The sequence below is a fragment of the Haemorhous mexicanus genome, chromosome 6, assembly GCF_027477595.1.
Source record: "Haemorhous mexicanus isolate bHaeMex1 chromosome 6, bHaeMex1.pri, whole genome shotgun sequence".
In the NCBI taxonomy this organism is placed as follows: domain Eukaryota; kingdom Metazoa; phylum Chordata; class Aves; order Passeriformes; family Fringillidae; genus Haemorhous; species Haemorhous mexicanus.
In genome coordinates, this window is record NC_082346.1 from 40,439,168 (window position 1) to 40,500,115 (window position 60,948).

General features: G+C 39.8%; 3 protein-coding genes across 3 annotated transcripts; all 3 read right to left on the reverse strand.

Annotated features, from left to right (window-relative positions):
- Positions 1-12,764: 12,764 nt before the first annotated feature.
- Positions 12,765-18,258, reverse strand: SPTSSA (serine palmitoyltransferase small subunit A). Its single transcript, XM_059849897.1, has 2 exons — positions 18,093-18,258; positions 12,765-14,785 (listed from the first exon to the last, which is right to left on the reverse strand). The coding sequence occupies exons 1-2, from the start codon at positions 18,193-18,195 to the stop codon at positions 14,682-14,684; spliced, it is 207 nt and encodes a 68-aa protein (XP_059705880.1). The 5' UTR covers positions 18,196-18,258; the 3' UTR covers positions 12,765-14,681.
- A 4,668-nt stretch (positions 18,259-22,926) lies between these two features.
- Positions 22,927-27,994, reverse strand: EAPP (E2F associated phosphoprotein). The gene is made up of 6 exons (XM_059849896.1): positions 27,837-27,994; positions 27,183-27,364; positions 26,441-26,539; positions 25,995-26,118; positions 25,061-25,180; positions 22,927-23,544 (listed from the first exon to the last, which is right to left on the reverse strand). Exons 1-6 carry the CDS (start codon positions 27,908-27,910, stop codon positions 23,280-23,282), a joined length of 864 nt encoding a protein of 287 aa, XP_059705879.1. The 5' UTR covers positions 27,911-27,994; the 3' UTR covers positions 22,927-23,279.
- A 1,367-nt stretch (positions 27,995-29,361) lies between these two features.
- Positions 29,362-57,991, reverse strand: SNX6 (sorting nexin 6). The gene is made up of 14 exons (XM_059849895.1): positions 57,930-57,991; positions 57,722-57,769; positions 52,095-52,199; positions 50,239-50,349; positions 48,560-48,681; positions 46,467-46,590; positions 45,171-45,266; positions 43,788-43,893; positions 41,297-41,372; positions 39,980-40,019; positions 38,762-38,848; positions 37,703-37,862; positions 36,572-36,657; positions 29,362-30,048 (listed from the first exon to the last, which is right to left on the reverse strand). Exons 1-14 carry the CDS (start codon positions 57,933-57,935, stop codon positions 29,995-29,997), a joined length of 1,221 nt encoding a protein of 406 aa, XP_059705878.1. The 5' UTR covers positions 57,936-57,991; the 3' UTR covers positions 29,362-29,994.
- Positions 57,992-60,948: the final 2,957 nt, after the last annotated feature.

Consider the following 60,948-nt stretch of genomic DNA (forward strand, 5'->3'; position numbering starts at 1 on the left):
CAGAACAAAAGCAGGAGGACAACAGAAAGAGCAGTCTTGTCAACTTTCGTCTTTATAAAAATATCAATTCTGTCTCCAAAACATAATTAAACACAACAACAAAACTCCAACAAACAAACACTGCAGTATTTCAAGACTGAAAATATTTTCCCCCTCCTCCTTCTTTTTCTTTTCTTTTTTTTTTTTTTAATTAAGAATGGCTTAACCTCACTTTGTTTATTAAAGATTTTGACTGTGCAGAGCCTGCACTTGGGTGTGCCTTGTTTGGCACCGAACTGCAATACAAACAAACTCCAGCTGTGATGCATGAAAAGCTTAGGAGGAGCAGAGAGCCTAATATCTCTAATTAATGTCTGTTTGGACCTAAAATGAGGCATTGGAGACTCCAGATAAACTCTGGCATGTAACACATTTGAAAGGGGAATTAGGAACCAGATAAATAGGAGCTTGTCACTACTGTGCCCTGGATATATTTTGCAAAACAGAGATGGTGATGAGATGAGAGTATTTTCTTCTGTGCTGTGCCTAGGCATAGACATTCTTGTGTCTCCCTTTTACTGCGTGCCAGGTCAAGAAAAAGAGAAAGATGTGAAAGAATATCATGTTTAACTTAGCTTCAGACCTACCCTTTAAGCACCGCAGCTATGTCCAGATTTGACTTGAAACAAACCACCTAAAAGTACAGGTTTGTTCCCCTGGAATAGGTTTTCAATACCAATCTGCTTTTCAAACAAAAAATGACTGAAAGTCAGCTTTAAGTGAGGATAAAAAAGACCAGGTTTATCAAAGCTTTCATTAAACCCACAAGCCAGAAAATAATCATAACCTTTCTGGTCTCTGCGCATCACAAAGAAGAAAACACACACAGAGTGTGCTTCTGACACTGCTCAAAAGCTGAGTGCATTTGTGGGCACAGGCGATCCTCACTCAGGGGCACCATCCTCAGAGCACAGACCTTGGCTCCATATTCTCCTGTTGGGGTTTCACTGGCTGTGGTAAAAATGCAATTAAAGGCACTGTACAAATACTATCTGCCTGAACTTACAGTCCAGAAGCCAGAGTTTTTACTCCTCACATCAATACCCCTCCTTACCAAGCAATGCTACACACTTCCACGCTTTTGTTCCATCACCTAGGTTCTCATTACTGCCCACTTGCTCAGGCTTGACCACAAATACAGACCCATAACAAAAAGAACCTTAAGTCACTGTTCTGTCTTGTGCTTAAGAAGAGACCCCAGACAGCCAGCATGTGGCAGCAAATGTGTGTACAGTAGGATACAGCATAGAAATAGTATGCTCAGAGAATGCAAAAATTAATTTCCACAGTGAAAAACAAAATAGACACAGAGTCTGGGATAAGTCAATATAAAACAGAATGTCAGTCCTTTCTGTTCCCAAAGCAAATCAGACCACTGTGAACAACCCACAAATCCTTCAGCAGAAGCTGGCCAGCACAGGGCTGGCTCTAACTCAGCACACCCAGTTAACCAATTTCCTCAGCTGCCCATTGGTCGCAGCCTTCAGAAGGGGCTTCTAGGAAAAAGGAATCAGTAATGCCTTCTGGAGGGCTCCATCCTCCCTCTGAAGCAGTTTGTGAATGGGAACTGTTGACCTCAGACACAGATAATCATTGCAATTATCACTGGTCTACAAATACAGTGGCTCATAATGAAAACAGTATTTAATGACCACAATTTCAAAAAATTTCCAATGGTATTGTCATAATTATGAGCGTCCATTCAGGAAGACAGAAACAATCAATACCAGGTAATCCCATCTTTCAGATTATCACCAGTTTTTCAATACTGTATCAAATAAAATGGCCCATACTTCAAATCAGGATTGAATCATCCTATTACCCAACCAGAAGCAAGGAAAAAGATACGGACTTCATTTGGATTACCCAATTTTTGGCCCTTCATTATGTCAAAACAGATTGTGTTTAGCACCGCTACAGGTCTGCAGGAATTAAAAATCTGATATTTTTTCTTCTCAGTTATCCATGATTACCTTCCACTTCTGCAGCTGCTGCCAAGCTCTGTGTTAAAACTAGTGGAAACCAAGGTGCAGAAGATGAGCAGTAGGAATCTTTGTCCCCAGTTTTGGAGGGCACGCCCCAGTCCCACCCCTCACATTTGGGTTGTGCTGCAGGGTGTGCATGGGGTAGCACCATCACCTGTGGTGCAGCACGGAGGTGGCAGTGCAGTAAATGCCCAAGTAAGGGTGAGGCATTAAGTAAGGATAAGATGGAGTTTCATCTGACTTTGAGAGGTCTCAAACAGTATCATAACGTTTATGGGAGTAAGTCCTACTTGAACACCATCTCAGGGAAGGCAATAAGCCTTTTCCACACAACTCCCTAAGCACAGCCTGAAGTGCAATCTAAATTGAGAGCAGCTTTTTAGGCAGTTTCCCACAGATATACTCTTTATGAAGTACAGCAAATGGACTCTCACCAGAAAGCATATTTTAATTTTATTCTTCACTTCAGTTCAGTGTGCCTAACTATAGGAAATAAGGTAAAAAAATCTCACAGAACTGCTCTGTGCTGCCATAGACTGATTTGGTGTACTGTAGTCAGCTCAGTCTATCTGAAGTTCTCAGCCCTGTGCAGAACTGAACTGTTAAGCCAAGGACCTTGCATCAGAAGTTCCCAGTTGATTTGCCCTAAGGATAGAGATCTCCAGCTTTAAAGCCTTCAAATTGGCACCCTTCACCAGTGCTACCTTCATTTTACAGAAGCATCAGATGCAGTAACACTGAGTGCAAGGCAAATGTAAGTGTTCATGCTTTGAGAATAGACTTTCACTTATTTCTCACAAATAATCAGCTTCACTACAATGGATTTAGCTGGCTAAAGGTTTGAATATTCAAGTAACCACTTACAAAGGGAGAATAAGTAAGTGCTAAATATTCAGCATTCAATACAGCAAGGTAGCACCGTATCTCCAACCAGTATATCTGGTATCTCCAGACAGACCAAATCCTGGCCCTTGGCATGATACCAATCCCAGTGACTTGAACAGGCTGGGATAACTCCGCATTTCGGCCAGGCTACCCTAACAGCACAGTTCCCTAAGCCCTGCTCTATCTGAGCACACCTGGGCAGAAAAAGAGCAGTAAGAGCATTGACTCAGGCCAGCCAGGCCCCGTCTCCTGCTTGCAGTGGGGTGCTGTGCCATGCCCATGAGGCCCAGAGCAGAGCACAGCGCAGCCCGCGACCACGGCACCGCAAACACCACACGGGAGCTGAGGGCAGCCTCGGCTCCATCCTCTCTCACAAACACCCCAAGCGACAGCCTGTACCCCTACTGGCTTCAGCAGAGTTTCAAAACAAGCTACGACATATCTGCCCCAGATAGAATATCAATAAAACCTAAAGAAAAAGAGTCACTAAATTATTATCTGCTGCTATCATCTGTGTATCCTGCAGTAGCGTTTGCTCTGTCTCTACTAAGTTTCCTTTTAGGCACCAAAAGGGGGACTTTCAGCAGCGAACATCAGAAAACCACCCGGGGTTTCTGTGGAATTTGTAGGGTTTTCCAGTTTTGATGACAATTTGATGATTTTGCCAGTCTCAGTAGACAAAGCTCTGCTCTCCATTTCAGAGAATGGAGAACCAGCCATATCAGCATGGGAGGGGAGCACAGCAGGACATAGCCCTGTGGATGGTGGTAACAAAAATCCTTTCTGACATGGAAGGGACAGGAACATGAGGAAGCCTTGCTAGATTTGGTGCTAACATGTAAGGAGGGATCACCTGGGAAAGCAAAGGTGACAGCAACCAAGGAATGACAGACTGGCTGATCCTTTGGAAGGCTGAGTAAAAGGGATTAAGAAAATTACCTGCAGTACAAGGTAGATGTAAAGAAAGATGACAGTTACAAACTCATTCTGTACTTAGGAAATTAAAAAAAAAAAAAAGGAGGAATTAGGGTGCCAATTCCTCAAAGAAATTATAAAAAAACTCTTTATTCACCTCAGATAAAAACAGGGAAGTATACAGAAAACAATCTAGGTTTTACTATTAAAGATGAATGTAGAAGAATAGTAGGAAAGCCTAGAGACAAAATCAGGAATGGTAAGAAAAAGTGAGATGCAACTAAGAAGGAACATTAACATATACACTTTGGCAGCTAGAAGAATAGGAAATTGAGTTTAGGAATTCAAAAAAGAAAAATATTAAAAGAAGGCACAAGTCCACAACACTTAATATCATCACAGAAGAGTCCTCACTACAAACATCAGCAGTATGCAGATGGTTAATAGAATTCATATCAAAACCAAAAAAGGTAAAATATTACATATGGCACTGTTGACTAAGTATTTCCAAGAAAAACACTTTATTTTAAAGAAATAAAATCAAAGAAGATTCACAGATTGCTTGAAATTTTAAGCCAAAATCCCCAGTAAGAACAATAGGTTATGGTAACCTGGCCATCCTTTTTCATATTGGTAAAGCATGATGTTTTCTCTTCTAGGATAATAATAAAAAAATTAAAAATCACACACACAAACAAAACCACACACCAAAAAACAAACAGCAAATACAACCCAGAGGAAGCCAGTAGTCATCCTGAAGAACCCATAGGCAGTTTCTAGAAGGTAGAAGATCTACAGCACAAGGGGAGAAAAGAAGAGGAGGTGGAAATTAAAAACCTGTCATGTTCAATTATAAGAAAACCACTAGAATAAATCATACCACCTGTAAATCCACCAAAGGCACTAAAGCAGATGAATGGTAGGGAACAAATCATACCAAACCAATCTAATTTCCTTCCACAGCAGACCAAGAGGCCTTGTGGACAGGGAAGAAGAAATCAATGTCAAAGCTCACTTTCAGTAAAGGCCTTTGACATTACCCAGTATGACGAACTTGTAAGTAAGTAAGCTGCAGAAGCAGAGGTTAGATCAAACCACCATAGGATGCCTGCAAAAGTCATCAGACACTATTCCTAAGGACAAATCATCTGTGGGTCCCTTTCAAAAAAGGAAAGCACATTGAGGTGGATATTTCATGGATAACTGCACCCCTTCAACTCCATTCAGTGCTTTCACTAATCATTTGGACAATGGAATAAACAACCTTATTAAGTCTGCACATGAGAAAGTAGGAAGAACTGCAAGTATACTGGATAGCAAACAGAATTCAACATAAGCAAACTGGAAAGCAGTTGGAATGAGGCAAAAGGACACAAACCAAGCAGGAACTTATGTCAAGCACTGTATTTTCATAATTCCCCCCAATTTAATGACTTTGGGACAGGAAATGGCTGGCAAGGTAACAGCTCTTAAGGGAGAGGAAGGCAGCAGATACCAAGCAAAAGGCAAGTCAATGTAATGCCATCGTGAAAAGAGAAACATTGGTTGGGGATGTATGAATAGGATTATTTCATGTGGGTTTCAGGATACAATTTGTCTATTTCAGTTGGCACTGATAAGGCTTCAGATGAGGTAACACCCAGTTTCAGAAAATACTTGAGGCAATTTAGTTTATGGAAAATTATTAATTCCCTGCCTTGTCCCTCCTGTCCTGAAGTACATAAAAACTTGCTGCAAAAGAAAAATCACTCATCTTTGCACATGGTATACAGGACAGGCTTAAAGGAAAGCAGGATTATGATTAGAAATAAGGACAATTGTTATTACTGGAAGAGTAGTAGCCCCACCCCACTAGAGATTACCAGGTTTATTTCTTTATTTGTACAAGCACATGACACATAAAAAAGCATCCTGAAAAGACATGTAGGGACAAGAACAATCAGACCACTTTTAGCTTCCAAAACTACAGAAGATCCCGCTGATCATGAAAATAGTCTCCTTTCTCTTCAAAACCATGCACTGCATGTTGCTGTGCTGGCAGTCCCCAAAATGAATCTCTAATTGGAACAGAGCTTTGCAAAAGCACACAGCTGGGAGCAGCTGGGGAATCAGCCACTTGCAGACAGACAGGTGCCATTTCCTTTTCACTAGTGTAAACTCCACGGCTCACTTGACAGCATCTTTGTTAAAGAGTAATTCTTGCAGGGTTGTCAATTTCTGATGGCTTTGGGAGAAGGTTGTTTTGACTAGAAGCCTTAGACCTACAGCTCATTTAGAAGCATAGAAGTTGTTTGATGTTTTTAATCCACTTGACATCCTGGCTTGTTATACCAGTACATCAAGATGGTATGAGAAACAGGCTAATTAAATGGAGAGCAGGGACTATTTTCACGAGCTTCACCCCACACTGTAGAGGTGAGCTCTAATTCCTTGAGTGCCATCATTCAAAACAAGTCACTGAATTTAGAGTTGTTGCCAGGAGAATTGCAGGGCTCAGGTGAAGGTGCCCTGAGGTATATCAATTGAGTTGTCAATGGAAAATCTGTCTCATTTCCAGGGTAAAATTTTCAATCAAGGTGTAAAGAAAAACTGGAAGTTAATGTACTTGAAGCCAAACACACAGTGTGGTCAAGGGACACCTAGCCTGGACACATGCTAAGAAGGATGCTACAGTCTCCCTGATACTCTCCTAAATTTATTTGGATGTGAAAGCAATGACTGGAAGCTGAGCTTCCCCCAGGTGAGTGACCATAGTACTGCATTTTAGCTACCAAAGTTAAAGCTGACATAACTTCAGCTAGAAAGGGTAACCACATCCCATGCCCATTAGACTGGACATAAAGACAACAGGAACTCAGGTTACAGGGATCCCCACATTTGCCAAGATCTCAGACACCTTATAGTCCAAAGAAGATAAAAAAGCAGCTCTAGCAAGAAGAAAAGCTCTCTCCCTTTTCAGCTACTGCAAAAGGCCAAAAAATAAAAGGGTGCTCTCTGACAGAAGGCATCTAGGTGGCATTTTTAAAGTATTCTGACCCATACAATAAAATAATCATTTACAAGGTGCTTTTTTTCTTGCTAAGGAAGATCCAAGGCTGGGAGACAACAGAGCATTCTTTTTAAACAATTCTTAACCATATATCATTTGGAGATTCACAAAAGAACATTAACAGCAATTCTATAATAACCAAAAGGAAAGAAAAAAAAATAGTCCATAAATATTTACTGCAAAAACAAGCTTGTTTTCCCTGGTCTGCAGTTTTCGACCTTTCATGAGAAAAACAAACTCCCAAAAATAAGCTATTTTCAAGTTTCACATGAAACAGTCTCAAACTGAATGAGTGGGAATTAGATTCTTCATTTTGTTCTCTTCCAGAGACAATACTTTACAGAAAATGAGAGGAAATACTTTGATTTCTCAGCAGCAGAGCCATTCAAGACTATGATATGTTAAATCTCAAATATAAAAGTCCTCAAACATGAGCAAGAACAAATCAATGTTTAAGCCCAGAAGACAACTCAGGACACATATTCCAAGGCAAAAATAACAACAAAGTACAGGGCAAGTCCATGAGACACCTGTTCTAGAAACAGAGCTCATGAGAAGGTAAATAACTGCTCAGCTGACAAGCTGTTCAGTTTTACAGGAAACACACTTGTAAAATATTGCAGCAGATGACTGTCTGGATTTTTTCCCCCTCATTTCAAACTCAGAAAATAGTGGGGCTTGTTCTGTTGGTTTCAGTCTTAAAATGTTTTATTGACTAAAAATAGCATTGAGAGAAATGCAGCGTTGCTGTAAAGATCACGTTGGAATCATGTCACCACTGTCACCTCAGCATGTTCCCTATACTTTCACTCTGTCCTCCTATGAGTTTCTAACACTGGATTCTGCATCATTCTCCTAATGCCTATGTTGTCATCATATTGCAAAGCTCTCATACCTTCTCCGTGATTTCTCATGGGCAGCTCCTCACAGCACTGACTCCTTCTTCACAGCCTCCAACTCTCTACACAGCACAACCAACAAAACCCAACTCTCTTCTCAACTTACTAACCCACTCTTTTGTAGCACTCTTCTTTTTGGATAGAGCTGTGGCCTATTAAGGGAAGGCCTGTTCCTAATCTTTGATGATTAGTACAGCTGCAACTCCTCAGGTGTGAGCCTACCTTCTGCGCTATCTTTATTTTCTTACATTCTATCCCTCCACATGCCTACTCCTTCAGTTGCTGTTATGAGCCATGTAAATACTTTTCTCACACTCCTTCACCTAACTTCTTCACCGTCTTTAAAGAACAATAGAAAAGCTGTTTTAAAAGTGCTTCCTGAGATCACCTAGTCCAGCCTCCCACTGAAAGCAAGACTAATAGCAACACTAGTTCTAATCATGTTAGTCATGGCTTTGTCCAGAGGAAGTCTTGAATACTTTCAAGAAGAAAGGTTTCACAACTGCTCTAGGAAACACGTTCCTAACTCCTCATTTTCTTTATAGTCTCTTCTCTTACCATCCTTCTGAAAATCAGACACAGTATTGCAGCAGCTGCTTTAGCACATGATGAGGACAAAAAATTTTCCTCAATTTGGTGGCCATATTCTTCTACCATAGTCCAGCATGCAAGCTGCCATGATTGTATTGTGAATTCACTGCTGGCTCATGTTCACACACCACTGATTCCAAGGATCTCTCTCAGCAAAGCTGAGAATTTTGCATTTGTCCTTGTCAAAGAGCTTGAGGTTTCTGTCAGCCAAATTCTGAACCCAGGCTCTGTCTTACAGCATATTAATTCTTTTCCCCATAGAGGAATATTGACTAATAATTAGGGTCAGCTATGAAGATACTGAACGTCAGCCCCAGTATCACCTTACAGGGTACTCCACTTATAGCCACTTTACAAATAAACATTGAGTAACTGCTCTGAGTACAGCGATCCATGCAGTTCAAACCACCAAACAGTCCCTTCATGTTTCTCTGTGGTTCCTCTGGTCCACATGCAAACACTGTGGGACAGTGTGTCAGAAGCCATTCTAAAGGAAGTGTATGAGAATGAGAATATCCACCACTCCCCTTGCTGATGTAACAAGTCATTTAATCATATAAGCAATTTTTTTACAATTTTTTATAGCGTGTCCCTTCTTATTTCCACTTCTTTTTTGGTCTTCTAGTTCACTAACAAGCACTTTGCTTAAATCAGTAAGCCTTCCAAAAAAAAAAAAAAAATTCACCCTCACACACAGAGCAGACCCTCACAACAGTATCGCAACTGATACTTTCCAGGTCTTGTTTTCCTTTGTTAATGTAATTCAATGCTTTACCCTTCGTAACTCCAGTCCCTTTTGAATAAGCCTTAAGATTTTTCAAAAGGCACAAGACAGAACATTTGTGCTCACACGTGCACGTGACATTGTCAGAGGCAGTATGGAAACCCAAGATGTCATGCAGATACCTACAGGCTGTCTGCCTCACACCACGCAGCACAAAGCAGAGACCAGAGCTGCCATGCTTTACTTCAACTTCTTCATGATTCCTCACAAACACTTGAAATTTTTTCAATCTAGGCACAGCTTAGATTGAAAAAATTTCTCTTTTCTCTTTTCAAGGAAATGTAGAGAAGTGGCATAAGTCCTTCTACAGGGCACTTCTGATCTCAGCATTAGGCACCATCACATTGTGCAGGCAGACCCTGCAGCTGTGTCCTGACCCAGAAAGCCTCACATCCACAGTCCACAGAAGTTGTCACTTATTCTCTGGGTACAGATAGTCCCTTGATCCCCCTCCAGTGAACTCAACCTTTCCATTTGATTAGAAATTTAAGAGTTCAATGGTCCTTCTTTGTAGTCTAAGACAAACAGACTGCAGATTTTATCCTGTCACACTGAGCTGAGCACTACTTTTTTGCCCAACCTACTGAAATACTCTACAACACAGAAAGGCTTTTGAAGATTTGTTTTAAAACAAGTCTAACAAAAAAACATCCACTAATTCTATCCTGAGTTTGGGAACTATTTGCTAATTCTGATTAAAATTCAGGAAGTATTACCTAAGTATATAAACTTCTTGGATCCTGGGATGTGGCACAGGAGGCTCTCTCTCAAAAATGCTTACTTTGAACTGGTAACATAACATAAGCAAAATAATAAACTATGAGCAGTCTAGCACTAGTCAGTAGTCTTAACTAGGTATTCAACTTCAGAGTGCATGCATGCCTGTAGATCACTCCTCAGATGAGCTCACAGGATAATCCTATTATTCCAGCAAGAATATTATTCAAAGACATCTTCCAGAATTTCACAACCCTACCAGTGTGTATTAAATAGCAACACAGAGATATATGTTCTGAGGCATTTTCTTCCTTTTTGAAGTATGCAGCAAGAACATCTTGAAGATTTTCTTGGAAGAGAGGACAACAGCCCATCATTACAGAGGCAAGAAAGGAACATAAACCTTGGCCAGAAGACATTTGATTTAAATTCCAATGTGATCATAGCTACATGATTTTTCTGCCACAGTAGACAAAAACAAATTTCACAGAAAAGACAAATAATACCATTGCCATGGCTATTTTTTTCCAAAGAAGTTCTTTTGGGGGTTATATAGTGCATCTTCTTGTCACTGTAAAATCTGGGCCTGAGATATGCTATTCATCTCAAATTGCAGAGAACACAAAATGCAAGACATGCTGAGACAATTCCACTTGTAGATACGGGCATAAATAAAAACCAGATACATCATACAATAGGTGATCAAAGTGTTGGTCCCCTGTTAGTTCCAACGATGTGACAGATCCTTTACTTTAGAAATTGGATTACTGTTTGACTAAGGTTTACATCAAGGTCTGTTCAACTCTTATCCAGTTAAACTCTCAGAAAGGAGTCTTCATACCTTCATAACTTCTTTGCGTTCCATCATGCAGTGCTAGTTAAGATGGACTGATGTGGTGATGCACTGAAGGTTATGAAAAGCAGAGGGATTTCTGCCCAAATCCTATACTGGAATCTAGATCAGGCCTAGACATTCATCTCTCTCCATTACAAGGAGAGGGCAGATCCAGCTCTGGGCTATGATGACAGATTTTCTTCTTAAGTCATCACTACACAAACAAAAGGCAGAAAAGACAGCAGCCATTGTGTTTGGTGATGACTACCGTTTAAGGCTGACCTAGCAGATCAAACAGAGAAACAATGCATAAAGGTTTTGGCTTCCTTTTGTCTAAAAAAAAAAAAAAAAGACAAAAGCACCACTAGAAACAGGATAACAAGTCAGCAAGTGGGGAAAAACTGTCTTTCTACAACAGCAGTTGTAGAAGACATGAGCAAACAAGCAGGTGCAAGGAATTTCTGGCACAGAAAACCTTTATTGGGGTGTTAATTCCAGAGTCCACAGCTCTGGTATTTTACTGGAGCAGGATGGCTGCTCTTTGCACACCTTTGTGCACAGCCTAAGGTACCCAATTCTCTTCAAGTTGTGACTCTTCACCTCAATATAACCTTTATTTGTTGTTAGTCAACAGCAAGTACCCCTTCTTCAGCATTTACAATGCACACTTCATTTCTTCACCTGAATGGAACAAGGCAATGCTTCACATCACACCAGTCTGCAGTAACACAATGCCCATCCATCACCCAAGATTCCCTTTTGCAGTGCTATGCTCCTTTCACACCTACTTCTTTTTAATATTGATGGATATACAAAATATATTTCTTACAAAATTTTGTAAAGAAAGTCTCACTCTCTTGTAAAGAAAGTAAAGGATTTTCTGGTGTTTTCCTTCATAGGGCAGAAACCAGAAAAGAAACTCCACTGCCTCTGTCTCCAAACAAATTGCTACATAATAATTTTTGACAAGAAATAAACAGTATATACATTTATATATATACACACACACACGGAGAAAAAAACAGAGTTTGTGCATATATGTGTATATAAAAAGATATAACTGATTCAAGCCATACATACACTACACAGGTCCCAGATCTGTTTCTGGCTCCAGCCTGACATTCTGCAATACGATGCCTGTTTTGGTTAGAGCAGCTCCTTCTGCAAAGGTTTTTAATAAATAATTGTACGGTACCCAGCCCTGGAGGCAGTCAAGGAGCCTCTGCAGAGCTGGCTCTGGGAGCCCCAGGGCATCCAGCACAGCAAGTCACCCTGGCTCAGTCTGCTGCCTCACGAACTGGAATTATCAGTTCTGCTATATGACACACCTAATGCATTTTTAAATGCTTATTTCTAATGATGCAATCTAAACCCCAAGAGCTATTACTATTAAAAGATTAACATACAGCCACTTGCGTGTCTCTCAGGTAATTTTTTTTTCTCATTTCTCACAATTGTTTTGGTTTTTTTTCCAATTTTAACCAAAATTACTAATGCCTCAATTTTTATCAACATGTTTGAACAAAAGCATGATTCCAAATGATATTCAAACCTTGCACAAAAAAGAAAAAAAAGCTTATGGTACTATCATAGAGGATATGATAGTTGATACGACAATAAGGCAGACTGCAGTGGGAAAATAACTTGGTAAACTTCTGATTAATTTATTATTATTCAAATGTAATAATTAATTAAATCCCTACCAATACCCCTACTTTGAAAAAGAAATCTCTGCTTTGTAAATATCACCACTTGAATCGTTTCTTCACTAGCTCAACCTAAACAAAAGGACACACTGCAAAAACTTTCTTCTAGAAATTTAAACTTCAATAAACACATCATATTTTATTAATGAAATTACTCAATTTTTAACAAAGTATTCAGAATCTAAAAAGAACTGTCCAAGACGAATAGATTCTTGATTTATACTAAAAGAAATACTGAAAAAGACTGTACTCAAATTAGCAAATTGAATTCAAGTATGGTATCAATCAAGCCAACATAAGGCAAGTAACTGGAAATTAATGGTTACTCTTCTTTTTCTCAACAAAAAGCAGACAGCTAATAAAGTCAATATATCAAAGGCCTTTTATAAAACATTTCACAATTAAAAATCATGCTTAACATTCCTACTGCCACCACACAGAAGGGATTTTCTCACCCTTATACAAATAACATTATCTACTGCTGAAAAAGAGGTTATCAGTCATGGTAGTAGTTTGCAAAGAAACATCACAATCAAGTACTGATTTAATTCACAGAGAGATTGGATTTATGCTATGTTACTTCAAAAAGAGCACATTAACTTATATTTATCTCCATGTATACACTTGAAATGCTCACACATACAACTCTGGATACATTTAAATAAAACCACAATAAAACACCACAAAAAATAACAAAAAACATGATCCCAGAAAACTACCCATGTTTTGTTGGCCAGTTATTAAGAAGTGAAAGCACTGAATTAGAGGGAGACTCCTACCAACTTCAGGAAAGCTCAGATTCCTCTAAGAAGTTTAAGGCTCACTCTTTTTAGTTCCCAAAACAACAACAGGGTTTTTAATCAAATACATATGAAGTTTTTAAATACAGGGGCAAGCACTCTCTTCTCATGAGTACACATTTGAGAAAATGAAATAATCTGAAAGACAATATCTCTATAGATACTGTGAATCTACAATTTCTGATGTCAACAGATGTTGCATAAAAGACGTAACAGTACCGATTATTGGGCCATTAAAATCACAGTTCTTTGGTCAAGTATCACTTTTGGGAAATTCTGAGAAAAGCAAGCAGCACTCAGTAACACATTAATTTCTCCAAGAAAGTTTTGCATCAAAGCTCTGCTTTTTAACTTTTATTTTTTAAACAACAACAACAACAAAAAAATTGTCCACTTAGGAAAGTTGTTACCCTCTTACATTTCAGAATACAAAACTGAAAAAAATCCCTATTAAAAAAAAGACAGGACTTCAGCCAAGTATTCAGCTACTTATTGCTGTAGTTGTAACTCAAGTCCCTTGAAACCCCTATGTTTTGGTTGTTTGTAGCGAAAACATGTTTGGAACACTAGCAGCAATAGAAAACCCCTTGAAAACTTTGACGTAGTTACACTGTTGAGTGAAAATCATCAGAAACCATGGCCACTGGAACAAAATAAAGCATCCTGCAAAAGTGAATTGGTAGCTAGAAAAACGGCTGATTTAAAGTGCTATCCCAAAGCCGTATGTGGGCCAATGCCAGTAAAGTCCATTTTCCCCCCAACGAGATAAAGTCCAGAACCACAGCACTACCAAAAAACATAATGAATGCAGTCTTCACTCTGCTTCAATGCCTCATCTCCCCCTCCCTCCTCCCACAGGTAGAATACAGAAACTTGAAATAATTGCTAATTCCAAATTTAGGTGATATGCACAAATATACTGTTGAACAAAGTTTGGACAGCGAACAGTACACCTGAGTTCAGTCATACAAACTAACTTTTGTAAATAGCATTAGACTAATATATCCATGTCTCTAATATGAATCTAGATGTATTTTCTTACAAAATGCATTAATAGAAATATCCAGGCAAATACATACCATACAATAGCAAAAGCTTTAAGCCCCATTTAATAAGATGACTTTCTGATTAAAAATAGAAGGCAATTAAGATTTACTCAAAATTACAATTAAGAAAAGCTTTCACAGTGCAATATTGAAACTGTCACAAAGTTAAGAAAATACTGATATCAAAGTACAATCACAATGTTAAAGTAGACAAAACTACTATACAAGGGCATATCTTGTAAAATTAAAGGGAATGAACACAACATAGGGGACATCTCACGTCCCTGCTCTACATATCTCATTTCCTAGTCTTCAGAGTCATAATTGTGTCTTCCGGACATCAGTAGAAATCTTGGTAAAACTAAGAGGTTCATTCTTCTTTGTAGACCAGATTTCAAAGCCCGGTTACTTCTTGAAAACATGTTCTTCATCACTGCACAATTTCAAAGTAGTGCAATATTGCCATGATGTGCTGAGGCATGAACACATAGCCTGTGTACAGTGCCATTCCAACAATGGAAACTAGCATGGAATCTGAACTACAGTTGAGGAAAAAAGCATTTGAAATAGAAACAACAGAAGACATCACAAACTACAGCATTAAAACTTTAGTGTTACTATCTTAGAACATTATATTACTGAAACAGACACAATCAACTCTATTCAGCAATTAGAAGCCAGAGAAGAACGTACTGAACACTGAAAACCAGAATGCCAGTAGAAGCAATCAGCTGAACTGCAAAAGATGCCTTGCAAGTTATCCACTGCCTTGTCAGTGACACAGGAGGACAGGCGAGAGCATGGCAAGTGTGATGGAGAACAGAAACTGGGCACTGAGAAAACACACGTTTTCACATTCATCTTCTCAGATGTTGAGCAAGTCTTGCAGAAGCCAGCCCCACTCAGCCAAGCAGAAAAAAGTCAACCACCACAAAAATACAAAAGCAAACAAAACGACAATAATATGAGCAGCTTTACTGAATAAGAGCACAATAAATTTGTAAATATCACCACTTGTGATAGTTGTGGACAACTGCCTTTTCAAGCAGACAGCATTAAATGTTCTCTAACTACTTCACTCTCAATGCCTCAGAGCACAGTTTTAAGTCAAGGTGTGTACTTAAATAAACACACTCATTAGTACTTTACTATAGGAAATTGCCCTGCAAAATAAACTTCATGTGAAGCTATCTGCTAAAAAATCTGCAGATGACTACTACTTTATTAGCTGAACTCCTAACAGGGAGCTTTTGTAAAACTTATATAGAGAACTGAGACAATAGCTTATAAAGTACATGTACAGTTGGACTTCTGTCAACCCCTAGGGCTTTTGAAGCTTTACCTAAACAAATTCTAGCATCACAGGAGACAGGAAAGCCTCTCCCCCCCCTCCCCCCCCAAAAAAGAAGTAGGGAAATGATCCCTTAGGTTTTAGTTTTCATATTTTTTAGATTCTGCACTGCTTTAGTGTGTAGCTCTGAGATTCATATTAAGGGATAGAAAGGTCTCTTCACAGAATAGCTAGACAAAACAATTCCTTTTCTAGCTTGGGACAAGGACAACTGATCCAAATTTCAGGCCCAAGAGCATAAACATAAACAAGAAGGATGGGACTTCATAAACTAAAACTATAATAGGACAATTAACTCCAATATGCTAACGGAGCAGAACTTAAAAAAGTAAGAGACCTCGCTTTTGAACGGTTGTCCTTTTTGTGGCCATTTTGGGTTCATCTTGGGTGTACCCCTGGCTGGACTCTTGTACTGCCCAAGGTGTATCCATTGAGGCCTTTTAATAAATATCTACCTTATTCTTTAATTCTGTCTAGCCTCTGTCCTAGGTCAGCCTTGAAAAGGCATCAAGATTACTACAAGATGATGGTTTCAGAAAGCTTAAGCTTTCAGAAATTCAAAAGTACACAAAATGAGTAAGAAAAGCCGTTGATTTCATCCAACTACCTGCAGAGATTCAGTAAACTTAGCCCGAAACACTGTAAAACACACTGGAGATTAACAAGCCTGATAAGGCCAGACAGCAGCACTCAGTTTCCACAGGTGAAACCAGAGGAGCTGTGAGTGCTCTGCGCTCTCCTGAGATCAGGTCTGCACAGCACAGGCCTAACAAGCGCTCCACGCCCAACTCACCCACGGCACAGCAGAGCTATGAGGTGCACCTATTAGAGCTGCTTGGTGTATTTATAGTCCCAGAGGATTATGCAGTAAGAGATACTAAAATGAAGGTCAGCTCATAAAGCCACGTTTCCATATCAGTGCTCGCCTCTGATACTGGAGCACAGCCACGCACCATTAGTTTCCAAGGCCACTGTGCCCGCACTGCATCCATACAGCGCCGGGCACACATGAACCACCTACAGACAAAGCATCCAGTTTGCGGACAAAAAACATTTTTGCTGATCTGAGATCAGAAGTGATGCTTGTGCCACTCTTTACATTTGTACGTTATGTGGCAATTACAATATGAACACTTTATGAAAGTAAACATGCACACGCTTTCATTTACTTAAATACTTCGCACAAGGTAAAAAGGAAAAAAAAGTACTCATGACTAAATATAACTGCAGGGAAAACAAAAATTAGGCTTCCTCGGTGATACAGGCATGGCATAAAAGGAAGAAGGTATGTTAACACGGAATACAACAAAACAATCCCAACCTGAATTGTGAGCAATCAGTCTATAAAACTTACTACTTCTCTTTTCCAGTAATCTCCATTTATACTGACTTGACACAGGAAGAAAAAAAAAGACTGATCACACCGCTGTAACTTGGGCAACCACTTTTACACAACAAATGTGAATTTCTTTACAAAACTAAGCAGAATCTGAGTAAGAGCAGCTTCTTGCTACTGCTTATACCCTTCTCTATGTTAATGGTTTAGTTAATTTCTCTCTCTACCGCTCAGCATTAACTGGAGACAGCTCAGGGTCACTCATAATAAGACATCATTTTAAGTCAAGATCAAAAAATCAGAGAAAAATACTTGTGATGTCACAGCAATACTTTGTAAAATGCACTGCCTGTATGAAAGGGCCAGGTAAGGAAGCAAACCTATAAACAGTCTTTATAGAGACGCCTTTACACGAGCATCTGTCAAGCTCTTCCACCCTAAAACAGCCAAGCAAACTTACCAGCTCGAGGATTACATACCCATGTAATAAATGCCATGTGACAAAGCAGCATGAAAGCTTAGGTTTGCAAGGTTTTGCAGCATGTACATTTACTTTCCTCTAGGTAAAATACAAAAGAAATCATTAAAGACACTTATCCTAAACAGAAAGGTCAGGATTTCAGTGCAAAAGACACAACTACCATAACTCCAAAGATATAAACTTATGCCGGAGGAGAAACGGACTAGGCTGTCAGACGCCCGGATACAGCATGAGAAACAGCACAGCGAGGTTCATTCCCAGCCCGGGCAGGATGTTAGTTTGGAAGGGTGATGAGCTGAGTCCCCGCTAGCAAGGAGAGGTCAAGCCTCGGTCCCAGGCGGAGACTGCCGCTCCTCCGGCCGCCGCGGGCTCCGGCCGCGCTCGGCGCCTCAGGCCGGCTGCCCCCGGCCCGGCCCGGCCCGGCTCGGCCCCGCTCCCCTCCCGGCCCGATTCTCCCCCGCGCCCGGCACGACCACGGCCGGCGGCAGCGCTCTCAGCACGACACGGCCCGGGCGCCCCCCGAGCACCGAGTAGGGCCGGCGGAGCCGCCGCACCCGCCCGGCGGCCTCGGGGCAGCCCCGGAGCCGCGGCCGGACACAGCGCGACAGGGAGCGGGGCAGCCCCGGCCCCGCACTCCCACCCCCCCCGCCAGGCCCGGCCGGCAGAAGGATACTGAAGACGGTGCGCTCCCAGGGTTCCAGCATGTAGAGCGCGGTGACCAGCAGGTACTGGTAGTACAGCCACGACATCTGCTTCCACGCCGAGCCCAGCGCCATGGCGCTCCCCCGCCCGCCAGCGGCCCCGCGCCGGGCCCAGGCCGAGCGGAGACGGGGGTGGTGCAGCGGGGACCGCCCTCCCCTGGCCCCGCCCTGGGCCCGGCCGGCCGCGGCCACCGGCAAGGAGGCGCCGTGGCCTGTGGGGCTGGCACGGAGCGCTGCCGCCGCTCCCTGAGCGGGGGAGAACGGCGGGCGCGGTGGGGACGCACACCGCTTCCCCGGTTCTTCCCGCTGAACGCCGACATCGGGCCCGATCTGATTAAATTATACGGCTGAGCCTGAACCTGGTAACCCCCGGCACGAGTCACGCCGAGGAGATGGTGCTGCAACCTACTTTCTCTCATCCTGTTTAGTCTGAATTGGCGTTCTGGGAATCACCGAAGAGCCAAAGCCTGTGCTTGGCCGGGCCTAAGGGAGACATCTTAAAAATGATCTGCACGAGTCTTGAACTTCATTCACTTGTTGGAGGGTAAAGCCCGCCCAGAAATGTGGCTCAGATAAATGCGACCTTAAGAGAGGCCAGCTTTGTCGAGGTTAATCCATTTGAGTAGGAAAAACAAAGAGGTGATGGATCGGCTGTTTACTGGGACTGTTCCTAACGTTGCACTACCCTAAGGCACTCGGAGCCAGAAACCAGAGACTCCCAGAGACTGGTTTGGGACTGTGTGATTAGGAAAGCCCTTGGCAGTTTATGCTGGCACTGTAGAAGGCACGGGTTGAAAACCCACTGGAAGGGGATGGGCACAATCATCAGGCACTTTGAATGAGCAGAGCGTGTGTTGCAACTTCCAGGCCCTGGGTCCAGGCCAGTAGTCCAGACCACACATTCCAAGTGCGCACAGCATAGGTAAGAAACTGGAATTGACCCACTATACTTACTCTGCTTAGTAAATCAATTTGCAATTATGTCACTGAGCAATGTGATTCTGTCCTTGTAGCCGTCCCACCCCTACCTTCACCTGTGCTATTTATACAATGAAAAGTAAGGAAGTACAACCACAGGAGAACGCACATTTGAGTTACTGATACAGCTGCAAAATACAACTACAGGACCAGGAGGTAACAGCAAAAAAGAAAAGCAGCTGGCAAAGAAAACTTAAGAGTGTACTATTTTGTGTGGCAGGAATTTGAAATGGGATTTGATTCACCCTGAAGACATTTAGACACGCTTTATCTATGCAGATTTATTTGAACGCCAGGAGAATTAATACCCTGACATAACTGCCTGTGGGAACTGTTGCCACTATCCAAGTCTGCTGTTGCTTGTTGCAGTCTCTGCTGGAGGAGTCCTGTGTTGTTGTTGCTGCTTGAGTAAACAGTGGTAATCATGAAAGGTGCCTTTCTGTATAAACATGTCCAAAGTTCAAGGACAAGTGGGGTATTCAGCACAACTAAAGCATTATTCCCATTCAAAGCTGCAGGAAGGGTGTCAGCATGGAGCAAACAGGTCCAGTCCTCTCTGTTCCTGTGATTCCTACAAAACACTCTGGAATTCAAGTGGTAAGGCAAGCAAAATGCAGCATCAATTAAGGATCTGGGATGAGAGGAAAGGTAATGCCTAGAGGCATGCCAGCTTCACAATCTCGTACATCTGCCCTAACCCACCAGGTTGGCGGCCCCTTACACTTTTTTAGTATGGTGCATACTCATGAGAGTTTTTTTGCTAGTTAGCCCCTTATGGAAATGGACATTATTCCTCTTTACAGTTTTTCCTCCTTTGCCAGCTCCATTCTACCCCTGCTTAGGGACTGTCATCACATAATTGTTTATAATGATACCACCTGCATCGACACTTGAGCCCTTGAACTACATTCTCACATGCTCATGTTTCCAGCAGGTCAATGCAAACATCCTTAATCTGACACTACAGAGAGCCTTTCTGTTTCATCTGGAATGTAAAGAGAAATAAATCAAGGCCAGCATGCTCCAGAGCACAGACCATATTCCCTATTACACGTATTCCTCCACACTTCTACCAAGAAACAGTTCTTCATATATTCAAAATTTCCTGTGTACACTTCTTGGCTCATGGCACAAAGTAAGAATTTATCCCACTTCACATGATCCCACGGCTATCTGATACTGCAAGTTAGATACTTCACTCTTGAGTCTGAATGTAGGTAGTAGCAAAGATGAGATTGAAATCTTGTCTCACGCATACCCCAAGCCTCAGAACCAGCAGAGCTCCATTTTGTTCCTAGGTTGCTATGCAGGGGAAGGCGCAGCATACTGACCAATCACGTGTAAGATTTTATTATAATCTAAGGCAAAAAAGTTGTTATTCAGGTTTCTACCTCCTAAGTTCAAATATTTCTGACAATTCCTTAAAGCACATATAACTAGTTATTCCTAGTACTATTATGAGAAAAAACAAAAAGATGTGGTTTTGTTTTTCAGACAGACCCTTGTTCATGGTACAGTTTAAAAATATCAGGCTATAAGAGATGTTACAAATAAAAAGTAAGAGTGTGCCTCTAGGGCACACACCTGAATGAAGACAGAGAAGGATCCCGAATTAACAATTCAGTGGCTTCATAGACATAAATACCAAGTACAGAAGCTCTTTGTGCTTCCATAAAGAGGCTGTAAATGTACTAAAGAAACAGAAAAAGCAAACTAGTTCTATGGTAATAGATCTGACTATAAATTTCTTCTTAAAATGTGTCATCATAAGGATAAACAGCAATAAAGTCCAGTACTTTCTCCTACTATGTATATGTAAATATACATATTTACATGTACAACATTTAGCTGTATTACTAGGCATTCCTAGGCATGTTGATTTACATGATCAGTGGCAGAAGTCCATGCCAGCAAAATCAATATAAGCTATCTTCCACTCTGTATAAAGGTTCAATTTTTTGATATCATAATGAACCAAAAATCCAAATGTCATGACAATTCCTTCTTTATCAGAATGTCCTGGTTTTGGCTGGGATGGAGTTTATATTCTTGGATATACATTATTCTCAGACTAAATCCAAGTCAGTAACTTGGATTTAGTCTGAGAATAATGTTCTCATGAACACCATGATGTTTTGGTTGTTGCTATGTTAACTACTAAGGCCCAAACAACAGCCCCTGAGCCAAAGTAAAGCTCTAGATGAACATTCCAGCCAAAAGTTATGTATATATTCACTCATTAATTAAGTATTGTTATGTATTTATTCACTTATTTGCGAACCTTTCCATATCTAGAAACCTGGGAGTGCCTTACTAGGGGTTTACAGGATCAAAGACAACTCCCTTGGTTCCTCCTGAAGCCTTGATGAGGCTTTAGGGAAAAGCCAGTATAAGAATGAAATTTGAAATTATGTCAGCTTGTTTGTTTAACAGTATAAAATCTGGGCTACTTTCACAGCAAAGTCAGGGGAGCTTGAGGCCTGCAAGGTGGACACACCACTGGAGTTCTGTTACCGGACATGGTTCTCCAGGCCTTGGCTGTGACAGCTTCTCCCCACAGCTGATCTTTTGAGGACTTGGATGCTGGTCAAGTAATAGGGTAGCTAGTGATGTAGCTGTCTTAATCACTGTAGGCACTCTTCCATAGTAACAATTAGGTGCATTGCTTATCTTATCCTTTTGTAATTCTTTGCTAAGGATTATGTGCATTGCTTAGCCTATCCTTTTGTGATTCTTTGCAGTTTTGCATTATAGTAAATTACACTGTTCTTTAAATTGATGTCAGTTTGTGTCTGTGTCTCTGACCTTCCTCACTGGGAAAACACTAACTGGCACTCAGGATAAGTTCAGTGTCTCATGCTCTGCCAGTGAGGAGCGCCACAAAAAACTGGGAGGTAGCCTGGCCAGGACAAGCGACCAAATTGGCCTAAGGGATATTCCATACCCTACAATACCATGCCCAGTACATAAACTGTGGGAGTTACCTGGAAGGCAGATGATCACTGTTCAAGGACAAGCTGGCTCTGGGTCAGCCGGTGATGAGCAGCTGTGTTGTGGTGGATTGACCCTGGCTGTACACCAGGCACTCAGCAAAGCTGCTGTATCTCTCCCCTCTGCAAATGGACAGAGGAAACACACACAAAGGTCCATGACTTAAGTATTGGGAGAGATCACTCACCAAATACCATCATGGGCAAATCACACTGAACTTGGAGATATTAACTGAATTTATTACTAACGAAACCAGAGCAGGATAATGAGAAGTACAAAATCTTACTTTCCCCTAACTCGCCCTGCTTCTTGGGCTCTACTTCCTCCCCCACCAGAAGCGCAGGGAGACAGGGAATGGGGGTTATGGTCCGTTCATCACCCATTGTTCCTGCCACTGGTCCAGAAGTCCTTCCCCTGCTCCAATGTGGGGTACCTCCCACAGGAGACAGTACTCCACTAACTTCTCTAACGTGAGTCCATCCCACAGGCAACACTTCTTCCAAAACTGTTCCTTTGTGGGTCATTTTTCTGGAGTGCAGTCCTTCAGGCACAGCCTGCTCCAACATCGGCCTGCCACAGGGTCACAAGTTTTATCAGAACACCTGCTTTAGTGTGGGCTCCCCTTGCTGTGGGTTTGCAGGTCCAAATTTTCCTCCCCACTGGGGGAGGGGGCGGGGGCGAGTGAGCAAGCGGTTGTGTGGCCTAGTTGCCAGCAAGGGTGAAACCATAACACAGACCACGTGTGCAAATCTACCAAGAACAGCCTAATGACATCAAACATTCTGACTGAATGTTGTTTATCCCTTGCTAGAAAATAACCAATGCAGCTATGGAAAATCAGTTACTATAAAGTATTTATTCCAAGAAGCCATTCTAATACACACTGAGATGATGAATGGATAGTATATATACAGGGAATGATCATAATATACAGATCTTACATGGTATTTACAAAATATTTAATCCCAATGATACAACTGCCCGATGGTGGGAACGAATACTGCTCTCATATACACGCAGTTAACTGTACGCCTTTTATAAACTTTGCAAAAAGTCCAACCATTATAAAGTTCTCAGATGAAAATGCACATTTTTAAGACCACATTTTCAAAAAGGTGAGTGTGCCTGCATTTCAAACACTTCCCACGCTCTGAAAAACAGCACAGGATTTCCCCCCCTGCATTTCCGCATTAGGAGTGGCTGGCTAGAACATTGAAGAAGTGAAAAACTTCATCTTTATCCATTACTGCTACTTCAGTTGAGCATTCAGTACATAATACTGGATGATATATTTCCTCTTCTTCTTGATTTGATTGTATAGAGCCAATTTCTTTGCTGTGCTTCATTTTCTTACTTCTTCTCTTTACCTTCTTTCTGTATTTCAGTATTTCCTCTTTGTTAACAATGCAGTTCATCACAAACATTGCTCTGTACTGTGTTTTGTAAGATTCATGTCTATGGAGAAGGAAAGAAAATGCAAGTCATACCATTCATACAACTCTGCTTCCAAGAAATCTGTTACCATCACTGAGTATGGGATTAAAGATAGGAAGTAACATGCCAAAGGGCTGAAAGCCAAATAAGCAGGAATTCTATAAACAGAAGTCACATTACAAAATAATAAAAACATAGAATTGCAGCCATCTGTTGCTTTTTAAGGCATTTTTTAAAAAATACTGTCTGCTGCTGAAAGAAACACCCTGGAGTACAATGGTATTGGTACTGCAGAATTATGCACAGCTACATATACCTCATAATAGTAAAAGATCAGGAAGCTGTGAGTGTAAATGACTTATCTACTGGCACTGACATCCTACAATGTCATGCAAGTCTGAAATTCCTTATTTATAAATAATATCATTGACATACCATGCTAGAAGGAGCATGTCTATAATAAAACATAAAATTTCAGCTGTCATCAGTCTTAACAACTGTATATCTGGAATATGTAGCAAAATTCAGTACTGTAGTTCAATTTAACACAATGTCCCTCAGGCTGCAATTTTACAGGAGCCTGAATGAATACAACAGTGGCTGCAGAAGTCCAATCTCGAATTCTGCTGGCTTATTGCTTGTATGACACTATCCTGAGCTACTGCAATGGATTAAACCCAGGAAAGACCATAAAAATACAGTTTTCTGTTAGCTTAGCAAGCTGAAATACTTAACTACAGAAAAAGGCCAAGGAGTACCAGAGCCAGAAAAGTGAAAACAGAGAAAAACATCTCCTAGTACTTAGATGATTTCAGGCTGCTGTGGAATTTCATCCTCTATGACCAAAAATACTCAATAAATACATGTACAATACTCAATACTCAATACAGGTATTTTATTCCTTATTTCAGAAGATTTCTTTCTACTTTACTCCCAGTTCTAGAGTCCGTTCCTTAGCATAGGTTAGCAGCACTAACTAGGCCTGCAATGCAGTCAGATACTGAAGAGCAGCAAAACACACTGTGCATTCTCACCTAAATACCTTCCTGGCACTTTTAAATGTAACTGCACTCAAAACCCTAACCGCTGAGACTCAAACCAAGCAAGAATACGCCATCTTTATTTTGCTTAATTCTCCTTTAACAAGACATTTTTAGACAAAAATAACCTAGAATAGTTTTATGCCTCTAAACATCAAGCCAAAATATATGTATAGGTATCTCTAAAATCCCCAATTCTGCCTGAAATGCCTGTTGAGTCTCCACAATTACTATTTTTTTTAAAGATTTACCTACTCCACTATGCTAACATTCTACCCTATTCTTCCCCATCTCCACACTGCAGGTCAAACTGATCATCACTCTTACAAACCAGTATCTAACCCTAAATCTGACTCACATCTACCTGCCTTCTCATTATTAGGGCCACCTTGCGAGACAGCTGATAAAAATCCATAGATCAAACTGAATATACTAACAATACTACTGACCAAGAAAAAGAAATTACAAAGAGACTTCTTATTGTTCACTGTTGTTACCTCTGGCAGTCCAGGCACAATGTTGTCATGCAGGCAGGGCAGTTCAGAACAGCATCACTATTTGGAACAGCTGCAGGTTTTGCCTGCCGCTGCTGTGGTGCCCTTCTCTGGTTCCGGTACCTACCAATTCAAGAGAGGAGGAAGCAGAGACAAAAAGTGAAATTACATGCCCTTGCTGTTGGTCGTATCAGTTCAATGTCAAACCTCTCTTTGCATTAAAATACACCAATTAATACCTAACTCATTCTGGACACCTTTTGCATTAACTCAAAGAACATAAATGAGACGGTGAAGGGAAAACACATACCAGTATCTTTTGATTTACAGAGATGAGACAAATACATCTGGCATGAGAATTTGTGTCTAACAACCTCTAACAAAGCAGATATCTCAAGTACCATCTCTGCAGGCAAAATTCACTACCTTCTTCAATAAATTTAGGTGGAAAATTTTACTTCTGCTGCAACAACCATTTTCTACTTCAACTTTCAAAAAACCCTCATTAAAGCACCTTTGTATTGTTCCTGTTTTCTCTGCACATTTTGTGGGTTGCTAAGTTCAAAGTTTTCTAAAACCAGAAATTCACTATTTATCAGGAACAAATATTAATCAGCAATCAAATTATCTTGCAACATTTTAATTTATAGTGTGGTTGTTTAGATGAGATCTACAGACGAAACTGGCTTAGAGAATTTTGAAATCTTGATTTTAAAAATTTTAAAGTTCTGTGTCGTTTTGAAGACTCAAGTTCTATTACATACACCCAAAACATTTTACAGGCTTTTAAGTTTCTTATGCTTTAAGTTTATATATAAAAAATAATTTCATATCATGGATTTGACAGCATTGGCTTTTTCTCTACATTTACCATTTTCATTTAAAATTTTCAGTTGATGTTAAGCATCTTACAATTCAAATATTTACGGTTGCTTACCCTCTCCTCTGTGAGTCTACCCACTCTTGGTCTCTACTGTCTTCTTCTGGGTCATACAGCAGCTCATCATTGGAGAGAATCCGACGTTGCTGATGTTTTCTGTTTTTCCGGACATCCTGGGTATCTGTTTGTGCAAGAACATATTACATCCATCAGACACAAATTATCAAAATATACAATATACAATTTTTATTTTCCATCCTTGCAATAAATCTAAACTGAAACTTACATGCCTGGCTTATCTCTCCTCCAAGTGCATAACCCCAAAGCATTACACTGGGATACATCATAAAATTGCAGGAGCTATGCTGAGCTGATATAGGCTGATAATTCCTCTCAAAAATGCTGCCTTCAAACACAGCCTCTTGACCCCCCCCCAGAGGATTTTACAGGATCTGAAAGAGTGAGTGGTACTAAAGATGCCCTCCCCTTGCCTCTGCATTTACCTATTTTATCTTCATCCTCTGAATCAGAATCAAAGTAAATGTCATCATAGTATTTTGAAGTGCTGGCAGATCCAGTCAGCCCAGTACTCGAGGAAGTACCTACAGGTGAAATCAGAAGTGTTAAGAACACCCTGCTAAAAGGACAGCAGGTATATAGCGCACAACAAACCTTGAATACTTTCAAGTTACTCTGTTCAGAGTGCTCTGTTCTACCTGAGTGTGTTAAATAACAGCTCTCCCAGTTTATTCCCACACCCGTATCATTCACTTCACTTGTATTACTTCATTTAGAGGCATTCTTAGAGCAAAGCTGCTCCCTTCTCCCTCGAAGATGAACCTCAGGTACCATTTGAAAGGACAGTTTCTCCCCACACTCCCTTTAGACACAGAGGACACCACCATCATTCTGTAGGGCCTGTCTGTGCCCTACAAAATACACAAGACATCTTTAGTAATGTGAAAGAAATACATGTGTGGCACATTGTTTCACAAACTTTGATTACAATAAAATTCACTAAAAAAGTCCCCCAAAATTTCAGGGCCACAGAAGTTCAAAAATGCCAACATGAACTACCAAGCAGTCACAGCCACTCTGCATCATAATTCCTATTTGTGCTGTATGGATGTGGTGATGTAAATACTGCTACATATTCTTAACTATACAACCAAAACCTAAAGATTATTTGCCCAGTAACACATAATTCAATATTTCATATGCAAGCAGATGTTAAGCTTGATTTACCCATTTCGGTTGATTTCCATTTGCCTTCCATAGTCTTCATGGTGGTGTTTAGTTCTGCTTCCATCTCCTTTTGGAACTCATCGTCACTGGAAGACTCACTCTCGCCAGTCAGGCACTCCCGTATCAGCTTCCGCTTCTGGTCAGGAGTGCCATGTAGGAGCACGTCCACCTCATCCTCTGAGCTACAAACATTGAAGTGGTACACACCTAATTACAAACAGGCTAAAACGTGGACACAGTCACTTGGAGAATGAACATCTGAATTGTGTGGGTGCACGGGAGAGCCCTTACTCCTATGTTTATGGGCAATGTGCATATTAAAACACTTTATTAGCACAGGAGTAGTAAAACTCTGGTTGAAACGCAAAGGAGCTTCAGCCGACTGCGTGCGGCCTGCCACAACGCCCCCGGCAGCTCTCGCTCCGCGCAGGGCGCTCTGCGGAAACAGAAATACGCCGGTTTCAAGGAAATCGCCGCGGCTGATGAGAGCGAGGCCCAGGCCGATCCTCCTGCACTCCGCGGGCAGCCCGGGGTCGATGCCCACGGCTTGGCAGCGCCAGCGTCGCTGCGCGCCCGGGCCAGGACATGCCAGGGGGGGAGCGGGGCCCACCGCCGCCGGCCCGAGCCCACCCCCCGGCCGGCAGCTCCAGGCACCTGCTGAGCGCTCGCTCCTCGTCGCTGGGCTCCTCCACCACGTACGGATCATCCTCCTCCCGCAGGCAGCTCATGGCGGTACCGCTGTGCTCGGCCGCTGCCGCAGCCAGGCCCGGCCCTGCCCCTTCCGGGCGCCCGGCAGCTTCCGGCGGCCGAGCCCCGCCCGGCCCGGCCGCGCCCCGGTCCCGCCCCGCCCCGCCGGGGAAAGGCGCCCCCGCCGCCAAGGCCCGGGGCAGAGCGGGGCCCCGGCAGCGAGAAGCGGGCAGGCCGGTCTTTTCCCTTTTCTCCACGGAGTTGCAGGCCCTCGGGTCACGTTTTATGCACTTTTTTCCCCCAGAGTTGCCGAGCCAGAGTCAGAGCTTTAAGAGACACACCCAATACCAAGAGGCTTGGAAAAAATTTAATGAGCTAGTAACACTCAACAGCGAGGACTAATCTAAAAACTGTTCCCACATCCTACTTAAAATATTTACAATATTGTTAACTATATTTACATTGTCAGTGTTATCCCTTGTAGTCTATTTATAGATGAGTTCCTTAGGAATTATACCTGTTATATCTAGAAGATGAACACTATTAGTGTAGTAGGCATTGCTGGGAATACTCTCTGTACTAGGTAAGTTGCCAATACCCACTGGGCATTGGGCATCGAAGCCTGAGATGATGGGTACATGAATCAAAGCACAATGCAAACTTCTCTGCCTTTGCAATGTTTTGATGTGCAAGGCAGCAGGGTAAGTATACAACACTGTGCAATTTACCCTATCTGAGAAAAACAAAACAAACCACACACCTCTGCGTGGCGGTACAGGGCATCTGTAATCAGACATTGACTTACACTGATCTGCATTTCCAACCATACCATTCACCCAAGCTTCGCTGCTCCACTGAAGGCCTGCAAACAGCATATATTGCTTATAAATCAGCAATCCCACTGTGAAGAGCAGTTCATCAAGTAAAGCCTCATTTTATGACATCGTGAAATTACACAACATAGCAGCACCTCTGGGAAAAGAGTCACAGTTCAAGGAAGGGAGGCCAATCAATACAACTAACAATACTGGATTCATAGCTCTAAGTCTTAAGTCCAGTGAGCAGAATGAGATCCTCTTAACACACTCCTTTTTAGGGGATACCTTCACTTTTTTCCTGGAGCAAAACATTTTATCTATATGACAATGGGGCAGTATTACTTTTCACTGATATTTTATGCACTTTCTAAACTCTCTTCTGCTACTTTATTTCCCCTTTCTCAGAAGAAGCCCAGGAAGTTCTCTCAAATGTATTTCTGCCAAAGAAATTGCCGAGTCAGCCACCAAGCTCAAAACAATTTAAGTACACTGGATAGGAAAGTCACAGACAAACAGATAAAACCTGAGAATGCAAGTGAAAAGTACTGGGCGAGTAGTGTCAGACCAATCCAATACTTAATCAATGGTTTTTACACAATGAATAGAGAAAAAAAACAAATTAATCTAATTTACTAGAAAATACTAAGCTTATAGATGATACAGTGTCTGCATCATTTTAGAAAAATCACTGATTTCATGGTTTATTTTACAATAATTGGATTAGTCTACAAGTTAAGGCAAACATACTAATGCATCTGCTTTTCTTTTTAAATCATGATTATAAAGGTTACACAAAGTTCTCCAAAATTTCTAAGAAATGTTCACAATTGAAAAAAAGATAAGTTTTTTGATATAAGTACATGGAAAAAAAAACAAAGACAGTGTATACAATGCCATTATAGTAACAATATTCAAATATCTAATGGTAATATTTAGGCCATTTGAACAATGTGCTTCAAATGGTGATCTTCAGAAATTACTTACAAAGGTAAATAAGATTGCAGCTGTATCATAGTATTCATAACATGAACATTATTATATTGGCTATTTTCACAAAACCCGAGCATTTGGTTTCTGAACAATGAAAGCGTATCATGATTAAATAAACATGAATATGTATGTATAACAAGTATGCTGTTCATATAGTCTGGAGCTACCTTCACATGTTAAATTCTTTTGAAAGAAGAAGCTTGCTTATGTGCACTTTGTCAAATGTTTTCTCCAGGGAATTGTAAATGCCTATTTAAAGTCATGAAAACAAAATCCAGAGGAGGGCAGCCCTTGTTAGTGGGAGGACGGAACGTAGCTTATGTGTCACCATTTAACACTGCCAGGCAGCTCTGCAGAAGCTGTAAGTTACCCTGTAAAAATAAAGAAAAATATCACCACATTTGTCTTCTTTCTTTTACGCTTGTGACAGAACAACGTTTTTTAAATAGCAATGACACAACTAAAGAAGAATAGACAGGTTTAAAACTCATGGAAAAATATGTTTAACTTTTAATACAAGTTTTTTTGAATGTAAGAATAGTGTCATGGAAATAAAGAGAGCCAATCTGAGATTCAAAAATAAGCACTTAATACCCTTTAATGTTTCTTCCTAGAGGTCTAGTCTGGCCACAAAAACTATTCACTGCAGAGCACTCTCTCAGCAATGAAATTCATAGTTGAAAAGTTTAAAATATTTTATATAGCAGGGCCATTGCTCTGTCTCTAGAACGAGATCCTCAAAGTGTAAGTATTCATGTGTTACTGAATCCTGTGAATACTGTATTCATCAGCAAATATTAAACAATTCATAGCACTCAGGATCTCCTCACTTATAGCAGCCATTTCAGCTGACAGCTTGTTCAAGGAGGAGGCCATGTCAGAAAGACAGCAGACTGATTTACATGCTTAGCCAGGTGATTTAGCCATCAAATTGAGTTTAGCCATTACAGCTGGAGCTACAGAAGTGATTAGCAGAACATGAACCCAACTCTAAGCCAAGCTCTGGTCGCCTTTCCAAACACAGTTTTTAATCTTATTTAAGGCATTCTGGCTCTACCATAAAAATATACAGATTGGTTTTCAGGTATCTGAATGAATTTAGAGAAGTGATACTGTTGTGAATTAAGCAAATGTGATTGATAAGCCAGAATTTACTTTGCAGGAAAAAAAACACCACCAAAACAACTCAGTATTCATATGTTCATTCATGCATGCTTACATCACTTTAACTACTAGTTATTCACTATGAAATAGCTGTACTGCATTTGCTCCCAAATCTGAAATCTCTATGTAAGAAAAAAAATGTAGGGCTGTTGACAGTGTTAAGAGTAATTCCTATCGGGTTCAGATAAAATGCAGGAACAAAGCAGTCTGAATGCCCAGTTATTAACATGGAAGAAACTGCTGACTTCTAAAAAAATGTTTGGATCAAAAAAGAAATGTATAAAAAATTCAGACACACAAAAGCATGTATCTGTGATTTCCATGCCTTTCATAAACAGTGCACAGAAGTCCTTAAGAATTTGTAAACACTCCTTCAGTTAAAAGCGCTCCAATGACTTGTGATAGATAAGCAGGACATTCATCCCTCAGCCCCAAAAGCTAAAATCATAATTCTATGCCTCCTTCAGGTTCTTATAATCCAGATTAAGCAATTAACTGATTTAAAGGCTTGAAAGCAGATTCCCAGTTATGCCTACTAAATCCTTCTCAGTCTTGTCAAGAAGGCAGCAATATCAGTTACAGCTTCAACAGCTTTTTTGTCTCTTTATGTCTATAGTGGCAGAGGACAGTCACAAGCTATTTTTCAGAAGGCCTGTAATTTGGTGACATGAATAAATTCTATATAAGCAAGATACATGAAGACTTGGTGGCCCATCTTTGTGGTGTACAGGATTCATAAATTTAAGGTCTCTGCTACTGAAAAGCTGATTTGTGATTGTAATGATCTAATGAACAGAAAGGAATACTTCAGTCTGAAGTCTTCAGTCTTCAAATGGAATTCAATCTGAAGTACACTTATGGACTGCACACATTACCTGTAACTAAAGTGTGACAATAATCTTTGGCCATCTTATTACAGAAGCATGAAGTATATTTGTAATTTACAGACCATTATGTAGCACCCTAAAAAAAAAATAAAGTTACCAGAACATCTGTGCTGGTTTTGCCTGGGGTAGAATTCATTTTCTTCTCAGTGGCTAATATGGGGATATATTTTGGATTTGTGCTGAAAATTATGTTGATAACATAGAGATGACATAATCATTCCCAAGCAGCTCTGACTCTGCCTTTCCTGCTTCTTGTACTGGCATGCTGGAGAAGTGGCTGGGGGTGCACAGGAGATGGGAGGGGACACAGCTAGGACAGCTGACCCCAAGTGACCAAAGGGATATTCCAGACCATATGAAATCATGTTCAGTATATCAGGTGGGGGAAATTAGAAGGAAGAGGGGGTCATTCAGACTGTTGGCTCCTCAAGTCACTGTCACACATAATGGGGCCTGCGCTCCTGGAGATGGATGAACATCTGCCTGCCCATGGGAAGCAGTGAATGAAGTCCTTGCTTAGCTTTGCTTGTGTGCATGGCTTTTGCTTTCCCTGCTAAACTGTCTTAAACTCAACCCACTAGTTTTCTCACTTCTCTGAGTTTTAGTTGCCAGCTGAGGTTAAACCATCACAGCATCCTTTACACTTCAGTCATTTCCAGACTAAGCCAGCCAGTCTACTCAAATTTTCCAAATAGGCACATAATTCATTTTCATTAAATCAAATTTACAAAGTTCACAAGAACCACCTTATTTAAATTATAATAAATCAAGGACAATAGAAACTGTGAGCCATTACTCTTTGTGGCTGAAGTATCTTACATACTTGACTTACATCACCACAGCTTGAGAAAGTCCAGTATGTTCATATTCAGAAAAGTGTTTCTTGCCAGCTCACACTCCTAAGCTGTAGATATTAAAATTATTGGCAGAACCACAGTGAAGAAATATCCTTTTCAGGAAAGAAAAGGATGACAAAACATTTCAGCAAATCTCTTAGCACTGCATTTTGCTTACTTCCTTCTATCAGTTCCAAACAGACATCTGTTGCTAGTACACAAGAAATTCTTTTTCCAAAAAACCCAGAGAGGCAAGAGTGTGTATGCTAGTATTTGTGGAAAATATATGTTTCTGTTTATTTAGGTGAAGGAAGTGTCTGTCTCACTCAGTTACAATTCAATGTCAAAAGACTCCAAAAGCACAGCCAAGGCTATGAATGCTACATTATTACAACTGTAGCAGTTTCACCAGCTATCAAATCTCCCTTCCGGAACATGAAGTCCAACACAGGAATACCTCAAAATTCAACCATTTAAAATACTGAACAGTACACCAAATGCAGCTTTTGCACCAAAATGGCCAAACACACTCAGGTCTTACACTAGCTACAGCTGCATTAAGTCATGAAGAAACACAGAACTAGCAAAACAGAATCTAAGCGCTGCCTAGGGGGATAATCAGCCAGAATGGCCACAGAAAAAGAAGCATCAATGTTTAGAGTAGGTCACTGACCAATGATAATCTAAAGCTTCAGTCTGGCAGCTATTCTAAATAAATCTAGGGTACATGCTGCTGCTAAGAAGGCAGCTCTCTTTTATTACCAGACCCTCCCAGACAAAACTGTGTGTTTTGATACATGTTGCAAAAACAAGACAAAGTAAAGCTTAGGAAAACCCAGAGCAACTTTCAGCGCCTTCTTACTATGCAGCTGCACACATAATTGTACCAACATAAGGGAAAGGAAGAATCATGCATCATCATCCTTCCTGGCAGCAGTCTGCCCTTTCATCAACTTAAAGCAAACCCAACACACAGTCTGATTTTTAGCTTTTTCAAAAGTCTTGAGTTGTAATTCAAAAGGATAAGAGGATATTAACAATACTTCCAAGAAGTATGTTACAGGGAAGTAGTATGAACAAAACTGGACAGAGAGGGTTTACTTAGAATTTGTATGTACAGTGTCCCTGACTTACTGAGTTTATTTCCCTATGGCCCTTTAGTCTTCTAGAGCTACAGGCAGGTATAGCTCGCAAAATGCAAGCTGTGCCTCAGAACCTTCTCTCAATTCTTTGGTCACTCTGACTTCTGTGCAGCAACCTCTGTATTTTAGGATTTGTGTTTTTCTTCCCACACAAAGCAAGTAACTTTAAACTGCAAGTCAAGCAGCAGCCCTCATTGTGTCTGAATTCCTCCAAAAGAGCCTCTCAGGTGAGTTCAGCACCCACTGCTACATCATATTTCAGCTCTATGTTTTTTGTGTGAGGCAGCTCCAAGTCCAGAAGACACACGGCTAGACTGATTCAGAAACAGATGCACCTGCATGGCATATAGTCTAGAGGCACTCACTACTGTAAAACAAAACCCATAACAGAAGACTTCTAGCAAAAGGCTGCAGCAGTGGGTATCCACTGTCCCCAGACCTCTTCCCTACTTAGCATTTTTGCTGGAAGCCAACACGTACACTTGGGTAATAGGTCATGTTGCAGAGTTTGTCAGTGCTGTGCTCCACACTCGACTGACCATACAATTGCCATTTTGTTGCTACTAAAACTTCACACGCCTGCCCCCAGTAAGTGCAAAAGCACAGAGACAGACTGCCAGCATCAGGCAAAGTATTTTGCCAAAAATCCAGAAGCAGGTGGCTTTTGATCTGACGTAATTAATTGACTGCCTACATGAAAAACACAGCTTTCTCTTATGGTTCCACTAGTCTTCAGGAGGAATTAGGTGTCTAGAAACAGCCCAGCTTAGCCCAGTCAAAACCAGGACTACCTAGTCCTTGAAATGGAAGCATTGTTCATGATTTGCATTTCAGTCATATTCCTCTAGCACTGCTCTTCCCACATCAGGGCACAATACTACATAAAAAAAAAAAAAAAAACAAAAAACAAACCCAGCAAATAAGTCTTTTAATATCATATTTTTTCCTTTTATGGAACTAACCTATAAAGTGTCCACCAAACCATTTCATCCTTCAATACTCTGTATAGACTAATAAAAACCGATCCATAAGACTCTCTTCAAATACCTTGGTTACTGCATTAATAAGAACATTCCCTATTATATAATGTTGAAAAATACAACCTACTGTACTAGTAAATTTTGTAATAATCAAACCCAGAATTCACAGAAAGAAAAACACAGCAACCAAACTGTTCCATCTGTAGCTTAGCTTGTTTCTAAATATGAAACAGTTGGCATTGAAAAAGAGATTTTTCAAACCTAGTGAGAAATGAAATATCTTTCATTCAACAGGTTATAGTATTTGTTAATGTTTCAAGATTTATCATTCTTAGTCAAAATGACATTTATTATTGTAAAGCTTTAAAGATTCAAAACTGTCTGGTGAATGTTGTGCTCCACGATGAAGTAGGTGAAAAAAATCAGCAAAAAAATTCATCTTCAAAAGCAGAACTGCAATTCAAAGCTTCTATTACAGCTTCATGGACTCCTTGTCATTAAATTTACTAAGACAAGGTACGTCACAGACAGACTATTCAAAGAAATTAGTGTTAAACACAAGCTGTGGCAACAAACTAAAGCTAAAAATCTTCTAGCATTTCCAGGTACAGGAAATGGACACAGGAAACACGTTGAAAGCTACAAAATTTAAGCATCTTCCCCCTGCATTCCGCAGTTATTAGCTGTCAAAATTAAAGAGAATATTATTCCAACATTGTGACTTGCATAGTTAAAAGATGTGATTCTTTAATAGAAGACAGAGACATTGCCTAAGCATTCCACTTCAAGGCATGTGGAGCAAGAGTCAGTTACAAGAGATGATGAAGAGTCAATGATTGAAACAGGACAGAAGCATTCCCTTACTAAAGCACAATATGGCAAATCAATAAAAGCTGTTCAAGTAAGATTGTTAGGACTATTTAAAGTAAGGACTGTTCATCTGAAAAGAGAGTCATGTGTTCCATACATTACTGATTGCTTTACCAGCAATACATAAATATCTCATTAAGCTGAACTTACACCTACAAAGATTTTTAAAATAAAAGTCCCAAACAACCCTTATTACTGCACACGGGTTTTACAAGCAATGGGTTTAGCAGAAGGAAGAATGACCACCACACTACTGAAAAGAAAGTTAAGCAGCAATACATCTCTCAACAAGTCCTTTCAACAAATATATTTTGAGTTAATTCACAGCTTCCTAACCAATGCAGTTTCAGATTTGAAGAGAAATCCTAAAGAACTGATTTTTAAAAGAAAGCTGCCTCCAGGTATAAGATGGTTCAAATAAGAGACTGTTGTAGTCATCCGTAAAATCAAATACATTGTGAAATTTAAGGAACAGTACAGGCCTCCTAAAGTTCTTTACCCACAACAATGTATTTTCCTGAAAAGGCTATCAGCAACATGCCTCTTTTGTTAATGGCTTAGAGTTTAAAGGCAAAAAGGTTCAAAAAGCATACTCATCATACAAGACAGGCCATTGTGATCTCATGCTTCATATCCTATACATCAAGTCCCAAAATCTGGCTAACAGGAGAAACCACTTCCTATCTCATAGTGAAATGGAGAGATGAAGTTTTAAAAATAGGTAAGTTTTCAAATTCTGCAGATGTAAATATCAAACAGCCAAATAAACATAAAACTGAAGGCAAAATTGTCTTCCAGGATACGAGTTTTCCAAAGGCACCTCAAGCATACCAATCTCTCAGAGACACTCCACCTATACATCATTTTCTCTTTATTAGAGAAATTTAATCTTTCTGGACAATTCACTTTCCTGAATGTGAAGTGTGTATCCTACAACAACTGTAGCCATTTTGGCTAATCAAGCATATAATACTAAAAATCACTTGAAATATAGGCCAAAAAGGATCACAGTTACCTTAGCATGCTTTAATTCCAGTTCCGCTAGTTCCACCAGATTTTTTCTGAATGCTGCAACTCTTCTTGTCTTAAAGTCTATCAGTTCTATAGAAAATAAAAATGGACTCATTAACAGCATCCCTGCTAGTGACCTCAGCTATTAACAGACATTCCTTCAGGACGGAAGAGGTAAAGGGTGAGAGAAGGAAAAAAAAAACAACTCAGGTTTAATCTCAGCACATTCTGGGCTCAAAAATACTGCAACTCAGTTGGAAGAAAGCAAACCATCTCTGCAGTTCCTCACCTCTAGGTAACCTTTTGTGGACACTAAGCTCTTTTGAAAAAAGACTGCCAAGTGGATGCTTTTAACATTTATTTCTCTTATTCCATCTGCACTGTTCTTTCAAGGCTGATACTTGAAAGTCTTCAGGGAATATACTAAGCTAAAACTAGGGTGAACAACAGTATGCCTTCTGCATATACCATTGTAGCTTACAGGATCACTCGTTCTCCATGGTCTCATTTACAGGAATCATTAACCAGATTTACGGCTCAAACAACTCTCCAATGATAAAAACAGGACAGCATGGTGTTTAAACCTTGAACAGATCTGCCACAAATGATGACTCAGATACCTACTAACTCACTAAAGTTTAACCTAAAAAAGACAGTAAGTTTCCAGAAGAAAAGTAACATGTAAATAAGGTTCCTTTTCTCTATTAACTCTGTAATTCAGTGAAATCTCATTTCATTATTTCTCCCTTCTCTAATGTAGTATCATATCTGTGAAAGACTGGTGCCTTCACAGGAGAAAGCATAAAACCAAAAGGGGAATTTTAACAACACTAAAACATTTGTTTGCTGTTAGTGCTAACAGTTATCATTTCATATCCTAGCTTATATATGTGGAAAAAGAAAGCTTAACAAGTAATTTGCACCTAGACTTTGCTCTACCTATCAGAGCTATAAGAAGCCAAAGAAAAATATAATTTGAACATTCTAAAATAAATAAATAATAATTAAAAGATAATATTCCTGCTTAGGAAACATTACAAAAATCTATTCTTATTAATTACATTAATTCTCATTAATAACATACTAAAATGTTAATTTTCAAGTAGTAACATAGGATCAAGGACCATCCAAATACCTTGTTTTGCTGATTCAGAAATTTTCTCAAATTTCTGACAGCATATTTGCTGAGTAGTTTCAGCTTGCAGCACATCTTTATTTTTTGCTCTTGCTTTATCCAATGCCTTATTAGCATTTTCATAATCCACTAGTGACCTAGATCTTCTATATAGGAGATCCTATTAAAAAAAACAAAGGTTGTATGGAGTTTATAAGACTCTACCCAAGGATTTTATTCTATTCCAAGTAATTTTAAAAAATCAAATTAATTTTAGTCCTTGTTGCTGTACTTCAGTTCTTAGTAAACTATTTGCATTCACTTTACTTCATCCTCCAAGTCACAGGAATGTCCATACCAGATCAGATCCACAACATAATACTGCTTAGTCTCCATCTTGTCTGACAGAGGCTAGCAACAGATGGCTTAGATCAAACTCCAAAAAGCCAAGGAAGGCAAACCATGGGAAATTTCACAGCTTCTTAGATTAGAAACAAACTACTTTTAGATTATGTATCTGAAATACACACAGAGCTCAAGAAGCAACAGTAACATTTTTTGTGCAAGAGTTTGTGATAATCTAACTACAGGCGTTTACTGTCAAATGTTTGCTCATTCTGTGATGTTATTTAACCATCTTATATCAAACAACAGTAAGAATGAATTTTCTCTAAGCACAGAATATCAAATTCAGCCCATGTGTTTTTGTATCAGCACTAGCAGATTATATGGAATGTCCAATTTTAATATTTTAAAAAAAGCAGAATTGCTTGCAATTACAAACACCAAACACACTGCAAACACAAGAACAGCCCTTCTATGTTTCTGTTTACTCCATCATTTGGCCTTGACAAGTGGCTTTCTCAGATCCACACAGACAGTCCCACATCAGCAACTACTTTGTTATTCCTTATATTCAACAGAAACAGGTTTTACAGCTAAGGGAAAAACTGCAGGCTAGAGGAAGCAGCATTTTAACCTATCTATAATGTGAGTTGATGAGCCCATAAAGATCACTTTCTCTCTTTTTTTTTAATGTTAAAAAACACAATTTCATTGAACAAAAGCCACTAGATTCACCTTAGCAGCTTGAGATTCCCTAAGGTAATATTTCAGAAGATCAGAAAGCTTAAGATCTTCATCAGCAGATACTCGAGCCTCTATTTTCTGGAAAAACAAAACAAAACACCACCATGAAACAAAAAAAAACAGTAAGCAAAAGGATCAACTTAAAAACAACCAGACTGGGTATTCATCTGTATGATACAAATTAAATGTACAATATGCAGTACACAACAGATGGTCTTTTTCAAAAACTAAGATCAGGCATTAATGACAGGATACTTAAATATGCAAAATGAGAAGCCGCATTAGGATTTTGTATTAAAATGTAAGGAATAAGCTACTCTCTGTGAACAATAATTGACAACTGGCTTTCTACATTAAAAACTGGATTTTTTCCCAATAGCAATTATATTTATCATATCCTAGAAAAAATGTAAAGAAACAAACTTATATTACGAGTTGCACAAGCAGTTTTATGTTGTTGAAATCAAAGGATAACAAATTTTTAAGGCACCTTTGCAGACTAATTGTGTAACTGCATGCACTAAATGGTCTAAAAACCAATAAACTAATTTGCTTGTATTTGAAACAGATTAGAAACAGAGTCTGAAAGTGCATTTTTAAAACCATAATTTTAAAAAGATAATTTCTGAAATGCAACCTTTTGAGTTAAAGCAAGTAATTCTGTCAATTTTCTTTAAAATATGTGTTTATGCAGATACAATTGACAGTTTAGGAAATGAACACATTTTTCATTTGGAAGTTTTCCTGATACATGGCATACATCTTCTCTCTACCAAGACAAACAAGTAAGGCAAAAGAGAAGATATATGAAAAACTGGTTACAAGCATAAGCGATATTAGTTTTTGAGTCAAATAATTGCAGAAACATCTTGGCTCCAGAAAAAAAAGCAGATTGACCACCTTTTTTTTTTTTTTTGGATTAAGGATTCAATGTCTTCATTTCTTTTATCCGTAACAAGTTCTGTGATTCCCAGTAACAAGTATGGAAGACCTCAATGCATTTTAGAGGAGCAGAAGGGTATTACAGCAGACTGCCAGAAATGTTTAGTAGACTGAGGAGTCCAAAGGTTCATTTTACAAAACACGACTGAAATCTTACACTTTCTCATTCCATACTACACATTGCTTAAATGCTCCATCTAGAAGCACCCATATTAATCCACACATTAATGCCTTGTTGACACATGATGTCCGTTTCATAGTACATACCCTTGTTTTGTCAAATAACTCTGACACCTTCAGAAAAAACCTGTGCAAAGGAAACAGCTCATATTACAATATTGTTTTGAACAGTCTAATTACTTTCTAGAACTCACACTATAGTCTGTGTCTGGCAGTAAAGATTGCAAAGGCATTGCTTACAGTTATAATTCACAGAACTCAGAGAACATACTGGTTTCAAACTTCAAATGTGTGGGAACTGTGCAGTGTAAGAATGGCAAGAGACAAACAAAGCAAAACATATGGATATTTTTAAGCAAAGAATAATTGCTCAGCTCCTCAAGGATTCTTTATGCTTCTGTGAATTAAACCCCTAACACCAGCACCATGGTCAATGGTCTTACACTATTATCAAGTGTCCTTTACACAAATTTGAATGTACTTTTCTTCACCCAGTAAACAGGACATATGTCCTACTTGGAATTCAGGGATGCTGAGCAACAGTGTGGCAACATCTCCACTGCAGGAGACAATACAGGGCTTCAGTCCTAGAGCAGACTGAATTACAGTCAAATGATACTATTTTGACAGAAGACAGATGTGATTTCTGACGCACCCTAACGGGCTACAACAAATATCAATACTATCATCAAAGTATCTGGTATATAAGCTATCACCATATCTGGAAGTATATCACTGCAATTCAGGTATATTAGAAAGTTAACTTTCATGTCCTACCTATCATCACACTGACACTAACATCACACTAACTATGTGTGTATGTTGACAAGCAATGACTTCTTTAAGCTAGAAACTAAGTTTCTAGATATACCAGACTTCATCTTCAAGCAAATCACTGAAAGATTAAAGGACAAACATCTGTACATAGAGACACCCTTCTAAAGTTCTGGAGATCCATGAAGATTACTTTGTTTTCCTAAGGGCAGCAAACTTGCCAGAACAGCAGAACTATTCTTCAGGATGCTGGTACACTCAAAAAAAAAAAAAAATCCATATACTCAGACTGAGACCTGTGCTTGCTGCATATATCAAAGCATTTGGAACATTTTTTTTTTTAATGGTGAAAGAATTGTGGGGTTTTTTCCTTATTTCATGAGGACTTCTCCATTTCAGCTGTGCAATTTTCTATAGACTTTAGAAATTAGCATTTTTAACAGATGAATATTACAACAAAACTGTTAAATGCAGCCTGCTAAAGAAAAGAAATACTAGAGGGGAAAATGTTTTAATGTCATACAGCTGTAATAAATTCTGGTTTTCTCCTAACAAGAGCTACCCATCTCAGCAGGCCATCATTAAGACTGCTACAGCAAATTACCCCGTAGCTTATTAACAATATCTTACTTGCATATATCTGTGGAGTCCTGCGTTCCTAATGCATATAACGAAGAACCAATTCTATTATAGTCATCCGCCACATCTAGAAAAACAAACAAGCACTTGTTTTACTACCTCATTCCTCTTCTTTCTGAAAATTTTGAAATTCCTCTCTTCAAAAATTTTTCTAAAAGGACATGCGTTAACACGGAACTAGAAATAAAATTGCAATCTCATCACTTAATAGGAAAGATAACTTCACACAATAAAAACAGTGGTTTCACCAAATTGCACAGTCTGTAATTTATCTAGGAGTATTTTATGCAATTACAACCTGCTAGGTGAATTAATTGTGCAATTTTTTTAGGTTTTATTTTGGTGGAAGATGTACAAACTTAATGGTTAATGTCTGAATTTAAATTTTATTTTAAAACTAGTTGGGGAAAAAAAAATACAGTTTAAGAGTAACAAAGCCTGTGTGCTTGAGAGCAGTTAATTGAATACAAACTACAAAAAAAAACAGCACTATATGCACAACACATGTTCTAGCACATCCCTGTTTTTAGAAAACCCTTACCTCTTCAACAAGCAGTCACAGATTAAAGTATCATTAGTGTTAAAGCACTTTAAATAATAAATTAGAAGCAACATTTGTAAGAAGGCTGCATAATTTCACTAGTAAGGTATTGCTATATAATATAAAAAACATAAAAACCAAATCTTTGTACACAGAGCTTTATAAAAAAAGCTTTAAGTATTTTAACTCAATGGATGATGAAAACTAACAGATCCAAGCAATGAACAGGAAAATACATTTGTTTGTTATTTCTGAAGTTTATATGCCTTAAAGCAGAATTATTTTTTCCTAATCACACAACCTTAACAGATTGAGTGGATCAGCTTCCACATAATTCATTACTCCATACATTATCCATGCAGCTGGTTACAGTGAAGAATGGTATTAGGAAGCAATTAATCTCCCCTTCTATTCCTCAAATTTCAACATAAAAATTGATTTTCTGCTCGAAATAGCAAGTTGGTGACTTTGCAAGACCTGCAGCTCTCTGTTGATCATGTTATCCATAAACTACAGATTGCCCATTTCCAAAACAGGTTTCCCAGGTCATTGCTCTACTCCTCTAGCCAGAATTTCAAAAGCTGCCATTTATCCCAATTCACAGTTTGGCAGAAGTTGTCAGTAAACATTGTATGTGACTTGAGCCTGGAAACCAACGAAGCTTTGTCATGAGTTTGATCACTCCTTTCCCATCAGAACCTCTACAACCTAATTTCAAAGGATTTGCCCATTTCTACAGCCAATGTTAAAGCCTTTCTCACTCTGTAAATAATCTTGGCACTTCATTACCATGAATGAAGTTCAGTTGTCATTTTAAGAAAGCAACCAAAACCACCAGAAACCACTTCAGGTGGGAGCTGAATGCAGATACGGGGCCCTTAGCTCACTGAGCCATCTTCTAGCATAGATACTAAAACTACAAAAGACTCAGCGTTCATGCAACGGCAAGAAAGCATCTGAAGAACTCAGTAAATTCTTGGTTTAACATCTCATCCAATATCCATTTGAGAGATCTTCAATGAAGATTCATGAAAGGTTTGTGACCTGGCTTTGTATGAACTCTATTACTGTAGACAGCAAAGACAGTATCTGTAAATCAGACCCAGACTTCAAGGAATAGACAGAATCTGGAAGATCAATTTTGATTTATCTAGGCAGGAAAACTTAAAATCAAGGGCAACAAAGGCCAGTTTCTTCTGAGCTTCTCAAAACGCAGTAATCCTAAATCAAACACAATAGTCCCAACCCAAAGATTTTTCATTTTCTCAAATAAATGAACTGCATTGAGAAGACCATCTAGAGCTTTCAGAAATCACAATGGCTAGCACTCAGCTCACGAAGACAAATCAACAGGCAAGTGGTAAATCTTGTCTCAGCAAGAAAAGGGATCCTGCCAACCAGATTGCTCAATGTACATATTGCTGTCTCCACCCTAAATGGCTAAAAAAATGGAAACCAGGTCTAGAACCAATGGCCCAAAGAGGAGTTCACTACGAGCAAAGGTAACTTTGTTAGCAAGGTAATGCATTGCCCAGTTTGCCAATAAATTGCCCTCAATGGAATCAACCACATCCAATCCAGAACAACTGCACTAGGAGTAAAATCACCTGTCCTGCCATATTACCCACCTCTACACCTAAATGACTAAGTCATTAGACTTCAAAAAAATATTAATACTTAAAGTGTATTTCTTTTCAGCAGACAGCATGGAGAATAAACGTATCCTCAGTGTTGTACCAGGCTCTTCTTACTCCATCTAGTCTACTGCAGCAAGGCCTAAACCTAGAACGCCAGACTGAACTTCTTTAGACTCAGAAGGCACACACTTGGAGAAATGAATTCACTTTTCAGGTGCAAAAAGTAAACTAAAAATTACTTTTCCTCACTAACAACTTCTGTACACTTTAACCAGTACTATTTTCACCCTGAAAAAAAACTCACTTTTATGTGATCTTGTCATTTTATCAGATTTGGCAGAGGCATCTTTGACTCGGTTGTGATATTCTACAAGGAATGTTCTCTCATGTTCAAAAAAGTCATCCACATCCTACAAAAAAAAGGGAACAATTAAAAAAACAGGATTTCACCCACTCTCCACAAAGCAACTGCAGAGTAAAGTTGCACATTTCACTGCTGCTGTGACAGGAAATGCATTTGGTTTTATTCTCTAAACCACCATTGATATGAACTGATTTCTTCTCCACTTATATTATGACCTTAATTTTTATTAAGAATTTAATAAGAATTAAGAATTCGCAACAAATATCCTAAAGGTCTATAAAACTAAACAAGAAGGAATAGCAAAGGATCACCAAGGGTGACAGGAAAATAGAATACATGTAATCCACTTATAAAAAGGGAAGAAGGGATGAGAGTAACACCACAGAGGCTGTGGTCTCAAGATGATTTGAACTCCTAGCTCAGAACACTGATCTTAATGACAGACTTCTTTCAATTTGGTAAACAAAGGTAAATGTTAATATTGTCTGTATTACAATTTGAGATAACTGGTTTACACTTTTTTTTAAAAAACCCTCTAAAATAACACAGATGCTCAGATGCACAGATGCTCAATACCATGGAATAGCCTACAACGTGGGCGCTGAACAATATTACGAAACTGGAAGTTATTTGGACTTCATATTTTTCTCCAAGTCACAATTAATCCATGGTTATATCCACTTTCCAGCAGTTTCAAAAAAAAAAAAATCTTAAACCTAGAAATTTTTAAATTTTTAACTCTTGTAAAAATTGCTACCAAATGGAAGGTCACCACTAGAAAGAAAAGAGATTAAAAATCCTCCTCCACAGAATTTCTGCTTGCTATAAAGTAATCTTGTAGCTTTTGGAAAAGTAAAAATTAAACTGAATTTTCATTACTTTTTTTTTTCCTCAGTTACATTCTTACATCTAGGAGATGGGAAAAATCGTAACTTCTACTGCTGCTCCTTGAAAGAGCAGACAGATTCTAAAAGACTGGGAAAATTCACTCTATTAGTAACTTCTGAACAGAAGCAGTTGTCAGACCTAGTTCTCCTTTCCACTATATAAAATGGCAGGCCTGAACAAAAAAACCCCAACAAGATTATCAATTATCTATGTATAAAAAAAGGTGCTTAATTTCATAGAGTCCTGAAAAGCCACAAGAAAGCTCTCAGGTAATTTGTATCAAGGCCACAAGTTCTCACCATGGTCTGCCACTAATTCTTTAAGTTAGATATCACTATAAAAATGCATTTTTGTACCTATGTAAAAATCTGCTTCATTAAAAAACGTGACAAACGTTAATCCATTTTAAATCTTGCTATGTGAAGCAGTAATCACCTTTACTCCTGAAACAATGACACCATCTGCTGATTTAACCATATTTTTGAAGAAGTCTTCAAGTTTCTCTTTCTTATTTTTCCCACGAACACTCAACTGAAAAACAAATTAATTTATTATGTTAATTCATTTTCTGGAGGTAATACAAGCTTAAAAAAAAATTAAACAGAACTACATACTCCTACTAGCTATACTTAAATCTCCTGTTCTCTGTTTATTCTTATACTCTGCACTAATGGGGACAGGGCACCTTGCATACAGAATGAAGACTATCTCATTTACCAGATTGTCACCTAAAATAGCATTCCAGGGGGGAAAAAAAAAAAAAAAAAAGAGATCAGCACCATTCTAGCACCTGCAGATACCACATGTACGAAATGTACAAAGTGTACGTTTCAGTTACCAATAACACAGTATTTATCATGCACAGGATAGGTGAGTTGATGTAACAATAGTTGAGTTAATCCAACTATGTTTCACTCTCTGCTGAATGGCAGATTTCTGACTTCCAGAGTATGATTCCAGAGGATCACACTGGTTTACGCCTCTTCACACTCATCCTGTCCATCTAACTACTCCCAGTTTAAGTAAGCTGAGTGCCTGAACCTGTAAGCATTTCTACATCAACAGAGGAACCTCTGTAACACATTTTGAATTAAGTATGTACGCAGTTGAGCCAGTCTGTGCAATAATGTCTTCCACTCAATGTTGATTCCTGCAATTTTAAAAAGTAACTGAAATAGTTATGAATCCAAAAGTACTCTCCATTATCTCAATTCAGTATGTTACTTGTGGATAGCCACACTAGTCCAATATTCAGAAAAAAAATTAACTACATTTTCACTCACATCATTATCAGAATATTTCATCAGAAATTCTCTCTAGTTTTGTTAGCCACAGATTTTAAACCAAAGTTCCAAATCCTAAAAAATTAGTGTTCCATTTTGTTGCATCATTCTCCCTCGCAGCAAATAAAAATCATTCAAAGAGTGGAAAAGTAAACTGTCAAGTGAAACCACCACCAAAAGCTCATCTTTTTAATCCAAAATATACTAGATTTCCAATAATATTTTTGATGCTGAGGTTAAAGCATATAGTGCTTTTGGTTACTCAGGTAGCAGAAAATGAACTCCTACAGACTAAACAAATTTCTAACTTTTAAGACACAAGTATGTCTGGCATGAAGGAATTGATGTAATTTGCTCCAGGAGGTAATTCCGTCTTAATCAGTTTTCCATCCTACCATAAAAGCACATCTTGATTTCTCTTGCCAGCAATTCAGTTTTCAATACTCACATCTTGATTATATTCCAAGAATACATGGAAATTTAAGTCCTTTCTCAAAATAGGATGTGCTGCCACGCGACACAAAAACACTTCATGCATTGCAACTGTCTTCTTGAATATTGCCAAATATTCACTAAAAACAAGAAATAAGACAGACATAAGAATTTCATATGAAGCAATTAAGTTTGAGATAAACCTAGTGAGCAGCTTTAAGAGATCCTCAGTAAGGGTACAAAATTACAAGCTGATATATTGGAGTTTATCACTCCCATGTTTGATATAGACATAAATAAATACTGCAAAGTTAATACTAGGGAGAAATTTGAAGCCCAAATACATTACAGAGAGATTTTTAATGAAGAGTCAACAAATACACTCTAATTTTTATGGTTAGCTAACAGACACTGGTTTGCTGAAAGTGTAACCTCATTTCATTGTCCTTTCCCCAGCATCCCAAAATTCAAGAAACTAAGGTACAGACTACAATCCTTCTGCACTGTATATTGATGTGCAAATTCCTTCCTCCCCATCTCCATCCCCTTGCCCATTTGCACCCTCCTTACTTATTTATATGTTTATGTAGTTTTTGTTAGCTGTTTAGACAGTCTTTTATTTCAAGTTAAAGCCTAGCCTTTTTGAGCCAATGCTTACATTGATGTCTTGCTTCATAGTGGATCTAAAAGTGAAATCAAGAGCTGCATTTGGTAGGTACAACAAAAATCCACATTTAACCATAACAATCACATATTTGCCCAGTTCAGCCAACTCAACTTCAAAGCAATCACTCACTTGCAATTTAATTAAGAGGAAGGCACTCTTATCAATACCAGTTTGCTAGAATTCATTGTGCTTTGCAAATTCAATGAGTAAGATGCAACTCATCTAAAAATGAGGAGAGGGCTCTTTTTCCCATTCTGAGGTCAAACAGTGAAATTATAATCAGTGCTTTTCCTTCCACTATGTGCAAGGAGGTAAGATTTACATACCAGCAAACCAGCAGGGCCAGTGTTGGGAGATGTTTGATCTCAGTGAGAGTAGTAGTCATTCAGTGAAGACAAAAAAGGAGGATGCAGAGGATGGAGGTGGCAGTAGAAGAAACCCAAAGTTTTCTGTGTTATCCAACCCCTAACCAGACCACAAGAGAATCATGATCAGGGCCGCTGGAAAACCAGATTCTTTAAAATCTAGTGTTCTGCTAATTTCCAGTTTTCTGCATATGAAGTGTATATCTACTCTGCTATAAATTATGTTGTACATATCACTAATACAGAGCTTTTTAAGACATTTGCTCACAGCAGCTGAAGTTCGGAGAGAAAGCAGCAGTTGTAAGAGTTCTATGTACTTTTCTTGCCAATTCAGAGCTCTTGATAGAAGCAGTCTAGAAGCAGCGTAAATATACACTTGAAAACTGAAACCAATGACAGGAAAAAGATCAAAGAAGTGAATGCATGATAAAGAAAATGGACGAAGCAAGGAGAAACTTCACTGTGTAACTCAATATGGAACAAGAAGCTTCAGAGCAGTTATTTCAATATAAATTAAATTCATAGTAAGGGAAAATTAGTATTTTCAGGAAGTTTATTCTCCTTGTGCAAAAATTAAAAAAGAAAAAAGAGTGTCAAAAAAGGAATTTTCTAGTAATCTTCGTATTTCTTGGGGAACAGAAGGTTGGCATCTATGTTTACAGTACCAACCACGTGCACAACTCCCTACTCTCAATCACTGCGTGTATTACCCTAAAGTCTAATTACACTTATCAAATGTGGAATACTAGAACTAAAAAAAACAGAGGTTATCTCCTCCCTTTGCAGATGTTCTGTGAAGAACAGGATCTAAGTACTTTCTTTCTTATGAAAGAATGCTCAAGAACCAGCTAATTCATTTCTTGTTTCAGAAGATCTTCCATGAAATTATTTCTACAATTTTCCTAATGGCACTGATCATGATCACTAAGATTAACCTAGGTTATATAACAACTGGATTCTCAAGTCTTGTGTTTCACAGAGAACTATTTCAGTGAGATCGGAAACATGGGACAGCAAACAGCATTAAAAGTTTTGGAATATAAATAAATTATTAAAACAGTAATCAAGTCTACATACGCTTCCAGTTCTTGTTTCATCTTGGTGAATTCTTCTTTAGTCATTGATCCTTCCCCTTCTCCAAGTTTCTGCAGTTTCTCCCTGGAGGCATCAAAGTCAGGCCTGGGTGGTGCTGGTGGAATCTGGAATTTAATCCAAGTTTTTTTAAGTTCTCATTTTCTCAGTGAAACAACACCCATTCACAGTACAGGAACCGTAGACTGCCTGCAGCTTTTTAATACATGTTTCTCTCTTTCATCATTCATTACAGCATTTCTGGATAAAGTCTCTTATTCATGAGGTATTCGTGCTGCATTACTACACCAATTTCGGTCAAGTGTCCTTGAAGATTACTAAAGTATTAACTAATGGCTTCAGTTTAATTACAACAGAAGCCAAATAATACTTCATTTCCCATGACAATGACTTAAAACTTGAAAAAATTCTTTTTAATTAGTTTTGGTTTAGCTTATTTGGTAAGGATTATTTCTTGTTTAAAGAAAGAAGAAAAAAGAATTCCACAATTGTTTTCACACCATCCATTTCTAACCCCCCAAAACTTTAAACCAAGAAAACCATTCCCTATTGTTTGCAGGCACTAGCACTTTCTTGCAGCACTGTTGACATCAAAGACGTGTTGAAGTAACAAAGCCCCCAGTAAACAAGGCTCTAGGTTAATTTTGTAATACAGTATATTAACACTGAAAGAGAAACACCAGAGTCAAACTAAACCTGAATTGGTGCCAGGAAAGGAACACAAAACCAAATATGCTTAAATTTTCATTTACTGATATTGGCCCATTACATCAACATATTTAAAAAAAAAAAAAAAAAAAAAAAAGGAAAATCCAGTATATAGACAGTACACCATCTGAAACTAGTTATTACCACACTGAAGGTCTAATCACTTCAAATAGCTTTTCTGACTAAGAAAAGACTAACTCAAGAATGGTATGACCATCACAGATTATACTCATGATAAATTACCCACTAATCAATTAGAAATATCTGTTTACCCTCTGAATCAGCAAACACCCCCCAAACACAAAACTAATACCAAACCAAACTTTCATACCAAGATGACAAATATTCCTATTTGCAACTAACATATGAAAAGCAGCACCATTTTTAAGATACAGTATCACACAAGTGCCTGTTTTGAGAGCTCTGTTCCTGGAATGCCTGAAATTAACTTCAAACTGTAAGTTATTATATATTGAGGTTCCCTGTAGTTCTACATGGTATTTAACTTGGTTTTTCCTTCCTCTTATTTATGGAAAAATGATTCTGATCTTTATAATGAGAACTCAAAAAGTCTACCATTCCAGCTAAAACAAAGGCAACATGAAACTTGTAACTCAGTTAAACATTAGCTTGCAGAAACAATACCAGCAAGTTGTACAGTTCAACCCTCTCCCACACTTTTAACACAGGGGCATAAAAATACACTTGGAGACAAATTAAACTACTCACTTAGGAGTAAAGGGCAAGAAAGTATGACTGCTACTGTAGCTTTCTTCCAAGCTTGCTTCAACCATTAATTTTGTGGAATTGCATAAAACGAAGTATTAGAGAAGCTTATCTGATTTTATAAGGAATGAACACCTGCTGTTTCTACTGCATTTAAAAGCAGTCTCAAGTACTTTTGATCCAGCCCACAGAAAATGGCACATATAAATCAAAAGAATACCAGTACTTACAATATAGCCAGCATAGTCCTCGTTCTCAACAAAAGAGTCATGAAGCCAAATAAACTCTTCGTGTTGCCGGACAACAGAAAATTCGTTTTGTTTGAAATTTGGTAAGGAACTCTAAAAGGGTAAAAGGAGGTAGAATTATGGGGGGGAAGGAGATGTAGAGGAAGAAAAGCTCAACAAAAAAAACAAGGTTTTTCATTACTACATGAGAAAAAACCTTGCGGGAACAACAAAAATGTCCCCAAAAGTTCATACCACAGTAATTACCCTCATCTTAATTAGTGCAGCAATCAACTGGCATGGGTTGCCGTAACAGGTTGTGGAGTGTCTGCTCTCATCAATATGTCTAATATCTTTATCAATTTAATCCTGGAGTTCCATTTAGTATCTTTATTGATGATCTGGATGAGGGGACCAAGTGTCCCTCAGTTTGTAGATGAGACCAAGTTGGGTGGAGGTGTTGATCTGCTGGAGAGCAGAAAGGATCTGCAGAGAGATCTGGACCAGCTGGATCCATGGGCTGAGGCCAACTGTAGGAGGTTCAACAAGGTGAGGAGCCAGGTCTGCACTTGGGTCACAACCCCAGACAGTGCTACAGGCTGGAGGCAGAGGCAGAGCAGCTGGAAAGCTGCCCAGTGGAAAAGAACCTGGTCAACAGTGGCTGGACATGATCCAGGATGTGCCCAGGTGGCCAAGAAGGTCAATGGCATCCTGAATTGTATCAGAAATAATGTGGCCAGCAGGAACAAGAAAATGACTATTCCTCTGTACTGGACACTGGTGAGGCCAGGCCTCGAGTGCTGTGGTCAGTATTGGGCTCCTCCTGACAGGAAAGACACCGAGGTGCTGGAGCGTGTCCAGAGAAGGGCAACAGAGCTGGTGGCAGCTCTGGAGCACAAACCTGATGAGGAGTGGCTGAGGGAGCTGGAGGTGTTTTGGCTGAAGAAAAATCAGATCTTATCACTCTCTACAAGTATCTGATATCAAGCTATAACCAGGTGGGGGTTGGTCTCCTGTCTCAAGCAATAGGTGAGATGACAAGAGGAAATGGCTTCAAGTTGCATCAGGGGAGGTTTAGATTGGATATTAAAAAAATTTCTTCCCCAAAAGGGCTGACAAGTTTTAGAAGGTGCTGCCCAGGGAAATGGTTGAGCAACCATCCCTGGAGGTACTTAAAAAACATGTAGGTGTGGCACTTAGGGACATGGTTTAATGGTGAACTCAGCAGTGCTGGATTATGGTTGGATTCAACCTTAGAGGTCTTTTCCAACCTAAGTGTTTCTATGATTCCATAATCAAAACCCAAATGGACAAATACTGAGCAATGTGCTCTTGTGCACTCTAATTTAATGGTGAGAGTGAGGGAGGAGATAGGATAAATGATGTCCAGATATTTTATTCAACTTCAATTATTCTGTCACTCTGCAATCAATAAACATTCAAATCTAAAAACAAAGCCATAAACAACAGTAATTAAAAATGATTCCTGAATGTAATACAATTACAAAATATGCTTTTAGAACCTGAAAGTATAATAAGAGCTAATCAAATTTAAAAACTATACTGAAGTATATTCATGTATATTAAAGATTCTACCTGCAAACAGGCTAATTAACAGGCATGGGAATGGCATAACAACACACCTAAAAAAAAAAAATGAACATAACTTTCTTCTAAAGTTTTTTAACTCTTAGTCATCTTTTTCTTATGCACTGCAGCTATACAGTCTTGTAAACATGAGGTAATTCTACTTTCTCATTTCCTCTGGATTGTGTTACACTTTGTTTCAACAAACAGTTTAAGCACACTCTCTTTTGTATATAATTAAGAACTGCTGCGTGTACAAACCCAGGTTTTACCTTTGTATGGACTGTGAATTTCACTTTATCCCTCTCACTCAGTGCATCTGAGATATCCACTTGCAGAGCAGCATCAGTCTGGAGATCTACATTTATTGCTCTAAGCTGAAGAAAAATATATTTAGCTTAAAATTTAAAAAAAAAAGGCAAACTATATTTCCATTATTCTTCCTTTGAAATGAACCCTGATCCTGCAATGCTGAAGACAAATCACAAAACCCCCCCAACATTAAAAGATTAATTCCAGCAGAAAAAGAAATTCCAGTAATACTCCTTATGAACAAATAATACGAATACATACAAATAATATTCACCTTTACAGTATGCCTTGTTAGTGCACTATTTTCTTTTCTGTAGATTGTTAACTTGCTAGTAATTGAGGTGCTCAAGACAAAGTACATTTACAGATAGCAACAAGTTTGGTAGGTTTTTCTCTTTATTGTCCCCATTCCTCTGAACTGATAAGCTGTTCTAAATATACTTGTAAAGGTAATTATAAAGATATTATCAATTGGAAAGGTACTTTTAAGGGGAAAAGTGGTTCTATATTTCAAAGAAGCAAGAGCAGTTATAGACCTGATTTACTCACACTGTCTTACACTATTCTGTTCAACATATCTTATCATATAATGAAAAAGCTTAAAAGAATATCCTGAACTTCACAGAGCTAAGTCTTCTTGGAAATATTGTTTTTCTCAAAAACCCCAAAGCAAAACACTCAAACCCAAGACTTTGATGTCTTCAAAATGAGCACAAGAAATGGCAAAAGTGCAAGGAACACATGCATTTTTTTCTACAAGACATGAAACCTGAACTCTTTCACAAAATAATTCCAGTCACATTGAAAAAAAAAATAGAGACAATGATCAAATATAGCAAAACTGAAATGTTATCTGAGCACCACAATATTTGGCAGTAACTGGACCAAAGGCTTCAGTACTTGGTGTAACCTCATCTAGAGCCCAACTGGAAATTTAAGTCCCCTCACCCTTGCACCCTTGTTGTTCTAGAGGAATTTGTCCCATGACAATTTCATCATCATGGCCAACAGACATTTGGAATGTTTTTACAAGCACTAATGCTAACCCTGAAATCTTTTCCAATCACATTGTCAAAAAATATTTCAACATCATGCTCACAAGGCATACTTTTTACTGAGACATGGTGTTTTCTCTGATGCTGCATTTTTTTCTACAAATATCCCATTCTACAGTATAAAAATGTTTTACCATACAGAGATTTGGACTTTTTTCCAAAAATTTTTTCAGGATTGCATTTTTAAGTCAATACTTACATACAAAAATGCTTTAAGTATTCTCAACACATAGCAGGGAAGTTACACATGAGCAGATTTTGAAGGTAACACTGTGAGGCACTAGAAAAGCTCTAGGACAGAAGCATCAACTGCCACGTCTTATTTTCCATAAGCTACCTTTATATTAAATCACAGTGGTCAGATTCCACTCTGGTCTTGCTGTTAACCCCAATGCATGCACAACTCTTGCCTATGTAGCAGCAACCAGACTCACGGATCTTAGAATGAGAGTGTTAAGCAAACCAGAATCATGCAGTCTAGCATATTCTGCTAGGGCTAGCAAAATGTAACAGTTCAAAAGCTCTTACACATAGCTTTTCCTTACAGTGAAGTTGGAAATCATTAAAATGACTGCACAGTAACATATTCACACACGTGATCCAGGCATTGCCTTTTATTTTGCTTTCCCAAGGTTTAGAGGGTCACTGCCTCACACAAAGACGTATTATCATGCAATGGTTTCTTGCAGATCACTTCTCAGAGGCAGAATCTCCCAGCTCCTACTGAGCTTCCAAAGTGCTTACCATCTAATTTAGGAAAGAAAAATATAATGACATACCAATGTCTCTCTTATGTCATGACACCACATTTTTCAGCATGTAAAAAGGTTTTTGTGGTTACACTGTCTGGGGTTCTGCTTGTTTTTCTCTGGTCCCCCCAGAATACATTAACAGACTGAGTACTCTCAGCAAATAATCTCAATTATCTAAATGGTATTTTTGTAATCTTTCACAGGTCACAAATATTTCTACCAAAATACTTTTACACATCCTTTGTTTTTTTTTTGTTTTTTTTTCAAAGTGGTACTACACAAAATTCTAGAATTCAGTGTAACAGCTGATCAAGTTTGGCATTAGAGCATATCCAGTGCAGTGCAGCCTGATCATATGCACTATTCTCAACTTCAGATACAAAAGTCCTGTCTGTGCTGAGAAAATTAAGAACTAAATATGACAACTTCGCCCATGACATACAGCTGTAAAGGACTATTTGTTTGATTTATACTGAGTTAAGTTTGTAACAGTTTTGAAGAGTTTAATCATATGTTGAGTTATGCCATGTAGCCTGACTGCCAACAGGGAATGTTTTCATCTGCAATGGTAATGAAGCATTTATGAAAGGTGTCAAAGACAATCAGAAAGTTGAAGGACTTTAAATGTATACATGTGACACAATGAATCACATTGCATTACTGGAAATTTAATTCACAAACAACATCACCACACCACAAACGTAAACAAACTCTGCATAGCTACTTCCAAAATAAAACTGCCACCAATGGATGGTTTTCTAGTGACAAAGGAAGTAGAAAATGAAAAAATAAAATAAGTCTGATATAGATGAAAACTGAAATGAAAGTTCCTTAAGTATGGAAAAAATAGAGATTTTATTAGACTTGTTGGGGGGCAAGCTTTATCTTGCCCCCCAACAAGTCTAATACATACAACATTGCATAATAATTTTATGCTTACATATGTTATCTGCATCCATGCTGAACACCTTGCAAAACAAACCTGATTTAATTACTTTACAGTTCCAATGCTATACCGAGAAAGTCCCTGTTCTATTCAAAGGGTCTAGAAAACACCAGAAGCCAAAACCCAGGCCAAGCGATGTTACAGTACTAACTGAGAAAACAATGCAAGGAGAGGATTTAACATCTAAGCTCTTGCTTAAGGATCAATTATACTTCAAATGATAATGGAAGGAATCTGGTACAGACAAGGGAGACAACCAAGTGTTACATTCCTAGGTAATGTCATCCATTAACAGTAACTTCCCTGCTCTAAGCTCTTTCAAAAATGTTAAGAGTAAAAAGGACCCTATCTTCAGCTGGTTCTTTACAGGCAGACAAATACACAAAACAAGGGGACAAAAAATACCTTTACAACAAAAGCTTTTGAAGTGTTTTCACAGCATTAAGCTTCCAGCAGACCTGTTCTAAAGGATAGCTCATTTCCACTGAACGAGTGTTACCTAAAGATTATATAGATATAAAATACACAAGGCAGTACTAATGGAGCAATACTACATGACTTTACAAAGCATGTACTGTTGAGGTTAGAGGGAGCACAAAAATCTCAACAGCACCCAAGTTACACCAAGCAAATTCATTCCTATCCTATTTTCTAAGTGAAATTCAGAAAAGCAATTCCCACAAGTTCATTTTATGCAGACCATTTATAATAAGTTCCTTCTACAGACCACCCACTGCTACTTCCTCAAAGATGATTCTCAGTGCTCTCTTTTACAGTTCTCCAGAAAAGGCTCCATATGGTGTAACACCATTGTCTGAGAATTACTCTTCTGTGTGGCATCAGCATAAATTCCAGCCCTCTTTCATCCCACGACCCCAAGATTAAACTTGACACAAACGTAGCCAACAAACATGTTCCTGCAGCAGTAGAATTAGTTGCCACAGCAATATCAGAATTCAACAGAGGCAAGAGTATTGATTTTCAAAACTAAAAGCTCAATTACTCCAACTAGAAGTTGCCATCCATGCTTTCAAGTAAAGGCTTGACCCACTCATTATTTAATAGCAGAAAAAGGCAACAAATCAGAACTAGGGAATCACTTTATGAAAAGATGCTTATTTTACTACTTCTACTCAGAAAAATGTATTACAGTTTTGAAGATAAAAGCACAGCAAATCCATTCATGAACAGACTGCCATATTGCTTTTGATTAACTTCTTGTATCACAAACAAAATCATGCAGATAACCTGTGTTTTAACCCCAGGCATTTAGATAGAAGAGAAAAAATTAAACCCCCACAGTGATCCATGATTGAAAATAAGAAACCCTAAAAAAACTAGGCAAATGAGAAGGCCACTGTTCTAGTTTAATTCCTCAGTACCGGATGAAGATGCAGGAGAGAAAAAAAAAATTACTGCATTTGGCCAATTGAGATGGTAAGTCTTACAACAGTACAAACAAGACTGCTAAGAGATTTCTTAAGGTTTTCAAATTACCTTGTGAACTCTTAACAACCTGTAGCCTTAGAGGGAAAACTAATAACCAGCCAAACAAACAAGTTTCACAGGAGGTCAGATCCACATTGTTATGTTCTACCTGCACTTCAGATAAAGGCAACTTAACTGTGCACATCACAGGCTGTTCCTAAGTACCAGGGAGAACCTATGTAAAATACCTACGTAAATAAAATTTCACAGTTATTAAGCTCTTCGATCCTTGCTCTGAAGACACTCAAAGGCCAACAGCCACAACCTCCTCTCTCTTTTAGCCGATAGTAGAGTAGCTGTACCCATAAAGGCAAAAGCTTTACATTGGCCAAAATTGGACAGATACAATATTAGAATGCCTTTTTAAATTTCTGGCCATGAACTGGAACATAAAATGCACTGAATTTAATATCTGACTATGGTGTGCATGATAAAACATCACACCAACACAATGTGTCTCAGATTTTTGTCTTTTTAGTAATACATTGTATGCAGTCAGCATTCCCTTCAGTAACTACCAACAGCCAAGTGAACCAAAGCGACCCTGAAGCTGCTCTCCTACCTTGCTCACAGTTGGTCTTTCTCAAGATACTAAGTGACAGGGATAATCAGTCTGACTAAATTACACTAGATTAGCTGATTTGTTGCTTAAGTGAGGCAGGCAAGTTAAATAAAGATGGATACAGCAGTCAGAAGAGAAACTAAGGCCAGAAACAGGCAGAGAAAAAGGCTTTTTCAGTAAGAAACGCAATTGTGGCATCCTGTCCCAACAACACAACTTCTCTTGAATAAAGAGTTTATTATGTAGCATGTGTCTCCAATGAAAATGTCCCATTGTTATCTATGGGAGAGCCCCCTGGGCCTGAAGGGAGCAGGGAGGGCAGGACTGCATCACCCAGGCCCTAGATCGCGGATGGAACCTGGCGCTCCCCAGGCGGCTCAGCCTGGGCAAGACCGGCCCCGCCGGGCGTGTGCAGCGGGAGAGCGGGGGCCGCACGGAGAGAGCATCCATCTCCGGCCACGACCCCCTCCCCAGCCATTCCAACCACAGCATGAAAGAACTGTCCTTCCAAAACTTGGGTGACAGAACAATGACGAGCACACGCACACAGACGCCGGTATCACCGGGAGGCTGTGCCAGGAGCAGATCCCAGCGGGCGGGCGGACGGACAGACAGACAGACGGCCAGCCCGGACGCTCGCAGCCCAGCATCCCGCCTCCGTCCGACACCCACGCGGCGGGCTAGGGCCAGCAGCGCCCGGAGGGGCCCCCGAAGAGGGGCCGACCCCGTTTCCCCCACGCCCAGCCCCAGGCGCCGGGTCCCGACGCCTCCCCGCGGCACTTACACCTCGGTCCTCCTCCGAGAGGAAATCTGGGCCGTCGTCCGAGCCTTCCTGCTTGGGGGCGAGGCGGCGGCGCAGGCAGGGGGCACGGAGGGGCACGGCCGGCGGCAGGGAGGGTGAGGGGAGACAAAGCGCACAGGTTAGTGAGTGCCCGGCCGCGCCGCCCGCCCTGCCCCGCCCCGGCCCGGCTCCGCGGCCGCCCCGGACCCACCATCATGGCTGCTCGCGGCGCTCTGCGCCCGCCGGAGCCGCGGCCGGGCGGGGCTGCGGCGCGCGGGGCGGGGCGGGGCGGGGCGGGGCGGGGCGGCGGCGGCGGCGAGCGGCGCCTCTCGCGAGGGAGGGAGCGGCCTCTGAGGGGAGGGAGGGGAAGGGATGGGAGGGCGCCGGGCGGTGCTTCGGCGGCGGCTGCGGCGGAGGGAGGGGAGCGGGGCTGGCCCCGGCCGGGGCGGTGGTTGCTTGTGTCGCAGCCGCGCTGTGTTGCCGTGCGCTGCTGGGGCTGGCGAGCGCCGGGACGCGGGCGCTGAGGGCGCTGGGCGTGCCCCGCGAGGGGGTGCGGCTCTGTTCGCTGGAGCGCGGCGGCAGCGGCCGGCCTCCGGAGGTGCGGGCAGCGCCGAGCTCCGCAGCCTCGGCCGCAGGCCGGGGCCTCCGCGCTGCCCTGCGCTGCTCCCCGGCGTTGGTGCGGGAGATGGGCTTCGCGCGTTTGTGCAAGCCTGGGTGTGAAACTGTGCGATGACAGCGCGAGAAACGAAGAGGCTTATGATTTGGCTTTGATTTTTGGGCAGTTACGTGATTTAAAATTAACAACTGCCTGTTTCACGCCAAGGAGTGGAGTCTTTAAATCCCGCTTTGTCTAATTACAGTGGAAAAGGTCAGCATCCGCACACTAAAGCGTATGTAAGCGTGGAGGGAGTCTATACCTGAGACTGCGTATTTGTGTGAATCAGAGCTAGAACGGCCAAGAAACGGCCCCAGGGTGGCGTTTCATGATCAGCGTACTCCGGCCTCGGTGTTGCAGAGGGATGCGGGCAGGTGTGGACATCAGCGCTCCCGTGGGCCTGCACTCACACAGAGGAGGGCACCAGCCACTTGCAAATTAAGACTGCAACAAATTCGTAGTTTCCATCCTAGCTGGCTCCCTAGCCAAGTCCATCCTTAGTTACAAGCACGAGTGCCACAGCAGCACCATGTATTTGGGTGGAATTAAGCCCATCAGGAAACTGCTCCTTGAGAAATGGTGTTTGTGTAGCCTCAAGATAAGTGACGATAATGCTTTTGGAACTCCAAACTGCTTAGAAGGCTGCTTTAGGACTCAAAGAAGGAAATTGTCTCTTGAAAATTGTTCTTGGTATGGAGAAATGTATTTGAGTATGCATTTTTTAAATAATTTTAGAAGTGGTTCTTTAAACAATTTTCAAGTATGCAGCCTGTTTCAGTCTTGATACAGACATGTGCAACATCATCCAAAATACTGACTTACTTCTGACGTCGAGAGAAATAAAAATATTTTATGAAGTATGGTCAAAGTATGAAAGACCTCTGGTTAATGACCTTTGTCACCTGAAGGGGTAAAGACAAAGCCACCCAGGAAACTGATTTCTGGGGGTTCACCTGTATTAGTATCCTATTCTGTGCACATTCTGGGTTTAGTATCATATACCATTCCACTCAGCAAAGATCTATTTCTATGAAAAAAAAAAGGTGACAGATTGAGTTTGCTTTCTTAATATTTATTATTTACTGCTGATACATTTTATTAGAACCCAAGAATACAGAAAATGTTGAGGAAGTGCTTCACGGGGAACAATGACATGATTTTTTCATACAGGGGAGAGTTAAGTAGATCAGCTGACGAGTATGAATCAAGCAGGATGACCATCTCAGTTCCATCTACAAAGAAAAGGTTTATATAGCTTTCCAGTGTGGCTCTGGGAGCATGGGCTGGTCATGTTTTGGTGGGCACAGAGGCTCATAAGAGACCCGGTCTGGTAAAAAGTGTCCCTGCCTCCATGGGCATTCAAACTAGGTGATCTTTAAGGTCCCTTCCAACCTAGCCTATTCTATGCTTCTGTGGTTCTATAGTATTCCAAAACAGCAGCAATACTATGGCTCTAAAAGTTGATACCAAAGATGATACAAAAAATACTAATCTTTCATCCTGTCCTGATCAACTTATCCCAGGTCCATGGCTTGCCCTACTTTTCTCCCCATGCTCCTCCCCACTGGTGGAGCAACACGTGCTGCCTGCTGTGTCTGTTTCAGCAGCTGAGACAGATGGTATATGCCATGGGGACACCCTGGCCAGGAGGTGGGAGAAGAGCATTACCTCTTCTCACTGCTCTTCTGTCAAGACTCACCTTAATAAACCTGCTCTGCAGCTCCAGGAGCAGTTTCCTTTGACTCACCCTACCTAACGAGTTTCCATCTCGGCTGTTTGCACACTCTTTTCTATGTCTATGTAACAGCATTAAATCAAGTCAATGAACTAAATGTAACCCAGGAAGAATGAAATTGCAAGTTGCAACTGAGACAATCTGACAGTCTTTGGTATGACCGCATTCCTGCCCTTCTCCACACACCTGGCTGTCTACACCAACTCTGGTGTCCAAGCAGGCCTTTACTCCTGTCAACCTATCTCACCAGCAGGAAAATTACATGGGAGAGAGAAGGGGGAAACTCTTTTAACAGTGAGTTCCACTGACTCTATTAAACTGTATCGGTGGCCTGTATGAATGCAGATCAAAACCAAAAGGAAGGAAAGTGTTGTGGCTTTCAAATGACATCTTGAGAACTTATTCCCTTTACTAGCAACATGGTCCTTTAGCTCCAGGACACACTTTGACTCACTCAGCTACTCATTCTTGGTCTCATTTTTCCTCCCTTTTTTCCTCATTTTTTCTATTCAGATACCATGTTTTCTTAGCCTCATTTCAGAGGCTAAACCCTTGAGGCAAGGATCAGCATTATCTTGAGTTTACAGAGCTGTAAACACAAAGAGGAACGGAACCCGTGCAAGTTAGGGGAACGCTGCCGCCCTATCGTAACCCGTAGGTCTCCCGATTTTTAAAAAACATCCACCTGCAAAGACCCATAATGTCAGTAGATGGTGCTATATGCATATTTTTCGGAATTCTTTTCGGCCGAGGTTTTTTTCAACCAATAGCATTTCCTTTGTTTTTGAGCGTGTTATCCCTGGAAAATCAGAAGCCATACAATTTAAGAAATATTTGGCT

Bases quoted from the DNA above. Each gene is read 5' to 3' on its own strand.
- SPTSSA (XM_059849897.1), bottom strand. From the start codon at position 18,195: ATGGCGCTGGGCTCGGCGTGGAAGCAGATGTCGTGGCTGTACTACCAG. The intron at 14,786-18,092 runs GTATCCTTCTGC...ACTGTAGTTCAG, and splicing joins CTGGGAGCGCACCGTCTTCA to ATTCCATGCTAGTTTCCATT.
- EAPP (XM_059849896.1), bottom strand. From the start codon at position 27,910: ATGAGCTGCCTGCGGGAGGAGGATGATCCGTACGTGGTGGAGGAGCCC. The intron at 27,365-27,836 runs GTGCCTGGAGCT...CAATGTTTGTAG, and splicing joins GAGGAGCGAGCGCTCAGCAG to CTCAGAGGATGAGGTGGACG. The intron at 26,540-27,182 runs GTAAATCAAGCT...TTTCACCTGTAG, and splicing joins ATGGAAATCAACCGAAATGG to GTACTTCCTCGAGTACTGGG.
- SNX6 (XM_059849895.1), bottom strand. The intron at 48,682-50,238 runs GTAAGTACTGGT...ATTAAATTCCAG, and splicing joins AGGACTATGCTGGCTATATT to ATTCCACCAGCACCACCCAG. The intron at 43,894-45,170 runs GTGATTACTGCT...TTTTTTTTGTAG, and splicing joins TCATTGTTTCAGGAGTAAAG to GATGTGGATGACTTTTTTGA.